Source organism: Sapajus apella, unplaced genomic scaffold (assembly GCF_009761245.1).
Source record: "Sapajus apella isolate SASKATOON/1434 unplaced genomic scaffold, GSC_monkey_1.0 scaffold108, whole genome shotgun sequence".
NCBI classification, from domain to species: Eukaryota; Metazoa; Chordata; class Mammalia; order Primates; family Cebidae; genus Sapajus; species Sapajus apella.
This window is the reverse complement of record NW_022437048.1, coordinates 2,389,782-2,461,870: the sequence shown is the minus strand read 5'-3', so window position 1 is coordinate 2,461,870 and position 72,089 is coordinate 2,389,782. Positions and strand designations below refer to the sequence as shown.

General features: G+C 35.1%; 1 long non-coding RNA gene across 2 annotated transcripts; it reads right to left on the bottom strand.

Moving 5' to 3' along the window:
- Positions 1 to 11,780: 11,780 nt before the first annotated feature.
- Positions 11,781 to 66,026, bottom strand: LOC116537235. Of its 2 annotated transcripts, none has more exons than XR_004263033.1 (3): positions 65,256 to 66,026; positions 31,133 to 31,274; positions 11,781 to 13,120 (listed from the first exon to the last, which is right to left on the bottom strand). It is a non-coding gene; the product is annotated as an uncharacterized LOC116537235 (long non-coding RNA). The 2 variants fall into 2 exon arrangements; XR_004263034.1 differs by lacking the exon at positions 65,256 to 66,026 and adding an exon at positions 33,247 to 36,412.
- Between the last annotated feature and the right edge of the window lie 6,063 nt (positions 66,027 to 72,089).

Here is a 72,089-nt window from a genome sequence, read left to right as displayed (position 1 = left end):
GAAATACAGAGAAAACCACTAAGATACTCTTTGAGAAGAGCAAACCCAAGACACATAATCATCAAATTCTCCAAAGTTGAAACAAAGGAAAAAATGTTAAGGGCAGCCAGAAAGAAAGGTCAGGTTACCTACAAAGGGAAGCCCATCAAATTAGCAGTGGATCTCTCTGCATAAACACTTCAAGCCAGAAGAGAGTGGGGGCCAATATTCAACATTCTTAAAGAAAATAGTTTTCAACCCAGAATTTCATATCCAGCCAAATTAAGATTCATAAACAAAGGAGAAATAAAATCCTTTACAGATAAGCACATGCTAAAGGATTTTGTCACCATCAGACCTGCCTTAAAGGAGCTCCTGAAGTCATTACTAAATATGGAAAGGAAAAACCTGTACTGAAAAAACATATCAAAATATAAAGACCAATGACACTATGAAGAAATGGCATCAACTAATGTGCAAAATAACCAGCTATCATCATGGCGATAGGATCAAATTCATATATAACAATATTAACCTTACATGTAAATGGGTTAAATCCTCAATTAAAAGATACAGACTGACAAATCCATCAGTGTGCTGTATTCAGGAGACCCATCTCATGTGCAAAGACACACAGAGGCTCAAAGTAAAAGGGTGGAGGAAATTTTACCAAGCAAATGGAAAGCAAAAAAAAAAAAAAAGAAAAGAAAAGAAAAGCAAGGATTACAATAGTAGTCTCTGATAAAACAGACTTTAAACCAACAAAGATCAAAAGAGACAAGGGCATTACATAATGGTAAAGGGATCAATGCAACAAGAAGAGCTAACTATCCTAAATATATATGCACCCAATACAGGTGGACCTAGATTCATAAAGTAAGCTCTTAGAGACCTCAATAGAGACCTGGACTCCCACACAATAATAGTGGGACACTTTAATATCTCACTGTCTATATTAGATCGACAAGACAGAAAATTAATAAGGATATCCAGGACTTGAACTCAAATCTTAACCAAGTGGACCTAATAGACATCTACAGAACTCTACACCCCAAATCCACAGAATATGCATTCTTCTCAGCACCATATAGCACTTATGCTAAAATTGACTACATAATTGAAAGCTGAACACGCCTCAGCAAATACAAAAGAATGGAAATCATTACAAACAGTCTCTCAAACCACAGTGCAATCAAATAAAAAATAAGGATTAAGAAACTCACTCAAAACCACACAACCACATGGAAACTGATTAACTTGCTCCTGAATGACTGCTGTGCCCAGTAGTAAATAACGAAATTAAGGCAGAAATAAATAAGTTCTTTGAAATCTCTCTCAATGTTGTGATGTTAAAAACAGATACTGTTAAGTGCGCACCTGATTTTTGTTCTTAAGAAGGTGCTTTTTTTGGTGTAGGTAATTGTTAAATTGGTGTCCTTGTGGTTGAGGGATGATCAATGGGGCTTTCTATTTAGCCATCCTGTTTTACTCCTCTCCTCTATATCATATTTTTGATTAAATGAAACACATTCAACACTGCATCATTATGAATGTAAAAATGTTGTCATACTGAGACAAGTACCAAAGTATCATTTTATAATTATGTTTTCTTTCCTTGTAACTTTTATTCTACTAGAATTTGAAAATTGCCTCTTTTGGTTTCTTTTATTCTCTATGTACCCAACACTGATCCTCCACAAACACTGATAAAACTGTAGAGTGCTTCTTATTTGCTTACTCACATTGCTACTAGCAATGAGCACATAGCACAATCAGATCTTGGTTTCAGAATACAATTTCCCAACAAAAGGGATCAATGATCCTTAGAGAAGTAAATGGCTCTAAAGCTGGGGCTGGAAAAATACTAGATCAGTCTGAAATATAATATCAGAAAATAATAAAGTTCTCTAAATGCAAAAAGTTATGGTCATGTCAGAGACATGGGAGCAAACCTGAAGAAACTCCCACTGGCCAAAAGTGGAACAATTGGAGCAACAAAACAAACATTGTAGTATCGGATTATAACACAAAGTGTAAAATAAATATTCATGAATCTAAATGTTGATATAAAGTAAAAATTAACTAAACAAGTAAATAAGGAAATGAGATAAATATTTACACAAAAATTCAAATAATATGTGTAGATACTTCCCTTTCTGGGAGCTACAGTTTAACCCCAGTCTAATCAATCTTATGAGAAAAACATCAGACAAACCCAGGTAGCTGTCTAGTACTCTTCAAAACTCTTACAAGAAAACAAGAAAAGACTGAGAAATTGTGAAAGAAGAGAGAGGACTGGGAAATCAGTACAACTAAATGTACTCTGGTAGCCTGAAATGGCTCCTGAAAGGAAAAGAGAATGTTAATGGAAAAACTGGTGAACCCAAATAAAGTTGGGAGATCAGCTAATAATAAAGTACAAATGTCAGTTTCTCCATTTTGGCCAGTGTGCATGTCAATTCAACATATTAAACATGGGGAAACCATGAGGGAGAGGTACATAGGAAATCTATGCACTATCTTTGCAAACCTTTTGTAAATTTAAAATTATTCCTAAAAAAAGTTCATAAAGGGAAAGGATGTTTCTCATTGAGGCCAATGATATTAGGTAATCTATCAGTAGCTATTTCCTTTTACTTGGAGACATTTGTTTTTTTCTGATACCCTTTATGCACCTGGTCCAGTGGACACTGCTTGTTCTCTCAGCCTGTTATAAGTTGTCATCACAGCATTTTCCACTTAGCATCATCGTGGTAATTCTTTTTACCTCTCCATTAAAATAAATCATTATTTCCTGTGCCTCATGTTGTCTTTATTATGACACCTTCTACCCTCATTTTCGGAGTAGTTTCCTTAGGTATAACAAAAGAGAAGTAATATTTTTTTGTGCAATTTGTCTGAAAATGTCTTTATGCTACTATTTGTTCAAATTTGGAAAAAAGTGTTAGGATGGAAAACTTTTGAGAATACTAATTTGATTCATTTATAATTGTTTGAAAACTTACCAACATCATCATCATCATCCCTGGAAGCTTTTAGGATAATATCTTTATCTCCTGGGCTCTGAGACTTCATGGAGATATGCCTTTGTAGGAATAATTTTTTATTGGCTACAGTGATAACTAATCTGGGAATATATGTCTTTCACTTTAGAGAAATTTCATTTTATTTTATTTAAATACATTTTTCCTCTACATTTTCTTTGTATCTTTTTCTGGAATATCATTGGTAGGGAGTTGAACTTTGTAAAATAACTGTCAATTGTTTGTAAGTTTTTTCATTCATACTACTTGTTTGAAAGATTTCCCTATTTTTCTGAAACATCAACAGAAGGTTTAACTATCATATTTCTATTCAAAAAGCATATTTCTCTTCTCCAATTGTGTTTTTTATGGTAACCTGTAATTTTTTCATGAGCAATGTCTTCCTTTATCTCTCTGAGAATATTAATTATGTAAACACATTTTGAAGCTGACTCCTATTTCCTGTGTTACATCTACTTCTTTGTGTTAATTACCTTTGTTTTTTCAAACATTTATGTTGAAGGCTTTCCTCAAATGTTTAGTGATTCTTGACTGTCTGTTCACATTTATTATTGGACTTATGATTAGATTGAAGCACTAAGAACTGGAACCCCTTGTGTTTCGGCAGAATTTGTTGACTGTTAGACTTGCCTACAGGATAATAAGCAGGGCTTAGCTGTTTTGTTGGGGATGTCCAAATGTTACTATCTGCATGTTTTTTGTTTTGAGCTGGACTGTTTCTCCAAGAAGCATTCTCCAGTGACAGGCCTAGGCAGTATAACCTGGATGAACTGTGCAGTAGAAATCATAAGTTCAAGTTTGTAAAAGTTCCTTCATTTTCACGATTAAACTGGTCCTATTTTCAGTTATTCTTGATGTCTATAACCTTGTGTTGAGTTTAAGTTGTTCAGTCCTTCCAAAAATATTATACCAGATTAAAAAAAAGAGGAATCCTGTGGATGGTTAGGGGTGGGAAGAAAATTGTGAGGTTTAATCTTTAAGGTAACATTCAAAATACTCCTATTTTTCAGTCTTACCATGATCCCCACATTCTGAACTATCTAGCCTTAAAAGACTATTCCTGAGTCTTTCTCTGATATAACTTCATCAATTAACTGCTTCTTGTTGACATGCTCACATGTGGAGGTTTCAGTTTTCTCATTTTGGGGTTTTAATTTCCTCCTGTTTTAATAATTAGGACCTTTTATCCAGCTGGTTTTCCTCTTCCAAAAACTTGTTGACATCTTTTGGCTATCGTATACCTGCTTCTGTTCCTTCATCCTCCTGTGTTGTTCTTTCCCTTTCTTTTATTTCTTTACTGTCATTTTAGTGGGCTTGTAGCACGTGGCAGAGAGTAATGCATACACTTAAAGTACAATATTTATCACAATTCTCCTTCAGTTATTATCTGGAAAACTTCATATGTTCAGTTCCAAGAGAATATGTACTAATGCCAAAGTTGACAAAAAAAATTAATTTGGGACTGGTTTTTAATTTTGGGGACTGGTTTTTACTTTTTGAGTCATGAAAAAAAATAGTATTAAGCTATTTTAATAATGTAAACAAATATTTTACTAAAATATGCCAAAGCTTAGTTTTTCTCAATTTGAAAGGTGTTTATACTAAATGATTTCATCTTTTGAGAAGGCTTGCCTGCTGAACATGAATTTGACTAGACAGGATGCAAGATTTGTACTGACATTTATGAGATGCTTAGATTCTTGAATATGAAATATAAAATGAGCCTCAGTAGGGGTGTGAGACAAACCAATTTGAGCCAACCCACTTGTTTGCAAAAAGTCTATGAATTAAAAATAATTTTGGATAGCTTAACGCCAGCTGAATTAAGTTGTCATTGTCTTATAACTTAACTACGAAACATCCTATGATAAGATATTCCAAATCAACACTCATGCTTCCCTAGGTCATCTTATTGAAAATGGAAATAAAAACAAAGTGTTTTTGGAGGCCTCTGTGGCACCAGATTACAGATAGTAAGAACTCAGTTAGAAATGACTGCTAGTATAGAGTACATGCTCAGTAAAAATGGTTAAAGTCCAGAGCAGATAATGACATTGGTAATTGTAGGCAGGCCCACCAAACTTGCTTCCATCTTTCAAAACACTGTACATAGATACCACTCGAACTCACAGTTGCAAAATAATTCAAAGTGTGGATGTGGAGGAATCACATCATCTTCCCCATATCTTTGAAGGGAGTTCTCTTCCCTTGATTTGTCTCTTCTCCATCTGTCAGGTGGGAATTGGCCACGCAGAGGAAGTGAAAAGGCTGTGCTATCTTGAGGTTCATTAAGGCTGTCTACACATAGGCTTTTTACTATGATTGCAGAGAACAATATAGAAGTGAGAAAAGAATAATTTATCAATTTGTAATTTTTTTTAAATGGTAAATTGCAGTTTCCCATCACCAAAGCGATGGTTGAGTTAATAATTTTCCTATGTAAATCAATTCCTTTACACATGTTGTAGGCCTATATTTTACACTACGCTGTAAATCTGGCCTACAATGGAGGCCATTGAAGATTTATAATAAAATTTTACAGAAGAATGTCAGTACAATATTATTTCATCTAAAGAATAGTCTTGTGGTCATAGATCCTAATTAGGGTATTTTAATGAGATTCCAACATATATCTTTTGGTGGAGTTAGAAGACTTTTCATGTCCAAGAAAGTATACATATATTATTTTATTTTCTTTGAAAGTAGATATCTGAAGTCTAGTGGGGAAATATAAAAAACAATAGAAAAATAGTCTATTTCCCCACTAGACTTCAGACAACACATATGTCCACAAGAATCCTCAGATGACAGTGTTTAAAACATGGAGAAGTTAAATAATTCCTCTGTTGCTAAATATAACTCGTATCATCATTTAATAGGTTTTACCTGCATCAAGGTTAATGTGCAGTTTAAAAAACCTTTTTAATATTATAGCTTAATCCTAATGAAAGTATTTTGTTTCATTTCATTTTAGGACTATGAAAAATATCATAGTTTGTCTATATCAGAACTAAAAATGGAAAATGATTTTAAGTAGAAATCATATTTAAAATATGCTAGTTGGATATACGCTTTAAATTTTTAAGCCTCAGTAAAAATTTCTCTAAAGATTGCCAACTTTATAGCTAAATACATGAAGGATATAGTTCAATCATTTTTGCTAATCTTATATTTATGCAGTTGATTCTGAATTCTGTGGTATTCTGAAATTGAATAAATCTGAATTCATGGTGATATTTCATCAGCACTTCATATTACAACCTGGACATCATGATGACCTCAGTGAGAGGATTAAATCAGCATATATCCATGGAAAGAATGGTCAAGAAAGTGCAGCCATTACCAACATCATTCAGCTTGGGGATGAATGTCATTTATATCATTCAAGGGAAGCTCAGGCCAAAGCCTTTTTGGAAAGTGCTATTGTTTATTTTTCTCTGGGGCACAAAATCAATGTTCTTTTCCTCCATTTCAGAACTGCTACATTAAAATGTCATGACATATGTGCTTAAAATGTAAAATCCATAAAAAAGAAAAAAATCCACTTAATGTTGATGGTATTTTACTTTTGCCCTTTCTTCATGTTACAAAAAAATTGTCCTTTTTCTTTTATTCATGACCAATTTTATATGTCATTTATTTACAAATACATGTGAAGCTTGCCCTGCTTTCCACTGAGTGGGGGTTGAGGTGGGCGATCCTTTAGCAGGCAGTCTTGTTTCCAGGTTCTGAAAGTTGATTTTTCTTTCTCTACCTCCTGTAAAATCTTGCTTGAATTTGTTCTTGATTATTTGCTTTTCAGCTGTCCAAATACTTGTGGCCATGTGTAAAAGTATATTAAAAGTCTGTGTACTATTGCTGTGTGTGTGTGTGTGTGTGTGTGTACGCACATATAATTTAGAATGGTGTGTGAAGGCATTTGAAAAAACAGATATTTTTATCCCAATTGTGATTAATTTGGAAGTATCTGAGGGAAGGGCCTAACTTCAATTTAATCTTTATAAGTTCCACAATGTCAAAAGTGTCATAATATTCTTTTATTGAAAAAAAAATTAAGAATAGTTGGGAAAAACCATCAGTTACTAACAATTTTCACCTGTTTTAAAAATGTTCAGATGTAGAGAAGCTGATATTAACTGAAAGAAAGACAGATACTAAATTGCCAGCTGATTCAAATAGATAGACGTTTTGTAAACAGCCACCCTGAAGCTAATATTTAGTTTCTTTTTCAAGTGGTGCCAGTCAAATGAAACGAGGTAACTTGAATAATATTTGCCATTGTTTCTATGTATGACAGCCAGTGATCCAGAACAATCTATAGCTAAAGTGTCTTTTATATAGTTTCTGTATTTCTTTTGGTTTAGGAGGGCAGGGCTGTTAGTTTAATTTCTGTGGGCTTAATTCTTTCATTTAAGAGAACACAATGCTTACTGGGAAGACATCATTAAATATCTGGCCTGGAACACGTCTAAGATATTCAGATAAATTTTGGTTAGCAAAACTCTCTAGGCTCCCAGGTCATTTTTAGATTTTCAAAACTAGTCAGATATTTGGTATATTTTTACCTGAAAATGTGTCTATAGGTTTAATTAAAAGCTTTTTACTTGAAACTTTGATTTTTAGGCTAAGCTCTTTTTATTACATCATCTTTTACGAGTCTACAGCTATATTTATACTACATACAATTTGAGAGTTCAGAGCCATACTTTATCAAGGTTACATTAACAAATTTACTAAGGGCTGTTGAATCCCAGGAGCAATTGGTTACAAAGTAGTTCCAAGTTAAGTGAACCTGGGGTTGGCCTTACCAACAGTGCCAACTGTCACAAGGTAGTCAATTAGATCAATCAGCTGACCAGCAATCATTATCTATGATGAGATTCTCTGGACTTTCTGTTTTCCTAGCTCAGGAAAGTCAGTCCTATCCCAATGACTCAGTAGGACTTAGTATGCAATGATACTGTATCATCACCCATTCACTTATTTGTTAGACAGTATAGAGTTGTGTGTAAAATTCCTGTTTTGTTTTTAGACCAATAGGTCCCTACTAATTGTTAAATACCTGTTCCATGTCCTTGAAGAAATGAGTAGTGACTAAACTTGAACACTTTTTAAATTAATGTATTCAGCAAAATAACCAGTTAAAATGAAGTCAGTGGCTGACTTGCTAGGGGCAGGTGGAAAGGGGAAGAAATGAGTTTTGAGATGAGCTCAGCATGGGAAGCTCAAAACGTCTATTCCAATACAGGTTAAAAATATAGAGAAGATTAAAAAATATCTGTGGTTGAGGGTGGGTCTCTGCAAGTGCTGAAATACGAAATAGAATTGTATAGGAAATGGAAAAGAGGGGAGATTGAAAGCAAGAGATATAAGTTAGCCATCAAGGAATGCAGGCACACAATAAGTGAGGTAAGAAAGCAAAATGAAATAATGTTGCTAAGGGACTCAAAGGAAATAAGAAAAGTTTCTATAAATATATCCAAGAGAAAGAACAAAACAGGGGGAAAAACACTGTAAAGTGAAAATGTTGAGCAGGCTGACTCAAGGAATGACCACAAGCCTATCACATCTTTTATTCTTCTCAGTTGTCAGTAAAATCTGGAAAAAGAACAAATAGACAAAGTAGAGTTCTTTTGTTGTTGTTGTTGAATGTGTATGGGAATGGAGGACTCTATTAATGACAATAATAGGCAAAGACATTATTGCAGGAAAATAGCAAATGTGAAATAATATTTTATGATGTACTCCTGCATGTTAAAAGTAAATGCTTCTGACAGTTTTGAAAGAATAGCATAGAGTGTTATAATTTCTAAAAGCTTCCAGTAGAAAAAAATAAGACTTAAGAAGAGAAAGGTAATGCAATTTCAGCTAATTCCCCTTTCTAGGAACAAGTAGAATGAAATCAGAGAATAGGTGCATGATTAATTACAATTTCCATCCCAGAATTTATGATACAGTTGGAACCATTAATGAAGAAGGTTTTGCATCACAATTATAATTTTATTTTATATTTTATCTCAAGACTTGTTAAGAATTTTGAGGTTTCAGGATTTTGGGGGATAGGGATGCTACAATTTATTTTTTAAACTTTGTTTTATTGAAGGAGGAGGTATTTTTTAGTTTAAATAGCGTTGATAAGAAATGTACAATTTGAGATATACTGCAATTTAAAATACAAAGGAAACATAATTCTGGGTATTATAATCCAGCATTAAATTTGAGCTTAACGGATGTCCTTTGTATCAAATTGGCACTGAATATGTTCAATTACTTTCATGGTTCACATGGAGAAGAGTGTCCAAGCATGTGGGGCCTCTACAATCACCTGAATATGTTTCAATCAATCCTTAAGTAAGTCCTTTTGCTTCACTAACCTTCCATCAGATCAACTCCAGCATTTCATCTTTCCCTTTAAGGCCAGCTTTCTCTTTCTGTGGTTGATATAGTTAAATCAGTAGAATGTAAGACAGGCATTTCTAAGGGCTTAAAATATCTCCTTGTCTGGTATATGCTGTCAGCTCTTGGCACTAGAGGAGCTAATTGGTAATGCTACATTAATAAACTGAATCTGCAGGTTTTTCTGTGTTCTGGAAATGCCTGTTCCATTACGAGAAACAGAAAAAGAGACAAGACCAACACGGATGGGGTTAATAATTATATCAGAAATAAACCTAACTGTAACACAGGTAGCTTCAAACCAGATAATTCAGAAATAGTTTAGATAATTGCTAATTAGGTCGACTGACAGTTGAATTTGAATTATTCATGAAACCTGAAAGCAGAGGATAATTCATTCCTGAATACCTCTAAAACTAATTGGAAAGTTGTTTATTATATTTTTCACTAGGTGATGTGATGATATTTATTTCATGCTTTGGTTTTGACAATTTTATTTTAGAAATATCTTCAAGTGACAAATAGAAATGATTAAGAATGATCTTCTTGCCTGAAAAATTAGCTCAAAGTTTAAGAAAAATGTACTTTTAGTTGGCTATTAAGAGCAAATCTATGACCCTTATGAGTAGCCTTTTCAAAATGTTAGGAAGATTCCTTTGGCAAGTATGTAACCAAAGTACACTTATTAGAGGAAATTTTCTTCTAATTCATTTTATAATATTGATTTTCGTTCAAAACATGCTATTTGTTTATTTGATATTTACTATCTATAGTGTTTATTCTCAGATTCATTTTTTGCAAATACAAGGTTATTCGGTATTAGCTTTCAGAATGATGCCTTATATCCATAAATTGTATGTTTTTATTTTACCATTAACCATAATTTGCTTGAGTAAAACTTTAAGAATAGAAAGAGGCAATTTTAGTGATTCTGAGTTTTCAGATGATAGAGCCATTCGAACATTTATTGATTTAATCATCCAAGCACTATTTTTTGATCAACTAACACATGGCATTGTCCCTTTGCCAGTCAGTGGAAATACATAGTATTTCCTCTTATAAAACTAAAAACCGGTTGGGAATGTGTGGCAGAGATGGTACCTATAAACTGTTCACCCAGAACTGATGTTCCCCCTGGCTTAGTGAGAATGAGTCACCAGGAGGTTGCTGCCCAGCTAGTACTATGTTTCCTGGCACCCTTTGTATCCAGTTATATCCATAGGATTAGATTCTTACCTATAGAATGTGAATAAAAGCAATGCTTATTAGTCCCCATTTGGTGTTTTTAAGTGGTAGGATGCCATTTCTTTCCATCTAACCTCCTTACAGCTAGAAGATAGTTGGGTCATACAAAGAAGGAGCTTACATCCCAACATCATCACAGTAAAGAAAACCATTCAATGACCAGGGAAACTGTTTTTGGACAGAGAAACTCCCTGCCATGGCAACTACAACTTAAGGACCATGATGACAGTTTAACCACAAAAAGCACCCCATGCACTTCCATTTGTTATAATAAATGGCCAGACACACTCTCACACACACACTCACACAACCACCTTCCTAAACATTGACGATCCTTTTTAAAAATGTCCACAAACTGTTCAATTGTGTCCTGCAACCATACAAGGGCCACCAGATGTATCTGGAAATCAGCAAGCCTCTTCTATTTCCAAAATACTTTAATAAAATACTTGCCAAACAGAAATTGTCCCAATTTTATATATGTTTAAATTATTTTCTCTGTTGTTCCTTCTTTATACATGTTTAAATTTACTTTCCTTTCTGACACCTTCGAACCCCAGCTGAAGAGAAAGTGATAGTAAATCGGCTCTCTTGCTCAAATTTATGAATAAACAGGCTTTGTTAGTTTTATCTAAGACTTAGTTTTTTCTTTGACAAGATTGTTATATGAGTGATAAATAATCCTTTTATTGTGTTAAAATACTGAAATTTGGGGCTGGTTTTTCTCTGCAGCTAGTATTACCTTACTGGTATAGGATGTCAGGCAAGTAAATCACAATTTTAAAGTAATATTAAATTGAATACAAATGGACCTATGACAAGTAGAGCAGGAAGCTATGAGAACACATTGGAGTGCCAGCAAACGCAAGTTTAGATGTGGAGGTTGGTGTAGCCATCGGAAGAGGAAACTTGAAGGAAGTGACATTTCAACCAGGATGTAAAAGATAAGTAAAATTAGGCAGGCCAACAGGAAAGGATAGGGGAAAGCATTCCAGAAGGTAGAAGGAACAGTGCGAAGGAACAGTGATGGGAACAAGCACTGGGCATTTGCCCAGCAGCAGTGTGGGGAGCTAAAGAAGATACCATCGTGGGCTTTTTATATTGTGCTGTCTTGACTTTCTAAATTGTCATTGTAATAACCAAAAGAGCAGATTAATTAGGGTTTCAGGCATTATGATAGGCAAGGAGACAAAGTAGAAGTCTGTGTCATGAATCTAGGAAAAAAAACATTAGAGCTCGAAGTAACACTAGTTCAGCAAAAATAAAGAAAAAGTGACTGCATGTGTGAGCTACTGAGGAGGCAGAATTGAAAACACATAATGCTTGAAGGTCAGGCAGGATTAAGGGAGTGGGTAGCTCGATGAATTAATAAATATAAATTAAAGGTTTAGGGAATACCCAGGAAACAAAGAGGAGAGCAAATGTGTTTCTTTAGTTTCATATGTTTCCATGGGGAGGCATCAGTAGCCCATCTAAGACATTCTTGTGGAATTAAAGAGAGAGTTCTGTGGTAGAGATGTAAAAAAACCCACATTTTAATAAATAAATAAAATTGTCATAGAATGTGTACATAATAACTGAAGCCATGGAAGCAAGTAAGACTGCAGGAAGGAGTTGGAGACAGTGACTAACAAAGAGCACCAAAGACCAAACCATTCCTTAGGGATGTTAAAAAAGAAACCTCCTTGCATTAGGATGGGAAGGATGAAACAAAAATAAAGGAAGAAAGGCATTAAAGAACAATCATCACTGAAATTATGAGAGAAGCATGTTTAAAAAGAAGCAGGTTATCAATTTGTAGCAAAGTAAGTCAAAATCGTAAAGTTTTGATTGGGTTTAGTAAAAATAATTCAACACATGTTTGTTTAGTGTCTGCTGATGTCTATACCTTGGGTGGAATAAAGAGAGGCGAAAGGCAAAGTCCTTGCTTTTGTGGGTGCATATTCTGGTGGGGAGCCAGACTTGAACAAATTACCAAGTCATACAAATTTAGGGAAGGATGGGTACTTTGAGGAAAAGTAGAGCAGGAAAAGTGAACATAGAGGGACATGGGGGAGGGCTCTGTGGAGAAGTCACATTCCAGCTGAGGTCTGAATGAGGTGAAGGAGGGATCACAGGTGATGCTGAGATCATTTGCCAAGAACAGTTTATGTGGAGGCTGGAAGCAAAGTCTGAGTACAGCAAATTCAGGATTAAATGGGAAGTGAGCACTACTTTTTAAAGCCACTTGCCTGAGGAGGAAAGGAGAGGAACTAGACAGCAGGCAGAAGCGGACTTTGAGAAGATTTAACTTTGTTTTTGATTTTATGAATAAAATTAGAGAGTTGAATACCTTAAAATGCTTGGGGGAAAAGTCTAGCAGAGAGGGAAGGATTCATGGCACATAGTTGATGGAAAATGCTGATAATTTTGTTGATGGTGAGTGGGAAGCTCAAACTTCAGCTTTATTTTTCTCCCTGAAGTTAAAAAGAAAATAAGGATAAAATGTCAGATGACTTGGGGAGTCACCTTAGGAAGCAAAAGAATGATTCGTATGCTTAGTAAGCTTAATATCAACATTTCTTCTTAATTGCATCGATTCCCTTAAGTCTTTCAGACCTTTGTACAATGTTTTTTTTCTAATCCTGCCTCAATAGTCAAAGGTTGCTTTTTAAAATTTCTATGATTATCATATTGGATCCACACAGAGCACCGTGTGCTACTGCAGCTTAAAACATTGTTAAAATTCACAGTTTTCAGAGAATAGTGTTTTAGTAAAATTTTTAAGATTAGTAAAATCAGAAACCATAAATAGTTTCTAACCTTAGTATGTAAGTATGTTTTAACTTTATAATAGAGTCTCATAAAATTAATCTTCTCAGACATTTGTAGACAACTTTTTGAAATTTTAGTTCCTTGATGCCCCTTCTTTTTCTTGTTCCTCCCTCTTGATTTTGGATGTCAAGATTCTTGTCACAATTAAGTTCTCACTCTATTCAAAATAGTCTTGTCTCTTTACACTTTCCACAATGACTATGCTCTTATTGTAATCTCTAATGAGAGTATTCTCTCCCCATTTTTATCCTTATTTCTGTTTAATCTTCAAAACCCATTTTAGGTTTTCTTACTCTACATGCTCTGCTAACATTTTGGGTAGACAATTTTTCTCTCCTTCTTAGGATTGTACAGCTCTTATTATGTGTAACAAACATTTTGGCATTTAATTACATTCTGTCTTATTTTATGTGTAAATTTGGACTTCCCTGTAAGACATTTGTTTAAATGAGTTTAAGTTGTGTTTTATCACCTGACCCTAAAACTGTTGTGTTTTATCACTTGAACCTAAAACAAATGAATAATAACAGACTTAAAAAAATCTTCGTGGTATGTATTATAATGGTACTCCTTTTTTTTTTTTATTAATTGTACCTAGCCAAAATCTAAGAATATTCATCAATTTCCATTTTCAGAATAGTACCCAATCAATAATCACTTGTTCATTCAAAAGATATTTACTGAATAACCACTAGGTGCCAGAATGAAGATAAAATTGGTACGAAGTTGACTATTTTTCCCCACAGAGCTATGACAGATATTAAACTAATGAGTAAACAAATTATATATATATATATATATATATGTACACACACACACCCATATGCATATAATTTCAAATTATGATATTGTCACGAATTGAGAGAACTGTCAAATTAAAGAATAGTATGACATAGGGTGTTCTGAGAGAGATTAACATAGGCTGTTTTTGTATAAAGAGCAGGTTTGAAGAATGCTTAAACCTGATCTAGTGGACTTGACAGATGATTTTCATGTGCAAATGACATGTGAACTCTGGGAGTGTTTCATGGGCAAGTGAGGATCTCTAAATTAGCATCAACAACAAAGTCAAATTAAGTCCCTATTGTTCTTTGGGATTTGGTTCTTAAAACCTAAAAATAATAAGACATCAACTCCTGTATGAAAGACAGATTTGTGGGTTTCATAAAATATGAGTCAAAGCAGTTATTTTGTGTTTTATGCTAAGCTTCTTTATCCCTTGGCTTACTTTCAGGACACTGTATTCACGTTTTTATCCCCGAAATAGACACACAAGTTGTAAAACAAGTTAACGAATAATCAAATATGATCAAAGCAAAAACACCTATAGACAGTATTTCCATGACTAAATAAACTTGAACCACTTAATAATTAAGATAGTGTGTTGGAACTAACACTTAGTTTAAGAAATTAGAAAACAGGATGCCAGTGTCCTCTCTGTCCATAACTCACTTCACTTATCTGGGCTTCACCATCTCATCTGTAAAGTTAACTGTTTTCTTTCTAGATTCTCTTACATGTTCTTCATAGCATTTAATTAACCACTCATGTTAAGAAAGAGATGTTCTCTTAATGTTGAGTGAGGATTTGGTCTTTTGACAAAGGACAATGGTAACTTTGCAGTGTAACTGGGTCAAAGTGATTTAATAGTAAACAAATGCTAGTAGTTCTGCAATACCAAGAAATTTCCATTCTAGGACCTTTAAAACAAAGAACTTTTCTCATCTAAAGTGCCTTGAACTTCACTGCACTCTAGTGTTTATAAGGTCACTTAATAACTCTGAAGCCAAATTAAAACTCTGAAATTCTCATAGGTATTCAGTTTCTGTCATTCAAATAGCACTTCCCTTGGGCTGTTTAGCATTATAGCTTTGGCTATTTATTTTACTTTTTTTGCTTAACAGTAAGTTCTGTTTGAATTGAAGAATATCTGCATTTATATATAATGCTTTCTAATTTGTAGGCTTTTGATAAATATTTGTTGAATATATGTGGACCTTAAAGTGATTTCCTTTTAAAGAAAATAAAGGGATAGAATTCAGAAGAGATGTTAATTTAAAAATAGTGAAAACACTCCAGATCTCAATATTACAGAATGGTGGTAGAACAAATTCCTTTAAAGCATCATTGCCATATTCCTTTCAACTGAATTCTTAAAAAATCCAAACCTCACTGAAAAATTACATTTCCAAAATACATAAATTATATTACTATGTCATATTTTTTTTTCCTACCCAAAGTGACAAAATAATAGCAGAGGCATAAAAATGATGACATAGAGGAGTGAGAAGTTAGGTGTCCTCTCTTAGGTATTTTTGTTATAAATATTTTAATAACATTTTCCAGTTGTAAAGAGAAAGTGATCCTCACCCCTGCCCTTCCCCTGACTCCTCCATGAAATTGATTGGAAGGCTTCTGGACTCTTTCTTGAGGAATGTGCATTAAAATGTTTAAAAATCTCATCAGTTCTTCTCATGGCAACCAGAAAAAAACATGTTGTATCTCTGTAATTGGTAGAGTGCAATGTTTATTGCTGGGGCACAATGAAAAGATTCTCTGGCCTCATTATGATAATTTATCTAGACAAAGCAAACATTACATTCCCTTGCAAAGTGCCTATAAAGTCCTGTGCATGTTTGGTAAGCATTATTGAGTACTCCCTTTGCTATTGTTTTGAATATGGATGCCTTTATTTCTCTTGCAAGGCAATAGTAGTACCTGCTCTCACATGCAAGGTCTGCCTCTTATTCCTCATCTATGGCATCAAGGAAAGTATTACAGGAAAGGGGTTCTAATCCAGACCCCAAGAGATGGTTCTTGGATCTCATGCAAGAAAGAACTCAGGGCAAGTCTGTGGTGCATAGCAAAAGCAAGTTTATTAAGAAAGTAAAGTGGTGAAAGAACAGCTACTCTGCAGACAGAGTGGGGTGTGCCCAAAAGTAAGAGGAGGAACACATTCATTCTGGGTAACAATGCTTATATATATGTAGGATAAAAAAAAGGTCATGGGTGACAGAGCAGGAGCATTGCCATCTGGGACAAGTGCTATTATTTTAAATTTCACCTTGATACAAAACTGCCTAAATCCAAAGGGCATAAGCCTAATGGACCATAAACCACAAATGATATCTCCTATCAGAAACATTCCAAACCCCTCCCCGACCAGAGACATGCCTGCCCTGAGATAAACTCTGCTCCATAAACTTTTCCTCCCCCACATAGAAACATTCCAAGCTCTCTCACCAATAAATACTCTTAGTCTGTAAGAGAGAGTGCTCCTGACTGAAATAGGCCAGAAGCCCCTCCCAGGTTTATTCTCCAGAATAAGCCTGTCTTTGACTGTTAGCTGCTCCTCGTGTTTCTTTCCTCTCTCTTTAACTCTTACAATGGAGAGACGGGCTCTGCTGCAAGGGTTTGCAATAAAGGATTAATTTTCTTAATTACTGTGTTTGTCAAGAATCAATATTATTATCTTTAAAGCAAAATTAGAAATGCCTTTTTTCTCAAGGTATCAGAATATCTGGACACTACCAAATCTAGGTCTGTTTAGTCAATATTATTCATCTTTTCCCTTAACTATAAACATTTAGAGGCTAGGTATACCTTTCTGGGAACGAAGTCCAGCAAGCCCCAGCCTCATTTTCCTAGGCCTCACTCAAGATGGAGTCATTCTAGTTTGAATGCTGCTCTAGTTTGAAGGCCTCTGACAAAGGGAGTGGTGAGGTGGGAGTGACAAGGTCATCACAGCTCACACATGCTATTCATTTAAACAGGGAGCTTGCCCAGACTTCTTGCCTTTGCAGTCTTGGGCTTATTTGCTGTATACCACAGAGTGCATGTTCTGTGGCCTCTCAGTTGTCACACACCTTTAGAGAAAGTTTTCCTGCTTATCCTCTCTGTGAATTTAAATGACTGAGCCAAACACTCTGTTGACAAATGTAAACCTCTTTTTTTTACATAAATATTTCCTTACAAATGCAGGGTTAGACATTGGTCAGATTGTGTAGTTTGCCTTTGGTGAGGTGAATGTTCATGCTGTGACTTTAACCTATTGTTTTCTTGTCAGTGGCCTAAATTTAGTGTTATCTCTGTGAGGTGCTAAAACATGTACTACTAAGATTCTCCCCAGGTTAAAAGGCATGACTTGCTGTCAAAAGTTGGCAGCAATGATGTAGGGGCCAAAAAATAGGCTTTTATGTCACAGACAAAGGGGCTGAATTTCATGCTGCCATTTGCTAATTGTGTCATTTGAAATAACTTGCGTAATTTCTCAGTGTCTTAGTTTCTTTATTTTTAAAGTAAGAATACATCCACAGAGGTGTCATGAGAGTTAAATGAGATAATCAGTATAAAATGCTTGACATAGTCCCTGCTATTCAGTGAGTATCTAATAAATAATAGTTATTATTATGTTGCTGTTTTTCTTGTCGGAGCTCAGAACACGTTACCCCAAAAGATGACTGTGGTGATTAAGTAAACAGCAGAAGCAAAAACACCCTCACCTTCTCCCACCTTTCTTCCCTGAAGCATGATCATTAAGAAATTCTGCAAGTAAGTCATAAGGTCCTCATTCTAGGGGAGTCCTACCTTATATCTGGAAGCCAAGAAGAATCTGAACAAGCAGGCCCTGCTAAGTTCCCCTTATTACCAATAGTTATTATCCTGTATTTTTTGTCCAATTATACTTATACATGACTGTTCATTCTTCATCAAATGTCTGCATAAAAATGCACAGTATATTCTGCATCTTTGGGTCATCATCTCTGAAGGATCGCATGTCATATAAAAATATGATTAAATATATTTGTTATAGCTTTTCTCTTATTAATTAAGGGATATCAGCTATGACCCTTTCAATGGGTAAGAAAAATCTATTACTTTTTCTCTTATATATGTTTATGTAGGCCATGTTTAGTGTCTAGTGGCAAAAATTATTCAGACTATAATATGACCCTTCTCATTTTTCTCTTTATAAGCTCCCAAAATATGTAACCAATATATTTAGAACTGGTCTCATTTACTTCCTGTATTTGAGAATCATCTATATGTATCTAGATTTCAGAATCTTTTTCCCATTTCTCTTTGGGGTGCTAGTTAAATAGGCACTATTAAAAAGTTTCCCAAAAGCATAGGTAAAAATAAAGAGGCTGAAATTATTTATTTTAGGTTCTTTAGTGTGAAAATTTAAATCTGAGCATTTACAGAAACAAAAACTTATAATCAATTAGTAGCATTTTGAATAATCTCTCTTCTTTTTACCCCTTTGCTTCCTTCTTCCCTGAACACATTTAATAGCAGATGGCTTTAGGATGTTTTTAGGCTATTGAACAGACTGGACTGCATTCTGTTCCTGGAGGGCTGTTACCCACATGTAGGTGGCTCATGAAACAGAAGGGTGGAGTAATACATTGTGGTAAAACAATTTTACATTCAAGGGAAAAAACATGTCTTAATATATTTGCATTCATTAAATTAACATTCTTCTAAGTAGACACATTTCAGTTGAAGGATTGGGCTATAGAGCTTGCAAATGCATTTCTTCCTATGCATGCCCAGGCTACTCTAGAAATGCTTCCATTTTAGTGAAATAAGAGAAGAAAGAATTAGCAGTACTTGCATTCCTCGCAAACATTTCATAGAGACTACGGCATACCCTTCTAGGCAGAAAGCTTAAACATATTATATACATCAAACTTACTGGTTTCACTAGGTTAAGGGGAAAAAGCAATTATTTAAAAGTCACAATTCTACATAAAATATTGCTTCAAGAAGTTCTTTGGCTTTGAGGTGGAGTCTAGACTTTTGCATCTTTATGAGGTCGTATTTTTTCAGACTGAATTTTAAAATATATTTAATATATGTATGTACACATGTCAAAGCAGAGGGATGTTTTGTATATGAATTTAATTAAGCAATAGGCCACTTTGGGACTTGTTTTATAGAGCCATTTGTTTCATGTGAGTTCAACTGCCCAAGCTACCGTGCAATAATAGTCTCATAAAAGTATTCTCTGGAGGGCCTTATTTCTACCATAATGTGCTTTTACTTAAAATTTAGTTTAATAGCAACATTTTTCCTTGTATATCAAGGAAACGCTATACAAGTAATAGCTATTGGAAAATATAGTGGTTAAAGAGCTCTTGGTTTTCTTTATTTACTATTGGGAATTGTTCATTCAAAGAAGAAAAATGAGAACGGAGGAGGAAAATATATATATTACACTGGCAATAATCTTTAAATTTGGTATTTGTTTCTACTTACCATTTGAGATACTTTCATTTAAACCCCTTTTATGTATTTTTGCCCTCAGCATGCTCATCTCCCACATGTAATTGATCCCAGTCTATTCTCCTTAGAAACAATGGATCAGCTACAGGAATATTCGCTAATATGTGCCAGAATATAGGCTCTTCACTGGGACCACAATAATTAATTGAGACCTAATTCCAATTTTTTTTTTTTAGTAAGTTCTAATTTGGAAAGAAAACAGACTGTCAGTGAAGGCTTGTAAAATATGTGTAATTTACTGTAGTGTTTAATGGATATATATTTTCAAACTATGAAATTCAATATTTTATCTTTTTTCAAGTTTCTATAATTAAACTTAGTTTCTATCGTAAGCAAGACTCCCTTGGATCCTGATAAGAGTGGCCCTTGGCACTTTAGAATAATTTGAATATAAGCCTTGTACTTTAGAAGACCTTGAATATCTTAGACACATGTATGCACCAGTTTTAAAGAACGCACATGGTTTTCTATAATATAGAATATAGCACTCAACACTTGCACTCCTGCAATCTTAAACATCTATTCTCCTGACTAATAATATACTCACCCAGGATAATATTTTTCTTCACCCCTTGCAAAAGGCAACTGTGTCCAAAGGCTGTAAAGGTTGTGGGCTATGCCACTGTGACATTGGAGATAAAAGCAGTGCATCAGAGTGAGAGGAGGATCACAGCACAGAAGGGGATTGGTAAGAGAAAAGACAGATGAATTGACCTGCCAAACGTCTCCTATCAAATGGCACAAATACAAAAGATTTCTGCAAAATATAGAACCATTACCTGTTAGTGTGGAGCATCTATTTTCTGTTACTTTTTATATTCCAATTTGCATTTCAAGGTACTCACAAATAACAGGTATTTTCAGTATGTAGTAGAGCTTGATCTGTTTTACAACATTAAATGGTTCATGTTTTTCTTAAATTTGTATTGACCTAGGTTTAGATGTATATTTTGTGAAGCAGGATATTGATGTTTTACTTTTGTAAATAGATATTAAGTGCAAAATTGAGATGAATTGTATTTTTATAAAAATGTTTTATAAGATTTAACATTTTTTTAAATTAAAAATTTTACAGTAAGTATTGTATCTACATGTAATATTTCTAATTGTTTTTAATAGCTAATTTTGAATATTTAAAAATAATTTTTTGGTAACAAAGATAAAATATATGTATTTTTTTAGACCTCAATATATTCTGAGTGAAAATACATTCAGATTTCATATACTTTGAATTCAATTGCAGTTTACTTTTTTTTTAATCATTTAAATCACTGAGAATGAGTACAAGTTGGGATTGTGATAGAAATAGAAAATATAAAAATAGAGTTCAAAAAAAATTTTTAAGCATAAAATAAAAAAGATATTTTAAAACACCCTGAAAGAGGCAGTTGGCTTAAAATTTTAAATTCAGCAGCAATAAAAGTAAGTAGGTGACCACCCATAATGATTCCTGTAAAATTCATTAGCAGGTCAAAAAGACTATGGGATGGGAACAAGTGATGCTAAGTGATGTTGAACAATTTACTTAAACTTGCTGTGACTTAGTTTTTCACGTCTAAAATGTAGATAATACAAATGCCTATCTCATAGGGTTGTTATAGGAATTAAGTGAGTTAAAATATGTAAAATAATGATATAGTGAATATTCTAAAAGTTTTAGCAAGTATTAATATTTTTGGAAAAGTGGATATACCATGTAGAATAAAGGTAACAGATGAGAAAAAAGCACACAGATATGTAGGAGACTTTCTATTTATCTTCTTTGTGTCTCTTATCTGACATATTTTGGCTACACTTATGGGAAGAAGCTAATGGAATGGGAAAGTTCACCAGTACAGAAAAAATTGAATAACGGTTGGAGCGAGAGCCTGGGGGAGGCAGGGAAGGAAGCATGTAAAGCATGTATGAAAGAAGGACCTTGCAAAGAGAAGCAGTCCCCCATTTTCTGACCTGGGGATCAAGGTGATGCAATGAAATCAGGCAGCAGATGCACTTAAAGATGAAGTACCTCATTCCCCTTTGTATTATGAGGCTGAAATTGAGTCAGGCACAGTCTAGCTTATTTCTTAATGAGAGGAGATAAGGAGAGAGGGAACTGGCCTGAGCTATCTAAAAGGATTGATGTGTGATGTCCAAGGCTTGCAGTACCATCAATCCATATAATTGTCATATTTTACTCAGCTGGGTCTTCAGAAGTCTGAGTGGAGAGGGAGAGAATTCAATGTTTGAATTTAATTCAAGTGATCATGTTTTGGGATTCTGAACTAGAAACGTAAAGGTAAAATAATTGAGGGTGCTGCAAGAGGGTCATTAAATAGATACAGATTTAGGATGGACAGGTAAAGAGATAAAGTTGGAAATAAGATGATTAATAAGGTGTTTTTTTTTTATTTATTTTTTTAAAGATGAAGTCTCTCTCTGTTGCCCAGACTGGAGTGCAGTGGCATGATCTCAGATCACTGCAACCTCCTCCTCCTGGTATCAAGCGATTTTCCTTGCCTCAGCCTCCTGAGTAGCTGGGATTACAGGTGCATTCTACCATGCTGGGCTAATTTTTGTATTTTTAGTAGAGATGGCCTTTCGCCATGTTGGCTAGGCTGGTCTCAAACTCCTGACCTGAAGTGATCTGCCTACCTCGGTCTCCCAGAAATGCTGGGATTACTGGTGAGAGCCACCATGCCTGGCCAATGAATTAGGTTTTCAAAAGGTCAGTAAACTCAAGATATTTTGATGTCAAGGAACATGTGCAGTAGGAGTGAGGACAAGAGACAACCAGCCATACTGGAAATGTTGAGTTGATGGTTTTAGAGATGGCAGCTACAGTCATGATACTGTGGCAATTTCTCCAGATATTCCTTTTCATATTTTAGATGAAATCTGTGCAAAGAAGTCAAAGATGTAGATTGGAACTTTGTCCTCCAAAGTGAAAAAAAGTAAAACCAGTAATTAGTTCTTTGTTTATCATACCTCATACAGATAAAAATGAGCTTTTATACCAGATTGTTGTATCTACCGTAGGTTTAAAGAAAACTGATATGGCAGGCACATTGCCAATGCTGCTTGTTTGTAGACTATGTCAGAGATACATAGAATAGAAGGCCCAAGTTGACTAACAAAAGGTATGTTCTGCACTTGGCTTGAATGACTCATCCAGAGGCCGGGTAAAATGTTTTCTACCTGACCACATATCAACTGTCATTTGCAAATAAGCATGTTTATAAAAGAGGAATAACTGAATTCTGGGTTTGACATCATAAACTCTTAAAACAGACTGCTTTGGTAACAGACTTTTCTGTGCCTCAGTTCGCAAAATAAACATAATCATAGTATTCGCCTCATAGTGTTGTAGTGAAGATTAAATGCATTAATATTTATAAAGTCCTCAGCAGAGTTTCAGTAACATTGTGAGACTCTCTATATAAAAATAGCAGGTAAAGAAGTTTAATAATAATAGTTAAAAAAAGGTACACCAGTAAATACCAGTAGCAGAAATATCAGAATAAAGGCCCTACCTATAGTTATCTACTCTCTCAAAGCCCATAATGACTCACATAAGACTTAATAAGCCCACGATGATTCACATACCCAAGAATATGACTCAAAGCTATATAAGGCTGTCAGAGAATCATTTTCTAAGCCCAGGAACCTGAAGCCCAAAACGCTGCCCTCTGCCTATGGATGTATCTTACTGCCCCATTCTGGCCACTGTGTGTTCAGCATTTGCTTGGTCAACACTGAAAGAATCTGTTCAGCTTGCTGGGCACCACTGGATATTCTCTACTGACCCTTTGGTATACTGGCTTAAAAATTACTTTCTTGACTCCACACCCCTCCAGCTACTGCTACATTTCTCTGCTCCCCTTCACATCCAATTTTTTTGGAAGGTATTTACTGCAGAAGATATCATCACTCCCTCATTGCCCAGTGATCCATTAGCCACTGTGATTTCATTTCCTCGCCCATCACACCATCATAGTTGTCAACATTGTCATGATGAATTTTTATCCTCTTCTTAGCCAACCTCTCCTCAGAATTGATGTCATACACTATTTCCTCTTTATTAAGAACACTAGCACCTCTTAATTTTCATCACACTCTTCTGGCTTATATTCTTTGTTTTCAATCTCTTTTTCATTCCCCCTCATTGGGTTCCTCCTCTACCCAAACCCTAACTCTCCATGAAGCTCAAGGTTGTCTTCTTTTGCCTTTTTGTTATATACATTCCTTTTAGATAACTTATATTTATTTCCATAGATTTAAGCATCTTATAAGTTTCAAATTTATTTCTCCAGCTCACACTACATTTTTTGAACCCTAGATGGTTTGCAGCTGACAGTTTGTGACTCTAGGATTAGACAGAAAATACTTGAGATCAAAACATAAATATAAAATATAAAACGTAAAGATGATCAAAATTAAAATCTATAAGACAGGAAAAGTTAAGTCAAGGAAAAGGTAGAGGAACAAATAGCCTTGGGGTATAAAAACAATTATTTATATTATTTAAGATAAGTAATAAAGTTATAAGTGGATTAGTTAGTTTATAAACTTAGAGAAATTAATAATATTAGCATTTTGGGAAAAGTGGAGGGTGAGAGGTAATAGACATTGTTGTAAAGTTACATCCTTGTATAGCTCAGTAGAAAGGTAATGAATAAGGTCTAAATTCATGAATCACAGGAAAAACTAAAACCAATGACAATAAAAACGTACATTCTTGGCAGCAAAGGTAAACAAAAGTAGGGAAGAGAAGGAAAGAACAATCATTTTAATCGTGGGTCTTTTTGTATGGTTTGACTTTTAGCAATGTGTATGCATTAATTTAATAAAAATATATTTTAATTTTAAAAATAAAACCAGGCTAGGCATGATGGTTCATGCCTATAATCCTGGCAATTTGTGGGGACAAGGTGAGCAGATCACTTGAGGCTAGGAGTTCGAGACCAGCCTGGGCAACATAGCTAATACGGTTTGGCTATGTTGTGGTTCCCATAATCCCTACACGTCATGGGAGGGACCAGGTAGAGATAATTGAATCACAGGAGTGGTTTCTCCCGTCCTGTATTTTTGATAGTGAGTTTTATAAGGGTCTTCCCCCTTCACTGGGCATTCATTTCTCTCTCCTGCCACCCTGTGGAGAGGTGCCTTCCTCCATGATTATGTTTCCTGAAGCCTTCCCAGCCATGCAGAATTATGAGTCAATTAAACTTTTCTTAGTAAGTTACCCAGTCTCAGGTATTTCTTCACAGCAGTGTGAGAACAGATTAATACAGTTAATTGATACTATGAGTGAGGCACTGCTGTAAAGATACCCAAAAATGTAGAAGCAACTTTGGAACTGGGTAATAGACAGAGGCTGGAACCCTTTGGAGGGCTCAGAAGAAGACAGAAAATGTGGAAAAGTTTGAAACTTCCTAGAGAGTTGTTGAATGGCTTTGACCAAAACGCTCATAGTGATATGGACAATGAAGTCCAGGCTGAGGTGGTCTCAGATGGAGATGAGGAACTTCTTGAGAACTGGAATAAAGGTAGCTTTTATTTTACCTTTATTTAACCATATTTTAACTCTATGCAAAGACTCTGGTGGCATTTTGTCCCAGTGCTAGAGATCTGTGGAAGTTTGAACTTGAGAGAAATGATTAAGGGGATCTGGTTGAAGAAATTTCTAAGGCACAAAGTGTTCAAGAGGAAGTGGAACATAAACCTTTGGAAAATTTGGAACCTGATTATGCAATAAAAAAGAAAACCCCATTTTCTTTTTTTTTAATTTTATTTTTTAATTGCATTTTAGGTTTTGGGGTACATGTGAGGAACATGCAAGATTGTTGCATAGGTACACACATGGTAGTGTGATGTCCTGCCTTCCTCCCCATCACCTATATCTGGCATTTCTCGCCATGCTATCTCTCCCCAGCTCCCCACCCCCCTGTTGTCCCTCCCCTATTTCCCCCGACAGACCCCAGTGTGTGATGCTCCCCTCCCTGTGTCCATGTGTTCTCATTGTTCAACACCCGCATCTGAGTGAGAACATGTGGTGTTTGATTTTCTGTTCTTGTGTTAGTTTGCTGAGAATGATGAAAACCCCACTTTCTAGAGAGAAATTCAAGTTGGCTGCAGAAATTTGCATAAGTAACGAGGAGCCTAATGTTAACCACCAAGACAATCGGTAAAATGTCTCCAGATATGTCAAAGATATTCACTGCAGCCCTTCCCATCACAGGCCCAGAGGCCTAGGAGGGAAAAGTGGTTTTTTGAGCCAGGCCCAGGGCCCCTCTGATCTATGCAGCCCTGGGACTGCTGTTCTGCATCCCAGCTGCTTCAGCTCCAGCTATGGCTAAAAGGGACCAGCATAGAGCTCAAGCCATTGCTTGAGAGGGTACAAGCTCCAAGCCTTGGTGGCTTACACATGTTATTGGGTCTGCAGGTACACAGAAGTCAAGAATTAAGCTTTCCACCTAGATTGCAGAGGATGTATGGAAATGCCTAGATGTAAAGGCATAAGTTTGTTTCAGGGGCAGAACCTTCATGAAGAACCTCTGCTAGGGAAGAGCAGAACAGAAATGTGGGGTCAGAGCCCCCACATAGAGTTTCTACTGGGACATTGCCTAGTGGAGCTGTGAGAAAAGGGCCACCGTCCTCCAGAATGGTAGATCCACCAACAGCTTGCACTATGCACCTGGAAAAGCCACAGACACTCTACAACAGCCCTGAAAGCAGCAGGGAGTGGGGCTGTACAATGCAAAGCCACTGGGGCACAGCTGCCCAATGCTGTGGGAGTCTACCTCTTACATCAGTGTGTCCTGGATGTGAGACATGGAGTCAAAGAGATCATTTTGGAACTTAAGATTTAATGATTGCCCTTTTAGATTCTGGACTTGCATGAAGCCTGTAGCCCCTTTGTTTGGCCTATTTCTCCCATTTGGAACAAGTATATTTACCCAATGACTATACCTCCTTGTATCTAGGAAATAACTAACTTGCTTTTGATTTTACAGACTCATAGCTGGAAGTGACTTGTCTTGTCTCAGATCAGACTTTGGACTTAGAATTTTGAGTTAAGATTTTGGGGGACTGTTGGAAGGGCATGATTGTGTTTTGAATTGTGAGGCAATGAGATTTGGGAGGTACCAGGAGTGGAATGATATGGTTTGGCTGTGTCCCCACGCAAACCTCAATTTCACTTGTAGTTCCCATCATCCCCATGTGTCATGGGAGGGACCAGGTGATGGTAATTCAATCACAGGTGTGGTTTCCCCCACCCTGTTCTCAATAAAGTGAGTTAGTTCTCAGAAGAGCTGATGGTTTCATAAGGGGCTTTCCTCTTCACTGGGCACTCAATTCTCTCTCCTCTTGATCTGTGAAGAGGTACCTCCTGCCATAATTGTAAATTTCCCGAGGCCTCTCCAGCCATGTAGAACTGTGGGTCAATTAAACCTCTTTTCTTTATAAATTTCCCATTCTAGGGTATTTCTTCATAGCAGTGTGAGAACAGACTGATACAATAGTGAAACCCCATCTCCAAAAAGTATATAAAAATTAGCTGGGTGGCATGTACCTATAGTCCCTGCTATCCAGGGACGAGGTAGAAGTATTTCTTGAGCCCAGAAGGTTGAGGCTGCTGTGAGCCATGATTGAGCCACTGTACTCCAGCGTGAGTGACAGAGTGAGACTCTGTCTCAAAACGTAAATAAATAATATAAACAAAACCCAAAGAAAACAGGTTTTGTGGGATTTTATTAAGGGGCTGCTTTTGATGTGAGTTGTCTTGGGTATCTCAATTTGCAATTCTGATGCAGAACTTGTATATTTGCATAACATGTACAAGCTATTTGATTTTTCTGGTTCTTACTTTCCATATATATATATGTAGTTTTTTTTCTCTGGAATATTGTTGTGAGGTTTTGATATGCTTGTGTGAATAGTATAAAAGATATGCAAATCAAATACCTTCCTATTCTTGTTCCTCATTCCTCTGAATTGTGAAGCTCATCATCTGTAGCTTCCTTTTATGTGCGTATGGATTTATTATTGAAAACACTAAAAGATTTCCTTTCACCAAGCATATAATGTACTCTTCCTAGGAAAAGTTAAACAAGTATAGTGGTGCAATATATGTTTAGACTTAGATTTAGACAACATATACCAGACTATTAGATTTTTATGAGTTATACAGAACTATTCTGTGTTCAGAATGGCTGATGTCTTAGAATACATTTGAAGGAATTAAAAAATTATTTCTTCAGCAAATGTGGCTTGCAACAGTGTCTATTAGGCTTGTCAGTTTTATTTTGGACAAGATGCCATTGTGGAAAAGAGAGGGATTCAGGGGAAAATAATGCTCATGGTACTTTTCTATGCTAACTCTTCCCTCAACCATTTTTCATGTTAATTTCAAGTTTGAGCAGTTTCACCTTGAGCCATGAGAGAGAAAAATTTCATTTTCCCCCCCATGCCTCTGGTGGGAGACTATGAATACTCTGCTGCTTTTGTACTTTGGAAGCCTGTCTGTCAGTGATTTTTGGAAACAAATTTGAAAGACTTTGTTTTCTGTACTTCTGGTACTATCTGAGCAGATATATCCTTAAAAATGTCATGAAAATACCTTTTTGCAGTATATAATTAAGATATAATTTGATTATCATTACCCTAAACAGGGAATGAGTTCTGTTTATATTTTATTAAACAGGTTACTTAGGTAGGCACTTCCCTGAATGAAGACAGAAATAGATATGTCTACTATTATTATAAGTCTGTTCCCAAAATAATTATTCCAAAATAGAGATGTGCAGAGCCTTAAAAACAGTACTCACAAGTGAATTCAAACAGTTATCTTCTGTGGTCAGTTATTTATTTGGCCTCTTGGCAATCCCTCTCAGGAATTTATCAGGAATCCTTTGCTTGAAGGATTTGAACACGTTAAGTATTTAATGTTTACTCTTTTAAAGCGTGTAAGTAGGGACCTAAGGCTGATGCCTCAAAGAGGTTTGTCAATTTTTTGCTTTAATCTTTGTGATCTCATGAATCTCTTCTGACCTCAGTTCCCTCATGTGCTCTAATTACATAGGGAGATTTCTAATAACTCCTACTTAACAAGGTTTGGGGTGGGATTTTCTTTTTGTCTTAGAAAAGCTGGATTGCTGTATAATAAAATGCCATAGTCTGGATAGCTTAAGAACAGATATTTATTTTTTACAGTCCTGGAGGCTGGGAAGTCCAAGATCAAGCTGCTGACAGATTCAGTTTCCGGTGAGGGTCTCTTTCCTAGCTTGCAGGCAACTACCTTATCATGCCCTCAAATAGCAGGAGGAAGGAGAGAGAGAGAGAGAAAGTTCAAGAAAGTCTTTTCCTCTCCTTATTAGGATACTAATCCAATTAGGGGTCCTTACCCCCATAACCTCATCTAAATCTAATCACCTCCCAAGGGCCCCACCTCAGATATCATCACATTGGAAGTTAGAGTTAAAACATATGAATTTTAGGAAAGGACAGAAACATTCTCTCCATAACATTCTGCCCCTGGACCCCCAAATTTCATGTCTTCTTGCATGTAAAATACATTAATCAAATCATCCCAACACCTCCACCATTCTTAACTCATTCCAGTATTAACTCTAAGTCTGACATCCAAAGCCTTATTTAAATATCATCTAAATTTAATATAAGTGAGACTTGAGATACAATTCACCCTGAGGCAAAATGTCTCTCCAGCTGTGAACCTGTGAAAATGGACAACTATGTGTTTCCAAAACACAATGGTGGGATAGGCACAGAACAGGTATTCCCATTCCAAAAGCAATAAATCAGAAGAAAGAGATGGGAGATCCCAAGCAAGTTCACAATCCAGTTAAATATTCTGTTTCATCTCTCATGGGTTCTACCTTCCACTGAGCTCTACCTTCCACAGAGTTCACTTTCCATTTTCCTGCAGTCTCCCATAACATGTTCCTCATTTCCATCTGAACCCTCACCAGAATTGCCCTTAATGCTCATATTTCTAATATACACCTGAAAACTCTTTTAGCCTCTATCCATTACCCAGTTCCATTACATTTTAAGGCTCAAGAATAATCTGCTTTATTTCCGTGCTCTGCCCTCCAGACTCACTGGGTTGGAAGTGTCGCCCCAGTGTCAGTAGGGCCTTTTAGATCAGTGGAATGCTACCTATTTGGCTCTCTGAGACGATCTCCCTCACCCTCAGGTGGCTGTGCTGTGCCGGGTGGCAGTTCCAACCTTTGAAACAACGTGAAAGCAGCTTTTCCCCTGAGCTTAAGCACTCTGGGCCTGTGGTAGGAATAGTAGTCCTGATTATCTCTAAATCACTTTTGGGCTCCTTCTTCCCTTTAACACATGTTCAACACCTGCCTTTATTCTTTCTTATTTTCTCTATTTTCTTTTATTATTTTTTATTGACACATAATAATTATACATATGCATGGGTACAGTGTGATATTTCCATACATGTATACAATGTATAATGATCAAATCAAGGTAATTGGCATTTTCATCACTTAAAACACTGATCAATTCTTTGTGTTGGGAATAATCAAAATCTGCCCTTCTAGTTATTTAAAAATATACAATAAATCATTGTTAATTATAGTCACTCCAGAGTGCTATAGAACATTAGAACTTGTTCTGTTTTTTTTTTTTTTTTTTTTTCTTTTCGATTCCAGCTGGCAGTGTTTCTGCTGGTATAATTACATGTCTATTTCTGGCTTCCGTTATTGAGATGGCTGATGGCGTCTGTGGTTCACACTCCTGCTAATCTTCCTATCAAATAGTTGGTCAGCCACACCCTTGTTATTCTCTTGCTAACCTGTTTTCTCAATTTTTGCAATAGGGACAGGCTGAGAATTTGTCAAATCTTTAAGCTCTGGTTCCTCTTTACTTAATCCCTTCTTTAATTAATTCTTCTTGTCTTGCATCTTACCAAAATTGATCAGGAAGAACAATGCCACTTTTTCAACCCATTGTTTAAAAATCTTCTCAGCTAAATATTCTGTTTCATCTCTCCTGAGTTTTATTTTCCACAGAACACTGGAATACAATTTGGCCGAGTATTTTGCCACTTTGTAACATGGATCTTCTTTCCTTCAGTCTTCAATAACATGTTCCTTATTTCCATCTGAACCCTCACCAGAACTGCCCTGAATGCTCATATTTCTAGCATGTACCTCAAAACCCTTTCAGTCTCTATTCATTACCCAGTTCCAAAGCCATTGTCACATGTTTTGGTATTTGTTACAACGGCATCTCACATCTCAGTACCAAAATTTGATTAGTTAGGGTTCTCCAGAAAAACACAAGCAAAAAAGTATTTGAGAGAGAAAAATGAGAGAAGAGAAGATTATAAGGAATTGACTCACATGATGATGAGGCTGAGAAGTCCCATGCTCTTCATTTGGCAAGTTGGAGACCCAGGAGAACTGGTGGTATATTTCCAATTCAAGTCTGAAGAACCCCAAACCATGAGAACTAGCAGTGTAGTTCCCAGTAGAGCCTAAAGTCCTAAGAACAAGGAGATCCAAGGGTGTACATCCCAGTCCAAGGGAAAAAGACCAATATCCCAGTTCAACAGTCAGGCAGAGAGAAAAAGGCAAATTCTCCCTTCAGCTATCTTTTTGTTTTACTCAGGCCCTCAAAAAATTAGATTATGCCCACTCACATTGAGGAGAGCAATCTGTTTTACTGAGTCTACTGATTAAAATGCTAATCTCATCTATAAAACACCCTCATAGAGACACCCAGAGCTAATATTTTGCCAAATATCTGGGCCTGTCATGGGTCAGTCAAGTTGATACATAAAATTAGTCTTTACACTCTTAAATTTTATTAGATCAATAATTCCCAGTGTACCATTGACAATGTGGTTCTGCTTTTTATTTAGCACCTAGAATTTCAGAACTATTTGCTACCAATTACTTTCCACCAGCTAGGTCTTAATTATAGGGAAGGAATATAAAGTCAACCATACAAGCTTCCACAGCAGCTCTGACTATAAGCCTTTGTGAAATATTATGCCTAGTTTGAAAAAATTGATTATATACCAATAGCTGTAGAAAACCATGAATGCTTTAAGGTCCTTGTAAATATATCGACATCATAATAACTATTAAGCTTTCCAGAGCTATTTTAGAATAGTTGTAACATTTATTATCCTTCCTTTGAAAACATCAAGCTCTAAAACAACAGCATAATGGTTTTGCAAAGATTTATTTCTAAGATTAAATAGTGAGGGCTCTTTTTCCCTTGAGCATGTTTGAAAATCATCCTCTGAGAGAATCTAAATATATGCCCATGTAAAAATATCACACAAATGAAAGAAAGCCTACTTCTTACTAAAGCAAGATTGGTAATTAAATCACTACCTTTACATGTACCATCAAATAGAAGGCAGTGCTGTTTGATTACACATTTGTATTTTGGGTGACTATTTTTCCCCAAATCATGACATATGTGATGAAAAAGTAAGGAAATAGCTAATGTAATTAATACGTTAATTTGGAAAAACAAAGTTAAAAATAGACCCCAAACAAACAAAAAACAAAAACCTTTTGTATGTTGTAGGTATACAAACATGGAAATGTTTTAGATTTCCCAGATAAATAAAAGACATTTAGGACAGATTACCATGCAAATGTTATACAATACGCAACATGATTATCTAAGTTGTATGATGCCACCTTTCTAATAAAAAGTAGGTTATTTTGTGTTCACTCCTTCCTCTTTGACCTTGGTGCTTTACCGTAAAGGAATTCAGCAACTGCTCCTATGTGACGGGAAAAATACCTGATTTGGCAAGCATGTACTTTATGAAATGTGATATGGCATCAATCATCATTAACCCAAATATCCCCATCACATGCAGGGCCTGACCCCATCACATCTGGTTTCCTGTTTGAAAATGCTTCATTTTGTGGAGGTTTTGCTGATAACAATGCTCAGCATGATCTCTAGGCAATGGAAACTGACAGGAGATGAATTATCTGTCACTCAGGAGGATGCCCTGACCATAGAAACAATCAAGTACAACTGTCTATTATTATTACTTTTTCCCCTTGGCTTTCTTTATTTCTTGGATTAGTTTCTAGCTCAGCATTTGCTTTAAAAGCCTATTAAAAATCTCAAGGGAAAATATGAAGTAAATAATTCCCAGTGAAATTATTCTTGGTTGATGGCAAATGCAATTATTTTTTTCTTTGTTGCCCAAATAATACTTTGAATCCTGATATCCTAATTTTTCCAAAGGAGCATTTAAAAATCACTCATATACCATGTGTGGGTGTGTTAAGCAAAAGATTTGTTATTAGCTATTAAATGTCTGAACAGATTATAATTTTGTGGTTGGGAATCACTAGTTTTATTCTCCTGAAAAATCTTGGGTAATTAGTCATGTGATATCAGTAATTGATGATGGCCACCTGTCAGATGCAACATATTTTATCATTCAAAATACACCAAAAACGTTACTTTCACTTACAAAGCACTGATTCTAGGCTGTTGCACAAAGAAGCTGTGATATTTGAATACTACTTCCTCTTCATCAAGAACAGACAAAGCAGCAACATAGAAAGCAGGAACAAAAAAAATCACTTCCCTTTTTGGCAATTAAAGATAATTCAGGTATATTTGAAAAGAAGGGGAACTTGGAGGGCAAGTAGTTTAGTGACAGGAAAGAATATCAAGTCGTAGGTGACTGCATAACTTTGTCACTGCTTGAGCAAGGAAGACCCTTTGAAAATTTAAATCACTGGCCAGGGAGTCAAATTGTTGTAGAAAGGCCAAGGGATGTTGAGGTATCAGGAGAATTGTAGGGGAAATGCTTCTTAAAGAAAAATGTACATTTAGATTGGGGTAAAACTTCATGGCTAATAGGGACTAGCAGGTCATATAAGTTAAGGAGGACATAGCAAGCTTTGTATCTTACAAATGCATCAATAAAATTGTAACTACATATGACAACATGAATTAATCTAATGAACAAGATGTTAAGCAAAAGGAGTCAGTAATACAAGAGTACATTCTGTGTGATTCCATTTTCATAAAGTTCAAACAGACAAAACAAATCTATGCTACACTAAATAGATTTTCAGCATTTAGGTGACTATACATATTAGCTTGCTATACAAGTGTATTCTTCTTGTGGGAACAGTGAATGGAAGGAGGCAAAAAAGCAGGCTTCTAGGGGCTGGTAATGTTTTGTTTCTTGACCTGGGTGCTGATTATACATAAATAGGTTTAATTTATGAATAGTCATTGAACTTATGATCTATGTCGTCTTCTGTATGTATGTCAGACTTCAGTAAAAAGATTAAGAAATGGGTCTCAACAGTCTTAAAATATAAAAAAATTTTTGTCACCCTTTTTGTTTTTTTTAGAAACTTGTAGCCTAAAGATTGAACTTTCTTATTCCAGCTTTAGATAGATACATGGGTACAGACAACAGTTTCTTTGCTATAAGAAAAATAATTGGGTATATATGATAATAAACAATGACTGGTATGAGTCATGGTATCAGAAAAATTATAACAGGTGAGGACTGTGAGAAATGAAGAGTTTGCAAATCTCTATTAAAAGAATTTGTTCTTATATTTCAGCAGCTTTGTTCATATGAGTACGTGTGCTGAAGGCTACCAGATTTTCTAATTGTTTAAAGTGAAGCCAGGAAAAAAAAAATTATTGGAAAACTCCAAATGTTCTATTTTAGGGTAATGCTTTTAAGCACTTTGAAATATAGGAAGCATATTTCCAGGTTAAATTTGGCCTCCAGTTTGATCCCTTTGGTATAGAAGTCTGGGTTGATTTCTAGGGATTTCTAGGTTATCTCTGGAAAGGTGTTAAAATAATTTAAGAAAGAAAAAAAAGCCATACAAGTAAAGAAAGAAAAGAATATACATATAGTTTTTGTTCATGCCTGCGTTAATGAATTTTTGTTCATTTTAACTCTGAGAGTTTAGAAAATAGGGTGTGGCTTATACGTTCTGGCATCTCAAACGTGAGAAATAGTAGAGTCTATGGCTCTCTACATTTTCCAAGTTACTTGGAACATGTTTCTTTGATTTTCCAAAACACATATTTCTTGGTTGCTTACAGAGTGCCAGACACTGTGCTAAGCATTCAGGATGCATATTTACTTAGTACTTAGAAACTTTGTAACAATTTGAGGTGAGGAAACTGAAGCATGCCTAATTTATAAAGTTAGTGATAATTAGATTTCAAATCAGGCATATTTAATTTCAGAGCTTACACTCTTAACCACTAATTAATCATTAAACTTATAATCATATGTAGAAATATGTAAATTAGGAATTTTAAATTCTATTTTGTAGATGAGGAAACTGAGGCACAGGGCTTTAGATAATCAGTCCCAACATTTTTGGCCCAGGGACCGGTTTCTTGGAAGACAGTTTTCCCGGGATGGCGGGTTGCAATGATTCGAATACATTACATTTATTGTGTACTTTATTATCATTATATTGTAATATGTAATGAAATAATTATGCAACTCAACATAATATAGAATCAGTCAGAGCCCTAAGCTTGATTTCCTGCAACTAGACAGTCCCATCTGGGGATGATGAGAGACAGTGACAGATCGTCAGGCATTAGATTCTCATAAGGAGCAGCAACCTGGATCACTCACATGTGCAGTTCACAATAGAGTTTGTGCGCCTATTGGAATCTGATTCCTCACCCCCTATTTTGACAGGAGGTGGAGATCAGCTGGTTAATGTGAGTGATGGGGAGTGCTTGTAAATAACAGATGAAGTGTCGCTTTCTTGCCCACAGCTCACCTTCTGCTGTGGGGCCCAGTTCCTAACAGTCCATGGATCAGTAGCAGTCCCTGGTCCAGGGTTTGAGGACCCCATTTTAAATTACTTGACAGAACTCACAATGCTATTTACTAAGAGAGGATTGATACTGGCCTCACGTTCTTGCTCCTTTCTTCTTTTCTCCTGTACCCTGAAGGTCATCCTGGGAGTTAATTTTATATTTGCAGAATTCCCTAACAGTGGATTATTTCCTGTCACATAGCAGTTTAATTATCCTTTATTTGGATATGATCTAAATAAAATCAACATAATCTTAGATGATAAGATAAATGTACCCCAAAGAAGTACACTGATATCTGATATGCATAATGAATTAACCTTCTTGATGCTCAGGATAACAACTAATGGTGCATCTCCTCTCAGTTAGTGAATTAGAAAGCCAGGCATTCATCCAAATATGCAGATGTTTAGTCTTGTGTAGTCAAAAACTCTGAATGACAGACACAATTTTCACTTCGAATTATATTCTTTTGGTGCCAGACAGTGGCAAAGTATCAGGCAAATAAATGCGTGACTTTAAAAAGAATTCTTTCAATCTTGACCAGTAGCAACCCCAGTTGAGTGGAGAAAATATGTGTTTTGTGGTTTTACTCATTTATCTTATATTGTACTTATGTAAATTTTAATTAGCCTTTTTGACTTTCCTAGTTTTCTTCTACCGAACAGTAATTAAAGTTCACAATTTTGTATACAGATGGAGTTTAAGTGATCTCAACAATCAAAACAAGCCTTTTTAGATTTGTCTGTTCTCTCTTTTCATATTCAGTCTGGTCAGAGATGATTCTACAATTATTTGATTTCAAATGTTATCTTAAAGATATGAAATATTTGATATACAATTATTTATTTCAAATGTTATATTAAATATATAAAAAATTATCCATTTAGGCCCAAGACTCCATCATGATCTCAGCTCTACGTGGCTGTGTGTTCCCTAATCTGAATCAGTCTTTCTTCTTTCCCCATTTGCCCACACCTTTCACTGTGCTCTTTACAAAATCTCCTGTAACTATTTCTCTTAATAGGTAATCACCTTTTGCTCTAAAATAAGCTCAGATATCCTTTTAGATATAGCTCTTTGAATTGTGACAGCTTTTTATTCCATATTTCATGTACCGTGGGTATCAGAGGTAGATTAGATGTCCTCCTGTTTTTCATTGTTTTTCCCAGACCACCATCTGTCCTGCTTTTTGTCAAAACCCTCAGATTATTTGAGGAACATGACAACAGCTCCATCTACACTTCTTGAACACTCATATTGCAAACAGCTTGTCTAAAATCCTGGACCCTCAGTTGCTTGACTGCTTTTAACCCCAATTATTATGCCCTCTACATATCTTCAACCATGCATCCCTATGGCATTCTCTGAACTTCATCATTACCAAGAATGGCAATTTCCACAAAACCTTGATTTCAGTAATTCCACTCTCTGACCATCAAATACTTCTGGCTTGCCTATTTTGTAATACCTTATACATTTTTTTTTTTTTTTACTCTGTGCTACCTTTTTAACTCTGCACTATAACCCTGGAAATCTTTTCTTCTTACCAGATTATATTGCCTTGTTTTGCCATGACCCTTGCCTCTCTCATTCTCCATATTGCCTGGTAACGTAAAATACCAACACTGGGTAAGCCCTTCTTTCAGCCATGCCTGCAACTTCACAGCAAAACACAGCCGGAGGGCTGCACACAAATGTACCGACTAGTTCATTTAAAAATCATAATCACAAACCTGTGTTTTCTCAGGACTGCCTGGCTATTCTACTCCATTTCCCTAATCAGTTCACCCTCTTAATCTTTTGAAACATTATTTCACATCTTCTTCTATTTCCTATTTTGACACCACGTTCACCTTTTTGCTATGCATTATGGCTATTTTCTTACAGCTTCGAGAACATAGAAGCAATCAGAAGACAAATACCTCATCATTTTACCATGAAATCTGCCAGTTCTATACATCCGTAGACATATTTGTTGCTTATCTACTTTATACCATGGGTAAACTCTATATTTATGCATTGATTTTCAATCCTTCTGATTTACTCAGTAAAATTATGCTGAATTTTTTTCCTTTCTTTCTTTAAGTACTATTGCTGCTTAACAAATCATCCAAAAACTTATATCTTAAAACAAGCATTCTCTTATCTAGTATAGGTCATGTGGATCAGGTATTCTCTGACCCAGGATCCCTCATCTGAAGTATTCAGACCATGGCTGGAGCTAGGAAGTCAGGAGCAGCTTGGGAATGACTAGTGTTTCTCTCACTTAACAAAATCTCAAAATTTCTCTCTGCAGTATCTCTGCCTGGGTTGCTTTGGGCTTCCTCATATCACAGTAGTTTCAGGGCAGTCAGAATGCTTACAAAGCAATTTAGGGGTTCAGTGGGAGGGTTCCAGTCATCCAGGAGTAAGTTTCATTTCCTTTTCTGTCCTAGCCACAGAACAGAAAGATGCTTCACAGAGCGTCCATTCTGCTGATTGTTTTGATTATATGCTAGTCAAAAACTGTGCAGATTTGAGGGGAAGGAACATCAACTACCCTTCTTGATGAGACAAGTGTCAAAGTCTCATTGTAGAAAAGCACATGGGATAGGAAATATTATTACAGTTTTTGGAAACTAAAATCTGCAGTATAGGTTAATGAATATTTTTCTTGCTTCTGAAGCATTTCTATTTACATCCAAATGTACTGCAAAAAAAAATCATTAAAATTAAAAAAAAAAAACACAAAACCTTCTTTGTGGCCCTATGCCCCTTGCCTGTATTATCTTTTTTTCTACTTTCTTTTATTGTGATTTTTTTTTCAAAACACTTTTCCATTCCTAATTTTCTCTTTGTCCCTTCATTTGAATCGGCTTTCACATCACCCTTCACTAAAATACCCTTGACAAGGTCATTTTTCTTTTAAGTCCAGTGATTGATTCTCATTTCTCATTTTATTTCATGAATTTCAAGTACTTAATACAGCTGACTACTCCATCCTGCTCTTGGAATACCTACCTTATATGATTTCTGGTGCCCCCACTTGTCTGGTAGTTCCTGCTCTCCTTTGCTCACTTGATCTATATACATGTTGGAGTGCCCAAGGTTCGTTCCTCAAGAAGTTCTCATCTCCACTCATCCCTGACATTATCTCTTCCAGTCCCATGGCTCTAAAGTTTTCTTTTGTGATGACCTTCCCAATTTTCAACTCCAGCCTCAAACTCTCCCTGCACTTTGGACATGTGTAACTGATTGTCTACTTGACATCTCTGCTTTGTTGTCTAACAGACATGTCAAATTTAATATGTCCAAAATAGAATTCCGTCTTTGAAAATGTGTCCAAAATAGAATTCTGTCTTCTCACTTTCCCCACCCTCCCCCGCCAAACATACTAATTTCTCAGATTTTCTCATTTCAGAAAATGGCACCACCAGTTACCTAAGTGCTATGCCAGATGTCTAGGAATATTCCTTGAGTTCTTTCTTTTCTTCACCCTCCATATCCTACTTATCCTAAATTCTTTTGGTTACACTTATAAAACATATCTAGACTGTCAAGTTCTCACTATCTTCATTGCTGCCACCTTAACAAATTAATGTTTAGCTGACTTTAATTTATTGGGTTGGATAATAAATTTTGTTCATCTTCTTTTCCCCCAATAATAAAAGTTTTTTAAACTTTATTAATATTAAAGCAGGTGTTTTGCTCATAATTCTTCATTGGATTCTCAATGCAATGAGAATAAAGTGTCCTTATTATAAACCTCTTTTGTTCCTACAGAGCTGATCCCTGCCCACCTTTCCCCCGGCGTTTTCTGTTTCTCTCACACTGGCTCACACCCTTCTAGCTCCAGTGGCCTTTTTGCTGTCCTTTGACCTAGGCAAACTAGAATCTTTCCTCTGGACTTTTAAACTTAATATTTTTTCCTCATTGAGCATCTCTATCCATTTCTGGCCTTCTGTAGTCAATCTGCAGGCTAGCATTTGGGAGCCACCAATAAGAGCGTAAAGTGTCCTCTTCTGATAGGGCCACATATCCCAGTTTTAATTTCTTCTCATCATTGTTATCCTTATACTTCCCATTCCAACAAATGTTTTCCTTGAAGATAAAAAGGTCAACAAAATAGGAGATGACACTAGTTTCCTTCCTGACATTTATTAACAGTATGCTATTCACCAACATCGACAGAAAACACCTTCTCTTTTGTAGTAGAGTATAAACTAAAAATTATTTGATTTGTCATAATATAAAAATATTGTTATGATATAACGATTTCAAAAGCCTCAACTTTTGTGAGTTTTGCCTTTCTTTGTGATGTAACATATCCTTTATATGCATGTATCTTACATATTTTATATATCACTCTCAAGAATCTAAGTTTGAATGTTTCTATATATTGCTACATCTGTTTCCTCAGATGTGTATTTTCTTTCTACCCCACTAGTATAATTTGGTTTTCATGGTTGCTTCTTTGTTCTTATATAGCCCCTAATTCTCTGTAACATTTTAGAATATCTGGCCAGGAAAACATACTTATTTCTTTGATTTTTAAAAAATCTGTTTTGTTCCAATTTAGGACAATGTTTTAAACTTTTTTTTTTTTTTTTTTGCATACAAGAACCCGTTTATAGGATCAACATACTTAAAATAACTTGTGTTGTAAATAGTTATATATTTACTATCTGCTGGTTCAGAATACTCAAATATGCCTGTGCCTTTATGGGTCCAATTGCTGCATGCCTATTATGGATCTGTTAGAAATTGGGGTGTGAGGAGAATTGCTGATATTATAAAGAGAACATATTAAAATTGTTGAAACTTGCCAGTTTTCCTTGCTGCTCACAGGATCCCTGAAAATCATACCAGTGAAAATGGAAATACTGTTTTCTTTATGAGTGATATGGTTAGTACCTCTTATCTCCAGTAAAAATGTTACTAAAGGTTGGAAGGACAAAGAGAATTATGTCTCAGTTTAAGTTGGTCTCTTAGGATTCCTCATCCTCTTTAATAGAATCTTAAAAATTGTTTTTCTTTGGCTATCTACATGTAAGAAACAAGGTAAAGATAGGCAAACTTGTATGGTTTGTCATGGGCAGGTCTTAAGCCAGCTTACTCACAGAACTACATCATATAAAGGAAATAGAGAAGAAAAGGGCATGGTTGAGCACAAATAGGGGAAACCAGTCCTGGACAAGTCTGCTTATTACATGGAAGTAAGAATCACTAATTTCAAGAGAAGAAGCTGATTATGGGTTTGTAACTTTTAAAGCGTGATACCACTGCCCACCAATATTTATAATCTATGAAATGTTCCAGGCAACAACTAAGCAACTTAACAAATGTAGCTGCCATGTTTTCCTGGCCAATACAATGCTCTTCTTTCTCGCTTCTTTCCACCCAGCTATGGTTTCAGGATGCTTTTTCTGTCCAGTGAATTTTTAATGCCTCTCATCTTGGTGGAAGTTCCCAAAATGCTTTTAAATTCTTGATAAAATATAATCCATTCATCTAGAATGCCCTTTTACTTCTGTACCTTTTACCTCTTTCTCCCTGAAATGTAGATAAGCATTCAAAGTTCAGCAATTATCATGCCAACAATAAGGTCCCAAACAAATAGGCTAAGGTTGGAAGAGTATAAAAAGAGAAAGATTTTGGTTTCTTGTTAATGTTAAAAAGAGGAACAAATACCAGTCACTATTAACCTTCAGACTTCTTGTAATATATGAATAATAATTCTCTGTTGACTTAAACTACTCTTACTTGGGTTTCTGTTCTTGGAGAATGTATATCTAATGGATGCAGTCCTCCTCCCCTGGAGTGACTAGGTTGGGAGCAAGATAAGAAGAGAAAAGGAAAAGAAGATACTGGTTAACAGTTACTCTGCCCCTGTAGGAACTCTGCCTTATAATATGGGAATCAAATTATAGCAGTCTTATTTTTCTAACTTAAATTTTTAAGACTGCAGATAATTACTGCATCCCATAATATATAGTATAATGTCCTGTAGTACTCTCTCTATCTTCTTTCTTCTTCCTTACCAGACCAGAAAAAAAACCTATTTATAATAGATTGTGTATGTCATGTGTTGTGATACATTATCAGGATGATAGGGGTAGCCCCTGCCTAAGAGAATTGCCAGCTTAGTAGAAGAGACAAAGCAAAAGAATGAGCATACGTATGACATGTGTTACTATATATGTATAAACAGGGAAATGTTGGAAAAGAGAGGAGCCCTATATAACAAAGCCTAGGAAAGACAAGAGGGTTATAATGATTTTCAGATTTTTTTGCAGAAAGTTGTAAGATTTAGAAAATTTCTTTAGGTCATATGTATATAAGGAGCGTAAACTATTTTTGGTTTGATGTGTCCTTATGAATCTATAAAAACTACCAAGGAGCTAAAGTTTAGAATCAAATTTATTTGACAGCATGAATGTTATACATAAACTTTGTTAATATATATTCTGAAGCATTCTAGTCCTTTTTCTATATGCATGTTTGAGTGCTAATAAATTCATATCATCCTGTATTATGCTGTGTGTATGTATTGTAACCTACTTTTTCACTAAACTCTCATTCATCACCATAATTTCACATCCAGAAATATGTATCTACATATTGTCATTCATAGTGACTGTAGAATATTCTATAATATGAATGTATGGACAACTTATTTGAAGAAGCTTTGTTTCTTACTTATTTGGGTTGTTTACAATTGCTTGAATAAAACATTCTTATACCTAAAACAATGCAATTGTACCCAATTATTTTGCAATAGTTTAGAAAGAAAAGGATTTGCAGTAGTCCTGTACCCTATTCTCTCTGTCTTAGGGGTGTCCAGGAACAAAGAATAACTGTATTAATTCTACTGTCAAACATGCAAATTACCTCTTGCTAAACATACGAATTACTGGTAAACCCAATAATGATATTTTATTAGTAGAAGGGAAATGGTAATTTTTTATCTATGAAGATTTTTCATGGGAAAAATATTCTGGTGAAGTAGCTTATGGTAAATGAACCTGATATTTATAGATTTATAGTGGCTAGCTAGCTGAGGAAGATTGTGGAACCTTACATGTTAAATCATGTAACGATGTAAGTAGCCTAAATGGCTTCTATGTGAGCAATATGTACACTGCTCCAGTGCTTCATCTATTAACCTGGAGCCAAATGATGTCTTATTGTGCTAGGAAAAAGTCCTTTATTATTGGAAGCTGCATCTTAGGGTTTCAGATCACATCAAGGAAAGAATTCTTCACCTGTGTTCTTTAAATCATTGGTGAAGTTTCATATTGGACAAAACATATGATTTGTATAGTCATATTTGGCAATATAATCCTTTGTGTCACCACAGATAAATTTCCAAAGTGAAAATTCTGTGTGAAGAGGAATGCACTATTTTAGGAACCATGTTACATATAACAGGCTTACTGAATAATCTGAACTTTGTGGGGTCAAACTATCTTTTTCTATGCTCTCTCAGATTTCCCTTTTCCATTCCTTAGGGACATCTTGACTAGTTCCTCAACTTTCTCATTATTTTCAGTTACTTTTTTTTAAAGTCCTGTTAATTCAAGTCCAGTTCTTAAAAGTGGAATCGCATATCCAATTTATTGCACATTTCCTCTTATCCTAGTACCAGATAGTTCTCCCTTAGGGAACTTGAAGTAGGGATAAAACAAAGTCTGCTCCTAACATATCTATTCCAAATTTATTTTCTCTCATGCATCTCTTCTTTTTTATCTTACAGCATATAAGACAGAACAGAGAGAGAAAAAGAGACAGAGAGAGAGAGAGAAAGAAAGGTGTTCTGGTTAGGTTATTGCTTGGCTAACATTGGCTAACATCTGCTAGCTATTGCTTCTCTTGTGTGGAAGGCTTCCTTATGTTGCCTCTCTCGGGGTGATCCCAATAGGAGATCTCCTTGGTGTTCAGTTCCTTGACATGAGAGATGATATGGTTTGGCTCTGTGTTCCCACCCAAATCTCATTGCAAACTGTAATACTCATAATCCCCTCGTGTGTAAGGAAGGAACTTGTGTGAGGTGATTGGATCATGGGGCTGGTGAGCCCTATGATGTTCTCATGAGAGTAAGTTCTCAAGAGATCTGATGGTTTTATAAGTGTCTGGCATTTCCTCTGCTTGCACTTCTCTCTCTCCTGCTGCTATGAAAAGCAAGTGCCTGTTTCCCCTTCCACCATGATCGTTAAGTTTCCTGGGGCCTCCTCAGCCATGTGAAACTGTGAGTCAATTAAACCTCTTTGCTTTATAAATTACCCAGTCTCAGGGAATTTCTTTATAGCAGTGTAAGAATGGACTCCTCACTTTACAGACCTCCTTCCTGCTAACTTTTTACAATACACCTCAGTTTCTCCTTCTAATTGTCAGTATAGCCTTTTGTTTTGGGATTTCATTTGTCTGGTAACCTGCTTTCATGATTTGGCACAAACCTAGTATTTCAGGCCTTGATACTTTCTATAATGTCTACTTTCTCCACAACAAATTTACAAACCCTCTGTCCCTTCTTCCATCCAACTTTCTCTCTTGACTTCTCATTTCCTTTCCTGCTTAAATACTTGGATGTGCAGATCATTCAGTTTGTTGTATAAGAAGACTCTCAACTAAGGATTAAGATGCCAATTTCTTCAATTGATTTTCTCGGACCTTTTTTACTTGGTTTTAGGGGAGACAGAAGACAGCTTCCTAATATCCAAGATACCATTTGTTTCCCTGGTCTGGTAATAAAGGACCTCACAAGAAAGTGGGGCTTGCATGCATATTTACTTGTATGAAGAGAATGCATTTTACTTTATAAAGTAATAGATCAAGTATCTCGTCCATCACCTATTTTGTCTTGAAACTTATTGCTCTCAATTTTTTGTATTTTTGTATTTGGATTTTTTCTTATATAAGTAGCATATTAATAGCCCATTTTTAATAGTTTATTTATGTGTTGATTATCAATTTGTAGATATTGTATTCATACTTAACATATTGATTTCATTGCCATATAGGGTGTGGGTTTTATTTCAGTTGAATATTTGCCTTTTCACTTGGTTTATGATTTCTTTTTTTCTTTTTTGTGAGAGGAAGTCTTGCTCTGTTGCCCAGACTAAAGTATAGTGGTGTGATCTCAGCTCACTGCAGCCTCCAGCTCCTAGATTCAAGCGATTCTTCTGGCTTAGCTTCCCAAGTATCTGGGAGTATAGGCATGCACCACCATGCTCACCTACATTTTGTAATTTTAGTAGAGATGGGGTTTCACCATGTTGGCCAGGCTGGTCTCAAGCTCTTGATCTCAAGTGATCTGCCTGCCTTGGCCTCCCAGAGCGCTGGGATTACAGGTGTGAGCCACCACACCTGGCCTGGTTTCTAATATTTTTTGCTTTACACATATTCTCAATTTTTATTTAGTCTAAAATATAAAACTTTCTGTGTTTTATACCTTGGAATAAGTATTTAAAAGTCATTTCTCATTCTGGTACATTTCTGACTCCTTATTTAAATATTTAATTCATTTTTAATTTATTTAGGAATAAAATGTGACATGAGAACCTACCATTCTATTTTCTATATTCTCAGTGTCTTTACTACTTAAACTCAGTTTCCTCACTAATATAATTTTATATATTTGCTTTATTTATTATTTAAATTTTAATATGTTGCATGATAAAGCTTCTTACATTATTTTTACTTAAAAATTTTATATTTATTTCCTGAGAATCTCTATTTTATGATGCATGTAATATCTTTTCCAATTTTTAAATTCCAAAGCCAATCTCTAATATCTTCATTCTCTACCTCTTTTTCTCTTTCTCTTACTAATGAACACCATCAGTCTGTTTTATTGATGTGTTCAAGGAATTAGCTCTTGGGACATGTTTCTTAATTTGTTGATTTTTGGTCTTTAATAGGTAATTTCTTTCTTTACTTTTCACATGATTATTTCATTTTTTTTTAAGCAGCTTTATTGAGGTATAATTGATATATCAAAAATGCATGTTTAATGTATACCATTAATAAGTTTGGACATGTGCATATACCCATGATACTATCACAATAATTAAGGTACTAAACTTGTCCATTGACCCCAAAAGTCCCATTGTGTGTGTGTGTGTGTGTGTGTGTGTGTGTGTGTGTCTATGTGTTTGTGGTAAGAACACTTAACATGAGATCTATCATCTTAACAAATTTTAAGCGCACTATAATTCCTGTTAACTTCGGGCACTATATTTTACAGAAGATCTCTAGAACTGATTCTACCCAGTTGAAAAAACTGGAATAATGCCCATGACCACATCACCAGGTACCATATTCTATCCCTATGGAGAGGAATAGAGTGGAGACAAGGAGCCAGGAGTGTCGAAATGTGACACTTTCCCTCAGTAAAACCAATAGGTGTCCTTTGAATTTCTCAAACTTCAACTCCATCTGCTTTGTTCTCTTTGAAGTCTACATAACCATTGAAGGTGTAAAAAATATAGTTATTATAACTCAATCACATATTAGTATAATTTAGTTTAGTAGTTTTTTTCCAATATGCCCCCTGAAGATGCCCAGCAAGCATGCTGTGGCCTCTGCAGCATGTGTACACCAGGAATCAGGTACCATTTCCAGCCTGGTTCTAAAACAATGCTCCTGCTCTAGCTCCTTGGACTTCCTTCTCTCCTACTGTTTTCAGGTCTCCTGACTCTTCTCTCAGGCTAGAACTCATGGGAAGGGAGTGACTCTCCCATGTCACCATCCAGTTGGTTTTGTAGAAAGAGAAGTTTTGGTAATCAGAAGGTGGTGAGAACATGAGGGCAATAGGGGTGGATAGAATTTCTGACATTAAAAAGGCTTTGACAGGAAAAAAAAGGGAAAAACCTGAAATATAAGATTCAGCTAAGAGTTCCTGCTTAATAATTCTGCCTTATTGCCAATTCTTATGATATTAAATTATTTTTATTTGAAATCCAACTATTTAGATGAGAACTCCATGGGAAAAAAAATAAGAAGTATGGGTGATATAGGCAATGTAAATATGCTTAACTCTAGATTTCGATTATTATAGATAATGACTAGTCAACAATTTTGAAATAATTGGATTAATGTAAAAATGTAAATGAAGCAGATATACGGATTTAAACAAAACATAGGCTAGAAAAAGTCATTAGCCTATTTATTTGACATTTTATCAGATAGAATTATGGAATAGGTTTTTCAATATATTTCCTTCTTCTTATGCTATAATGTATTTGGGTACTATGGTATTGCTGATAACTTGAGTGATAAAGTAAGGCATTTATAGAAATAAGTTTAATATAAGAGAAAGGGAGAAATTTAGATAGAGAACCTGCTTATTTTAATGACATTTGAGTTGAAAACGTTTCTTTTGTATGTTGCAGTTCTTTCCCTACCAAATACAAATGCAGACTGCCCTACATTTGAAGCTGTTTCTTCCCATTGAAGGGAAGCTGGTACTTTTGTGAAAGCAACCACTTCATTTTAGCTGGGCATTAGCTTGAGCCATCTGCTGTGTGAGTTTCTCAGTGGTCCACAGCTATGACAGAGTATTTGAAGTTTTGCTTCAGGGTATCTTTAAAAACATTTTATTTCTAATCTCCCCATTTTTAGGTACGGTACCCTACTTCACTCATCATCCATAAACTGTTTGAACATCCTGTGCACATCCATCCTCCCCACCGATCCAGCTCAGTAGATCAACACATTGCCCATAATTATTGAGCTCCAATTATGTGCAAGAGATAGAAAAGTGGCTGTTTTTTTTTTTTTTTTTTTTTTAAATCAAGTTTCAATGCAGGTTAGCTGGCTCTATTCCAGGCCCTCCTTGTTGGTAATTCTACCTTGCCATTTAATGATGAATAGAGCTTTTAGATGTTGCTAACGAACTGTTTAGACAGAATGGTTCATTTAGAAGAGGATGTATGAAAATTATAGAAAGGAAAAATTAATTGTGATGATTATTTTTAATGACAGAATTATCCAAACTATTATGGTAAAGAAGTCAACTACATTTTTCTTAAACAAAAACATCCAGGAAGGTTTTAAGGGTGAGTTCAGACCTTGGAAGTAGGTGACATAAGCGTGGTTTTGGGATTTTTGTATTGTGAAATATAAGTAAAATGCATTAATTATCTTGTATTTCAAATTTCCCCAAATTCTATAAAAACTAGAAAGTTATGATCAGAATCATGATTTAAATATGCAAAAAGCAAAAACACATTATGATTTGAGATATAAAGATAAATGATTAATGCATATATTATTTTAAGTAGTTTACTATAAATGTATGTTTTCTTAAAATTTCGTATGGGTTAATTTTCTGAAACATCACAGAATTACCAATACATCAAATTATTTTTGGTTTTATTTATTTATGTTTAAGAGACAGAGTCTTGATTTGTCACCCAGGTTGGAGTACAGTGGCATAGTCAGCTCTCTGCAGCCTCGAAATCCTGGGCTCAAGCAATCCCCACGTGTTAGACTTCTGAGTGTCTAGGACTACTTGTGTACCACCATGCCCAACTATTTTAATTTTTTTTTTTTTTTTTTTTATAGATAGGAACTTGCTATGATATACAGGCTGGACTCAAACTCCAGGCCTCAAGTGATATTCCTGCCTTGGTCTCCCAAAGTGCTGGGATTACAGGCCTGCTTAAAGATATTTTGATAGCAAATATTTTCAAGATAAAAACAGATTGAAACTTCATCTTTAAAATGGGGATATAATACCACTACCTCATTCAATTGCTTTGAAGATTATAATCAGATAATATAAGTGCTTAATATGACTCCTGGACATAAATGTCTAATATTGTCTTTATTGTTGTTATTTACCTCTTTTTGAAAATCACTGATGTGGTTTGGATTTGTCTCCTCACAAATTTCACATCAAATTGTAATCCTCAGTGTTGGAGAAGGGACCTGGTAGGCGATGGCTGAATCATGGGTTCAGACATCTTCCTTGCTGTTCTTATAATAGTGGCTGAGTTGTAACCAAATCTGGTTGTTTAAATATGTGTAGCACCTCCCACTTTCCTCTCTTTCTCTTTCTCTGACCATGTAAAACATGCCTGCTTCCCCTTCACCTTCCACCATGATTATAAGCTTCCTGAGGTCTCCCCAGCCATGCTTACCATACAGCCTGTGGAACTGTGAGCCACTTAAGCCTCTTTTCATTATAAATTACCCAGTTTCAGGTAGTTCTTTATGGCAATTTGAGAACGGACTAATACAATCACCATAAAACAACAAAAGATACATAAATATAATATGCTAAGTAGTCAAAGTGAACAAATGTTTTAAAAATAATAAACATTTCTCTGATGACCAGTGATGATAAGCATTTTTTCATATGTTTGTTGGCCTCATGTGTGTCTTTTTTTGTAAAGTGTCTGTTCATATCCTTTGCCCACCTTTGAATCTGCTTGTTAGTTTTTTTCTTGTAAATCTGTTTTAGTTCTTTGTAAATTCTGGATATCAGCCCTTTGTCAGATGGGTAAACTGCAAAAATTTTTTCCCATTCTGTTGGTTGCCGATTCACTCTAATGACTGTTTCTTTTGCTGTGCAGAAGCTGTGGAGTTTGATTAGGTCCCATATGTCTATTTTGGCTTTTGTTGTCAATGCTTTTGGTGTTTTGGTCATGCAGTCCTTGCCTACACCTATGTCCTGAATGGTTTTGCCTAGATTTTCTTCTAGGGTTTTTATGGTGTTAGGTCTTATGTTCTTCACATGTACCCCAAAACCTAAAATGCAATAAAATAAATAAATGGGGAAAAATAATAATAATAAAAAACAATATTTATTATGAAATGACTTGATAATTTTAAGATGAGCGTTAGATAATGTCTGATGTTATTAGTGAAAATAAAGACAACGGAGGGAGCAGACTGCTGTGTGACTTTGAAGGGATTATTAAACTTGGATTGTCTCAGTTTATTATCTGATATTATAACAATAGTTTCTGCCTCATAGATTTGTATGAGAGTTTAGTTATTATATGTAAATCAGCCATGGGTAACAGAGTGGGCACATGGCAAGGGTCAAACTGCATTAGTTATTATCATCATTGTCACTACTAGCATCATTTTCACTAGGTTAAGTATTGTGGACTGGGTATCGTTTTATGAATTGATGGAAACCAAATGATAGGACACTGTGATGGAGGTGTATAAAGTGTTACCCATAATTCTTAGTAAAGGACCTTAGTAAAGGACCAGAATAACAGTTTTATTAGTAATAAAGTTAGGTTAGGAGATTCTGCTTAAATCTGCAACCAAAATCAGAATTCCTATTCTTCCCCTAACTGAATCTATTTTTCCACCGTAAACTCCAGAGTTCTGTCTTTTCTAGGCAGAGCCTGTCCTGATGGAATTATAGCTTGGAACAGAGAAGAGTGTTTGTACTGAGAGGTAGGCTAAATGAGAGAGTGCACCCAGAGGTGTTGATCTACACCTGCTCAGGGACTTTCTTCTAAAATGACTCATTCCTCCTCTCTAGGGAAAAAGTGAATGAAAGAACGGGAGTGGAGAAAGTAGCTACATACATTTCCTCCAACACATTTCCTTCTGGGGAGGGCAGTATGAGTTCCCTCCATCCATCCATGCTTGGGAATGTGAAGAATTAGAGGATGAAGCCATATCTAACAATCTGAGCTCACACAGTTCAGATCTAACACACATTTTTTTTTAATAGATCAAGTAAGACTTATATTTCTTGCACTTGAGAATTTACTATCTAGAAAATGGGGATTTAATAGACAGCACTTCTCTTCTATATTGAAGCAGTAGTTTGCAGATTAAAGAGATGACTGCCTTGGAGATGCTCCCAGGACCCCACATAAAAGGGGCCATTATGTTCAAGCATCATGGGCTACATTATGGGCATTATAGAATGGCAACAATTTAAATAGCCAGTTTGGTTTTTTTTAGCAATGATTCCTTCTGATATTTTCCATTTTTAATCATGCAAAATTCACATTCAAATTCCCTTTGTTTTTTAAAACCTTGTTTTCTCAAAAAAGTTGATGCATCTTTCAAGATCAGAAAAATATAGTCTTTAAGACTTTCTTGACATTTATACCAAAATAGCAATGTAGTTGAAATCAAATGGGAACATTTAGAAAGCTAGAATGATAATTGCAAAAAAAGGGAGGGAGTGAAATGATTTTCACTGCTTTTGTTAAAAAGTTTGTACTTGTCATACTATGCCACATCTTATTTTTGAAATGCATCAAAAGTTGTAGCCAGTTTGATCTCTCAGATGGTGTGGCTGCCAATTCCTTCCCCACCACTCTGCCACTTGGCTTGTTTCCAATGATGCCATGTGTAGTTTTCCCTTTCCTCCTCCCTTCTAAATAGAGAGGAAAACACGTCCATTATGGCATTAGCTTGCAAGCTGTATAACTGGAATTAAAATTCAAGACATGAATGTCTTTAACTCAGAGGGCCAATTGCATTCACAATTCCTCAAGTTTCCATTTACAAGAATATAACTTTATCTTTAAACATGATAGTCTCAAAGCTTATAAAAGAATGTAGTCTGTGTTCAAGCTGAAATTGAAGTAATTTTTCTTTATCAATTTTTGGCTTATTATTTTATTTTCTAATAGATGTCTTAAAAGTGGAATGTAATTGTACTCTTCAGTGACTTCTAATTTGTCAAGATTTTTTCCTTTCAAAATATATTATCCACTTACCAGATGATTTTTATCTGGTAGATTTTATAACTGTTAAGTTTTCTCAGTATGTGAAATTTAGAGAAGGAATTCAAGCTTTCTGTACCTTGAGACATCCATCTCTTTCCTCTGATGAAATGAGCATCCATTACCTGCATTAGGAGACAATAGTGTTTGGTTTTTATTTCTAACCTTGTCATTTAATCTTCCATGTTAGTAGGCAATCCATCTACTCTATGTGTCAATAGGTATATTCACATAGCGTAGGTAGGAGGCAGCTACTTGCTAACAATTTGGGAAAATAAACGTACTCTTATTTCACAGGTCTTTCCTTCTAAGGAACTTGGATTGATCTATACATTGTCATTGTTCCTCATCAAACCGTGAGGAGAGAGTTGGCAAATGTCTTTATGTTACAGATGGTTCCTCATGTGACTGCATTCTCTGCTCACCACCTAGAAAGCTTGCAGTGGCCACAGAGGATCTGTCACAAAGACTATAAACCTGCTAGTGTCTATAAACCTTAGGGGGTGAGTGAGTGCTAAATGAACAGTGGGGACGCATTTCCCCTAGGTTTTAAAATTCCTTTGTGACATCTGCATTTATTTAACTATAGGCATTAATAAATTCACTATTGCTCTTCATAGAAATAATTTCTGTTTAATCAAGACCTTTAGATGGGTAGAAAAGAGGTAGAGGAAACAGCTTCTAACCTTTTCCTCTTTTTTTGTTTGCCTTCTCTAAGAAAGGCAAGGCGGGTGAGAAAAGTAAGTTGATACCCAGTTTTGTGCACTATAGAATGTAGAATGGGAACTAAAATGCTAAAAGTTTAGGTCTGAAGGTGTTGAATTCCTTTAATTTTCAATGTTTTCTATATATTAAGTCCAGTATAAATTTATAGATTATTTGCATTGGTCATAAGGCCAGTGAGTCGCATTACATAGTACATCTCCTTGGACATAAAGATGTCAGAAATTCATTCCACAGAAGCTAATCTAACAGGCTACTGTTATATGATCAACATGTAACGCAGTCAACAATCATATTAATCAAGGTAGTATGATCAACAATCATATTGCCTTAGCAGACATCCTAGACAGTTTATATCAGTGGCTAGATGCTCCTACTGCCACTTGCTGAATATGTTTATAGATGTCTTGGCTTCAAATTTTTGAAAATGAACCTCCATAGATGCCAAGCTAGCTAGTCTACCCCTGAATGTTACAGGTAGGAGACTAGCTGTCTGTAGGTGTAAGTGAATTTCAGAAGCAGCGAAGTGGAAGGGACTCAAGGATTATACCAGCTTGCTGCTTGGAAATCCTCCAACATAATGTCAAAACAGTAGGGACTCTCTGAGCACCTGCCTAAGCTGCACTTAAAATTAATGATTGTTTGTGAGAACAGACAAGGAGGAAAATCTACTTCGTTCACAAGTTAGTGGTGTGGATTAGCTTCATTGGTATCTAATGGCTGACTGCCACTGAACTGATTTTTGTGTGTGTGTGTACTTTCTGGCTCCTTCCTCAGGATACCAGAAGCTCTTTGTTTAGCTAGTGCTTTATCTAATTCTGGCACAATCAATTCCACCTCATTCTCTCTCAGCACAATTGGCAGGACTATATTGTTTATAGGGAAGGTATTTTCCCTCTAATTTAAAACCCGAAATCTTTTTATTTTCCTTCTATTTAAAAAGAATCTTCCTTTGTCCCTTTTGTTTTCTTCTCCTTTCTTTTTTTTTTCTTCTTCAAGCTATATATTGTTTTATTTTGGGGTCTATATTTTTACTTCTTTTTTAAAATAAAAAATTCCTATCTTAATATATTTCTCTTGCTTTAAAAATACACCAAAGGAGCACTGATTTATTTATAAGCAGATTTATGCATACAGTTTGTTCATTGTTCAGCAATGAATGTCCACATTATATAATGAGAGTGCTATATAGAATGTTTTATTGGTACAAATTAGAAACCCCAAAATAAGTAAAAAGTTATCTATTATAAGGTCCCATAAACCTGTTTTTATTATAAGTCCAATGGGAATCCTGCTCATCACTGTCATCCTCATCATCGTGTTTGTTTTTGTAAATACCTGCATGGTAGGGAAGCCAAGATAATTGTTTATCTCAGTAGTTTTCAGGACAGTGGTACCCAGAAGCCTAGGCTTGCAGTCTACTGGTAAAAGGTTTTTAATATATGCCTCCTAAATATACCTTAATTTATAAATTATATAACTTCATACATGTAATACGTGATTACTGTTTTAATATAGATTACCTTGTGAACAATACATATAAACAGGTATTTAAAAATCTACAGTGGAATGAATAGAAATAGAAATCCTGAAATTTTTTCTCCTACTCTGGTAGATTATATTTACATATTCAGAGGAGTATAATTTGGAAGCATGGGATTCCCATATCAAATTGACTATTAGAAGACCCTGGGGGAATTTTTTAAAAATGATTTTGCCAGTTTCCTTCCTCATATATAATCAATCAGATTCTCTAATTGAGTTTAGAAGATACTGGTATATGTATTTTGTACATACTTTCCAACAATTTTGATGATCTGCTATGTGTGAGAACCACTGTTCCAGGGCAAATGACTTTTAGAGTAGGCCACAGTTTGGAGAATTACCTTGAAACTCCAGCTCAAGGCAAAGAATAGGACTTCAGGATTCCCCAGAACCTTTTGATGTTAAGGAGGTATTATGGGTTGAATTGTGTTGCCCAAATAGATGGTGAAGTCCTAACCTTCAGTATCTGTAAATTTATCATCTCTTATTTATGGCAAGGTGATGGTTCTAATCAAGTAAAATCTTGACTTAACTAAAGTAATTCATAATCAGGGCTACTGGATATTTTAGCAAATGATTATTGTTGTTTCTGATACTAGTTCCTTCTGCTTTTTAAGTTCCTGTTTTTGTTCCTCCACTTGTAGAAATTATTACTATGTAAGCAATGATTGTATCATATATTTTTCATATAGACATTAAATTGAGAAATGTGGATTAAAACTTGATTTTACTATAACTTTACGTAATATAAAATATTGCAAAATATATTTTATTGGATAATGTATACTTTAAAACACTGAAATGTACTTGTGAGAATGATACATGCAATGTACAATGTGAATTTTTTATGTTAGTGAAAATTAATTTTCTTCTAAAAATAGTACCTCTCTACCTCTCCTATTACCTTTGTTAAAGTAATATGTTTAGGTAAATAATGAATCATTAAACAAAATATGCTAATAATTCAAATAAAATAATTCAAATAAAAATAATACTCAGATGGTTTTTGTCAGTCACAGTTCAACATAAAGATACTCCTTGGGGAGAGAAGCATGTTGGTCATTATAACTTCAGTTAGACATTAGAATCATTAATTCTAGATTTGGGGGTAAAATTTACTTGGGATGAAACTCATCTAGTTTACCTCACCTGATATTACAGAGATAAAGTTGCAATACTATCCATCAGATACAAGAATATAGCTAGTACTCTTATAATGGTTACTTTATAGTTAAGTAGTTTGGATTGATTTTTTAAAGGAATCTACATGATACAGCATATTCAAAGTTGAACTACTTTGTATTAAATGCCTTAGATAAAACCTGATATTTTCTAATTATCGATTATGTAATTTTTAAATCATCAAGTATGTTCAGCATTTTTCTAAGAGCTTTTGAGTGCCTAGAAATTCATACCATAACATATAACAACTATCAGTGAATTATGCTAATACTAGGAACCCTTCCAATTGTTTGCTGCTGATTTGAAGTTTACAGAATATTACTTTCAAATAATGCAATCCAAAATAAATGGGTAATCTTGGATTTTCCCTAGTAATCTTAATGGTCCTTTAGGTCAGGAGTATCTGAAGCTACTAAAATTTTTGGCAACATCATTTCACAGTACTGTACATATAGCCTATTCAACTTACGACCAAATAAAAAAAAAAAAAATTTTGGCTGTTGAGTATCTGAGTTACAGGTAGAAACTGAAATGGTAGAAGATGATGTGTAGTTGACTTTTATTGCAGGCTTTTGGGTTATGGTTTATTCAGGGGACTAACGCTGTTGGAGATCTTACAAATGACACTGGACTCTATCTAGAGGAAGTACCCATTACAAAAAATAAGAATCTATCATTGCATAGGAAATACTGATTTCCTTTTCCTTTATTTATTTTTTTGCCAAGAGTATCAAGTCTGTCTGTTTTGATTAATTCCGCATTGCTAAGTCTTCCTTTTTCACCGTTTATGCAGCATACAAGCTCTTTTAATAAGTAACTAATTCCTAACCAAAAAATTCAATAGTGGTTGGTATCATTTTAATTTAAGATCCTCTGGTGACCTATGATTTCCTCTTCTATCTTTTCTTGCTAATATCAGCTATCTTTAGATAAACTATATATTATTATGTTAGAATTCCATCAGGCCTGTAGCTTTTTAGTATAAACTCGTTGTAGACCCTCTATTACTTAAGGAAGTACATTAATTTTATTGTTATCTCTGTAATGAGAATGCACTAAAGTACATATTCTTCATCATTACAGGTTCCTAAAATATTTTAAGTGAGTTATTTAGAAAACATAGTGCAGTTGTTCCTTGCTACCTGTGGGGGATTGGTTCCAGGATCCTAGTGATTACCAAAATCAGTGACTTCCCAAGTGCCTTACATAAAATACTGTAGTATTTGCATATAACCTACACACATCCTCCTGTGTACTTTTAAATCATCTCTAGACTACTTATAATACCTAATATATGTAAATACTATGTAAATAGACATTATACTGTATTTTTTATTTTTATGATTTTTATTGTTATATTTTTTTTATATTTTTAAATGTTTTCAATCCATGGTTGGTTGAACCTGAGGATACAGAATGCTGCCTGTATAAGAAAAAAATGACTTATCAGATACAGATTAGAACATAACTTTGTATTTGTGTGTGAGTTGTGCATATTTTATAATTTCAATGGACTGCATTTACTGGAAGAAGAAACAATGGTCAAAGGAAGTAATTCAAATCTCAAAGCCAGTTGCCCTAAACTTTTTCACCAAATGTGCTACTGAGTGAGTAGAAGGGTAGGAAATGGTTATGTTGATGCTAGCAATTAGATTTTTCTAAGGGAGAAGATTTAAAACAATTATTTAACATGAAAAATACAAAGTAACAGATTAATATATACATTCAAACAACTGGAAAGTATAGATTTCTAAATATTGAAAATTCATTCTGAAATATTTAATTATGAGCTTCTAAGTTTAGTCATTCTATCATAGCTCAAAGACTGTACAAAATAGACATGCTCTCTTGTTCTTTTTGATCACATTCTAATGGAGGAAACACAATTAAAATATGGAAACCAAAACTTTCTTAATGAATTGTAAATTAAAATCAAAGGTCATCAAGAAAATAAACATGGCACTGTGATGGATGATAATGGAAAGAATGTTTTATTCTTTATTAGCAGGTGACGCTGAATTTAGACAAGAATAAGAAAGGCCTATCTTTGGCAGTGACATTTCAACAAAGATTGACTGATAAAATGGAACTGGTTATGCAAAGAGAAGGTGAAAGTGTTTCTGGCAGAAAAAGCATCATGTTCAAAGAATTTAAGCTTGGAAAAAGCTTGGAGTGTTTCAGCTACAGAGAGAAGCATGTAGCTAAAGTGGAAAAAACAAAGTGACATACTAGGGGGTTGAAGACTGAAGACAGAATAGTGACTAGAATAGATAGGTTTGTTCTGTAGACCATAGAGAAAACTTTGGGCTTTAGTACTAAATGCAATGCAAAGACATTAAAGAGAAGTAAAACTCCAGTTTGAGTTTTAAGAACATTCCTTCTGCTCTGTGGAAAATAAATTTGAGACTAATAAGAACAGAAGTATAGATTTTATTTAGAAGCATTTGCTGAAATTCAGGCCAGAGACATTGGTAATTTAGACTAGGGAGGTATACTGGAGATAAAGAGAAGAGCATGAAATTGAGATATGTTTTAGAATCAGAATCATAAATAGGAATTAATGTGCAGAGTGTGGCACAAAAACAATGAAACCTGAAAAGAGGAACCAAGGGTGATTTAAACATTAGGCTGTCAAATGAAATTACAAAATTGTGAGAATATTGAGGCATAGGTTTTAAGAAGGGAAGGACGAAAACTCTATTGGAGACCTGTTAGGTTTGAGATATAGAAGGTAAAGAAAGAGATTAAATCTAGAAATCTGAGCTCAGTGAATGAGTTCATTCAGAAATTGGAAATGAAGACATTCACCTAAGAAGGACTCTAACAGAAAAAGAGAAGAAAGTCCAGGATCAAGGGCTTCCCATCTTTAATGTTGCAAAGTGGAGCAGGAGCCAGCAAATGAGTCTGAATCACAAAAGGAAGTACAGGAAAAGAAATTGCTGTAGACAGTGGTGCCTCGAAAGCCAGGAGAAGAGATTATTTCGAGAAGGAAGTGGTGCTCATCTCTGATGAAGGCTGAAGACAAAGCAAGTGAGATGAAGAGAATTTGGCAATATGAAAGTGATTCTGACAAGAACTGTTTTCGTGCCATACATATATATAGTGATTCTCCTGCCTCAGCCTCTGGAGTAGCTGGTATTACAGGCACATGCCAGCATGCCAGCTAATTTTTGTAATTTTAGTAGAGATGGGGTTTCACCATGTTGGCCAGGCTGTTCTCAATCTCTTGACCTTCGGTGATCTGCCCATCTTGGCCTCCCAAAGTGCTGAGATTACAGCTGTGAGCCCACACCCAGCCTGTGCCATATATCTTTGTCATTCCACCAAGCCAGCTCCAGTCATCTCCTTATTAAAAATAAGACCAAATAGTAACCTCAGGATTGCATGTGGAATTGCCATGGAGAGCGACAGTTTTGCATGAAAGAAAAATAGACTTCCCTTTATTTGAACACAGCTCTAATCATAATTAACTCATCCTCTGTGTGTGAACAAAAGCCTTCACATTTGAGTTTCATTTCATAAATTTGAATAAAAACAACTTGTGATATTTTGACTAAATTTCTCTGAACTCATGAATGTTTTTCTAATTAGTTTACTAAAATATTTGAGATTATTAGTAATAGCATGCTGATACCTCTGATAGGTCTTAGGTGGGATGATGGCATAGAGTCAAGAAATAATCAACACTTGGTTGGGTTATTTTTTTGTGTCCTATTTCTATTTATGTAGTTGCAACTAGAAGCAGAATTCATCCCCAATGATTCAATTGAAGAGAGTTATAATGAGCAGATTACTTGAAGGCAACACACATTAATGGTGAGACACAAAGTGATCTGCAACAATAAGAAACTATTACTACCCCTGCAGTGGATAGGGGACAACAAAAAGAAAGAGTATTACTGGAGCCCAGAGGGCTGGTACTGTGGAGGACTACTCAGTAGAAACTATAGTCCGAGAACATTGAGTTCTTTCCAGAGGCATTGCAAAGAAGTGGAGGAAGAAGGAGCAAGGAAAGAAACAGCCCTTCCTGTCCCTTGTCTCCTCCTCTGATCTCCTACATGTACTGCTCATGACTAAATGAAAGCAGACACCAGTCAGCAAAGTACACTGCTGGTATGGACCGCAGAGATCAGCTACACAGGATTCAGAACAAGAGAGAGAAAGGTAGAAAAATGATTGGGAGAATTCCATTTTGTGGTCCAACATGTTAGAACCTTAGAAGTCATCACCCCATCCTAACCACAAATAAAACACTGAACAAACTGAAAATCAACAATTTCTCTTCTATCAGCCAGTGAATTGAGATCACAGGAATAACTGTTGCCTCAAACACTGGAGAAACAGACAGATGGATACAGAGAATCACAACTTACCAGAGCAGGAACCCATAAACAGAAACGGCTATGGGAAATACTGCTGGTATTTACTAAGAAAACCTAAACTGTAACTGACAAATTGTTGAAGGTTTAGTATAGGAAAATCTGAGAGAAACTGCAGAGGAGCCCACTATCAGGGAGGCATGCCTACATTTTTGTGAATTTTATTTTGCTTTACCAGGTTATCACAGTAAAGATCAGAGAAAAATCCTCTCAGGTTTCTAGGTGTAGGGATAGGGGGTGGTTGGGAATGGGAGAGGTAGTCATTTGAAATATGTTAGAACCTTCTGTTCTTAATAAGGCTTGCCCTCAAAAGAAACTATTTCACCAGAACCTGACTGACTTGAGAGAAGGAAAACACTTAACTCTCACCTTCTTTAGCTTTCCCCATAGGAGAGGAAAAATCCCCAACTCTCACCCCCTCTAGCCATCCTGTCCCAAGGAGAAAGGAGGGATGCTAAAACAAACACGTGAAGTGCACAATCCAGGGACACAGGCTCATTAAGACTGAGTCCTAGTCGTAATACTATGCAATACTTGCCCTCCCCCTGCATCTTACTGCTGCATTACTAAAAGCCTATTTGCTCCAATTCCTTCTACCCCATACATCAGTGGTCCCCAGTCCCTAGTCCACAGACCGCTACTTGTCCGTGGCCTGTTAGCAACCAGGGGGCACAACAGGAGTTGAGTGACAGGCAGACAAGCAGTACCACCTGAACTCCACCTCCTGTCAAGTCAGCCATGGCATTAGGGTCTCATAGGAGCGCAAACCCTATTGTGACAGTCACACATGAGGGATCTAGGTTGTGTGCTCCTTATGAGAATCTAATGCTGCCTGATTATCTAGTCCCTGGAAAAACTGTCTTTCGTGAAACCAGACCCTAGTGCCCAAAAGGTTGGCGATCGTTGCCATATATCATGTCTAGTTTACAATAATAAATTACAAGGGATACTCACATGAAAGATGTACATTGTGAAGGGACAGAGCAAGTCTCGGAACTACACTCAAATATGGAAGGAGTGTTAGAAATATCAGTTCAGGAATTTAAAACAAGTGTGACTGATATAAAAAGGATTCTAATGAAGAAAAGTAGACAATATGTGAGAACAGATGGATACTATAAGCAGAGGGATAGAAATTTTAAGAATGAATAAAAAGGAAATGCTAGAGATCAAAATACTAACAGAAATGGCTAATTTCTTAGACTGACTATGGCTGAGAAAAGAATCTCTGAACTTGAGGATATGTGAATAGAAACTTCCAAAACTGAAAAACACAGAGAAAAAGACTGATGAAAAGAAACAGAATATCTAAGACCTTTGGGACAACCGTGAAAGGTGTAGCATATGTGTAATGGGAATACCAGAATAAGACAGACAGAAATGAGCCAAAGAAATATTTGAAAAAAGATTTGGGATGAAGAGATGACAAATTGAGATTAACTATAAAATAGGATGATTTTACTCCTCATTCTTGGTACGAGAAAAATATCTACAAAAGTGTTCTGCCTTTTGGCTTCAGTAAAATTTACATATAAAACTGAGAACTTATTTGGTACAAACAATGATATCAGGGAAATAGAGTAAAAGATAAAGGGATATAGAATCAATGTAATAATGAAAAACTTTGCAATTGCTTATCTCATATCCTACCATATTTCCTCAAGTCATTAGTTAGATATGAAATTTCTGAAATTTTGCTGTTAGGGGATCACTTCTGTAAAGCAAATCAAGATTGAGCCGTGTAATTAAGTTATCACTAGGCAGCTACAGCTTATAGATGCAGAAGTTGAGAAAAATAAAACCATAAGAAATTTAAATGTAGGGAATGAACAAAATCATGATTTGGTTCTAGAATCTCACGGGTTTGCAAATTGCAGGTTACAATTGCATTTATCTAACGTAGTGCTGAATTACTTAAGTCTCACAACTTTTCCTAAATATCACAGTCCTGTGTAAATTAAATGACTGTTTACAAGCAATATTTGTTTATTCTTAAATAAGAGGATAAGAATTCTGTGAGAATTATGAACTCAAATAGGGTCCCCAGGCTATAGTCTCAATGGGCAACAATTTAATCCAAATTGAAAAAATCTATAGGCTTGTTGAAGCTGATTATTATCGATATCTTACATGTCTTTATTAATAGATTTTCACGCCATTAGTAAACTTTGACTAGAAAAACGTTGTTGTTTATTTTTTTTTTTTCTAGTTACTTTGTTCTTTGTCATTGGCTTGATGCATCAGGGTGAGGTCGAAAGAATGTTTTCCTCTTGAATTTTGTCAGTCCAGTATGACAAGTTTTGACTGTATGTTTCCCAGGAGTGTGTATTAATTAGATAGTTGGAAATAGAACATTTAATTTTTTATTTTTGGCAATGAGTTTAGATGATACATTTACAGGATCACCTGTCTGTATTTAATACACGATTGTATCATTGTATTAGCTTCTTATAAGCAGTGCTGGAACTCTAACCTCATTCACTTAAATATTCTTTCCAAAATACATAATGAGTACCTACTGTGTCTGAAGCACTATTCTATTCATGCCTATATGATGATATAGCATGAAGAATATTAAAGTGAGTACTGAAGATACAGCGGCAAATTAGAAAGATGCAAAGGAACAGATTAATGAATTTCCCTTTTTCTATGAAGTTCACTGCTAAAGATACTTTTCAAGATGTGTTTATGATTTTTAATTCATGTTTTAAATGTATAGTGAGTTTATTGATGACTTGCATGTATCTAACTAAATTACGGTTTGTAATATTAATGGCCACATTTATTATTTCTGATCTATATAAAATAACACTTTCACTATAAGAAGATACAAACATTAAGATGAAATATAAATCTAATGCAGTTCACGTATTCCCTTTTTGTAGATTTAATGTTTAGCTAAACAGAATGTTAATAATACAACAGTAACACACTGAATTTTTGAACTAAATTGTTGTGGGATAGTTTTAATATTGACATTTTTTTTCCTTTTGTTTCTATGATAGTAATGAAGATGCTGACTTGTAATTCTTTAAGCATATTTGTTTATGCAGTTAGATGCTCAATCTTCTGCTGGTAAAGAAGCTTTATTCTCTTCCTAGAAAATTATTTGTTGTTTGTGTTGAATTTTCAGTCCGTAGTTTGTGACTGGAAATGACCTATGTTCTTTACCTCCTTTAGGGCTTTTACTGTAAGGGTTTGGCATGATAATCCACCATAGTAATGTTCAATTCATGTCTAGCTGGCAAATTAATACATCAACTAATTACACCAGGGCTTTAAGCTCCAGTTCATGTTGGCAAATATATACAGATCTTCATTAGCTCAAATGGAAGACAGGGACAAAGACTATTGGGAGCACAAGGTCAGCTCCTATTTGATGCTTAGAAACATAAGAAATAGTAATTTCAGTTATGTCAATTGATTCCTCCATAGTACCACACACATATTTCATTTGCCAACCATTCCTTCTATAGTTTGGAGACATTGTGTTTTAATTTTTGACCTGCCTTAAATTTACTTAATATAGTGCCATTTTTAATGGTCTATTATTTTATTTTCTGTCTTTTAAAATGTCAATTAACCATGAACCAGAAATTGAATTCCTCACCTTTAAAGTAATTCAGAAATAAACATGGAATTCTTATCTGTATTCCTAGCACCCTTCAATAATCAATAATTTAGAACTTATACTATTATTTTTAGGTTTACGTATTTTTTTCAGAATTTTAATAATGCATCAGTAACACATTGAATGGGTTTTTTTCATGCTTTTGAGGAAGCTGAAAACAGAAACTTAATCAACTAATTAGTGGCTTATATTTTACATGAATAAACAACTAATTATAGGACATAAATGTTGAATTGTAGTTCCAAAACACTTTTTTTTCCAGTTTAAAATTACTGGATTTATGTTAGAAGAAATCATGACATTTTGTACTTTTCTGTCACTTTTTTCTTCTGCTCATTTCAAATAAATTTCTTAAATTTGTATGCCAGGCTATGCTAGACTGTAGGTTCCTTGGAAGCAGAAATGATACTTTAGTCTTCATATCTCCCCCAACATTCAGTTCAGTGTTTGGCACATGGTGCAAAATGGGAACAGATAAAAAGTACACAAAGACAGATTCAGGGGTTGAAGTAGATCACTGAAGTGGGTCAATGAAGATATGCTGGAGTAGGTTGCACTGGAATTGAATGTTAGTTCATTAGTTTGCCTAAAGAAAGAGGTTATGGGAGCATATTTAGGCACTAAAGACAAACTATTTGAGACTATGAAGGTAAAGGAGAGCATGGAGTGTTCTGTGAATTACAAAGCATTCAATATTATTGTGATGTCAAGTGGATGAGGCTTGAAACATTCGTTGAAGAAAGATTGCAGACATTTTTATGCCATGCTCATGGAATTTGGATATTATCCTAAAATCAATGTATAGTCCCTGATTTAATTTTAAGCAGATGGGTGACATAGAGTCTCTCTTTTTTCTTTTCTTCCTGTGGCCCTTTCTTCCTTTTTCTTTTTTCCTTTCTTCTTTCTTTTTTAATAACCAACATGATGCTAGACTATACACATAGAGGCTATTAGGTTTCTCCAGGGAAGCAGAATCAATAGGTAGTAGACAGATAAGTAGAAAAATATTTATTATTAAGAATTGGCTCATGTGGAATGGGCATGGTGGCTAAAGCCTGTAATCCCAGCACTCTGGAAGACTGAAGGGGGTGGATCACGAGGTCAGGAGTTCAAGACCAGGTTGGCCAATATGGTGAAACTCTGTCTCTATTAAAAATACAAAAATTAGCTGGGTGTGGTGGCGTGTGCCTGCAGTCTCAGTTACTCAGGAGGCCGAGGCAGAAGAATTGTTTGAACCCAGGAGGTGGAGATTGCAGTGAGCTGAGATTGAGCCACTGCACTCCAGCCTGGGCAATAGAGCAAGGGACTTCATCTCAAAAAAAAAAAAAAAAAAAAAAAAAAAAAATTGGCTCATGTGACTATGGAGGCTAAGAAGTCCCAAGATCTGCAGTCACCAGTACAATGACCCAATTAAAGGCAATAAGGCAGGTATTTCTTCTCACTTGTGAGAGAGTCAGCCTTTCTGCTTTATTCAGGCTCGTATTAGTCAGTCTTCATGTTCCTTTTAAAGACATACCTGATACTGGGTAATTTATGAAGAAAAAGTGGTTTAATGGATTCATAGTATTATAGGGCTAGGGAGGCCTTACAATCACGGCAGGAACCAAAAGACAATCAAAGGCATGTCTTCTGTGGCAGCAAGGAAGAGAACATGTGCAGGGGAACTCCCCTTTATAAAATCATCAGATCTTGTCAGACTTATTCACTATCATGAGAACAGCAAAGGAAAGATCTGCCCAATGATTCAGTTACCTCCCACCAGGCCCCTCCTATAACATGTGGAAATTATGGCAGCTACAGTTCAAGATTTGGGTGGGGACACAGCCAAACCATATCAAGGCTTTGCAACTGATTACGTGAGGGCCATCAACATTAAAGAGGGCAATTTGCTTTACTCAGCCTATCATTTCAAATCTTACTCATCTAAAGACACACTCACAGACATATCATGAATAATGTTTGACAAATATCTGGATACCTCATGGTCCAGTCAAGTTGACACATAAAATTAATTGTTGCTGGTTATATAAGGTTGAAGGAGATAAGACTTTAGTGAAGACCATTTGCTTCAATGCAGGTAATAAACAATTAGAACCTACATAAAAGTATAGATCATGATAATACAGAAAAGTGGCATATCTGGGAAGTGTTGTAAAGTTAGAATTGAGAGGTTTTGTGGCAGGTCATAGAGGATAAGGGAAATCATAAAATTTTAAATGTGCTTGAGCATTTGTTTACCAAGATGAATGGTGGCACTGTTTATTGATATCAGGAATATTAAAGCTATATACCTGAAAAAAGTGAGTTTGGTTTCATGCATTTTCGACTTCAGTTGTCCATGAAACTTACAGCTGTAGAGACCCAATAGATGGATGATTAAGTCAGTACTTGGATTTGAGTACAAATAATTTATTTGAAAGTTGATCTTAGAAAGCACTGGTAGGGAAGTAGAGAAGCGAGAAAAAAAAGGGAGAAGTAAGCCAACACAGGGAGTGCTACTCACAAGTTATCTTTGTGAGTAACTGGGTTGTTTTTCTTTTCTTCCGCTGGATCTATAAAAGACTCTGTAGAGCATGCTCCAGAGTGGATCCACCTGAAAAGTGAGGAGGCTAAAGTGATTATCCACCAACTCTGTTCTCTCACGGATTGAAGCTGCTTCCTGGTAACAAGATGAGCACACTTGTGGCCCAATTTACATGCAGATCCCTAGCATGCTTCTGCCATCAGAGAAGGTAATCAGAAAGTTGCAGGTACTGAGAGTAAGAAGCTGTGCCAAGGGCATATAGGTGTTGGAAAGACCCAACATACTTTCTTGATTGTAAGGTAGTTGTTGCCTGAAGAGATGTTTCTGAAAGCATCTGAAAGGTAGTTAAATTTAATGCAGTGTAATGAGATCATTCAGAGAAGGTTTAGAATGGAAACCTGTGGAACACTAAAATTTGAGGGGTAAAACAGTGAAAGAAATCTGTGAGAAAGAATGTCTACTGTCTTATGTAATTAATACATCTAAGGGACATGCCTTGAATATGCTTGAAACAAAACAAAATAAGCAAACTAAAAGCTGATGAAGCCACCATTTGACCACTGTGTTCTATTTGACATCTACAAATATATTAGCTTCATCATAGCTGTGGCAATGTCTAGGCTAATTCATCAATGCATCATTAGTGCCTTGGATGATACTTGACATAGGATATGTACCAAGCATTTTTAAACATGTTATTTAGGGATTACTGAATTTATATACACATATTTTTAAAGAGGCAAAAAGTATGTAAACTGTTGGTATTATCAAGAAATAATTATTTTACATAAAAATTCTTTACTCCATACTTTTGTTTTCAATTACTTTTCAAAAGACAGAAACTGAGTAACATTTATTTCATGGGCTTGAGGATTTATGTCAAGTTGAGATCACAAAACCAAGGCATAAGAGGAAAAACACATGTTTAGCCTTTAATGAAGTGCTGGTTTCCTCAGTGCATTTTTATGTATTTAATAATCTTTGATTTGTTTTATTTCTTCAAGCCAACATATGCAAGTCAAAAAACTGTGAACAATGTTTCCAAATATTTCTGGCACAATTAAATACAACTTTTTTGCCAAAATGTCTCTTTTCCTTAGATGTCAATCCTCTGCCATCAGTCCACATGATTTTTCATTTCTGCATTCTAGTTCAAGTCATGACCTGTATTTAGGTGGAGTGTTTTTCTGTACTTTTCTTAATAGCAATTGGTGAGCAGAGAAACCCCTAATGGTGATTTTTATCATTATTATTTTGGAAAATAAGTTACAAAATAAATATATTTATGACTCAAATCCTTGTCTCCAAAGAGCTGCCCTGTAGTTGCAGTTACATTAGCACATTTTAATATCTGCCCTTTCCAAGAATAAATTAGCTGTGGAATGCCAGGAAATATTTCATAGGCAGAAAATGTATAACAGTATTGCTTTTTGAAAGGGATTATGTGCTATAGGATCAAGTCAAAAACTGACATTAATAAATTGGAGCAAAAAAAATTTGGAAATGTTTGTGGCATTTTTAGATGCAATAGACATTCTATGTCTCCATTTTCTCTGGTTCTCTTCCAAGCGAGGGTTCTTCCATAAGTGAATAGTCTTACACTTTTTCTTTATGCACTGTTTCCAAGGGTAAGTTAATCTGCATCTACTATGCTTGTCTGAAAATAAAAAAATGCTTAAAAATCTCTATGATTTCTTTTTCTGTTCCTAATAGATTCTTAATGTATTTTCACTTCTTTTAGTTTTCTTTCCTTTAACTGAGAAATAAGATAATCATGTCAAGTAAATATTATTGCTATTAGCTTCTGATTTTTATGCATTACCTCAGTTTTACCCTTCATTTTAGTAGTGTCTTTTAGAACTACATATCATTGAATTAAGTTGACGCTTGATTACAAAAATTTAACAGCCCAGAACAATCCTTCTGAGAATGTATTAGCATCATCAAATACTACTAATTTTCTTTTCTTTTAGAGATTTGAAGCTCATTTATCATTTTCCTCTTGAAAGCTAAAACACTTTAGAATAAGAAAAACATCACTATTTTCAGAATAGTGAAACAATTAAAATTTTTTTTTATAAAAACAAATGTAATTTTATTATCTTCATACATATTTATTCAATGCCCACTATGTGCCAGGCACCATTATAAGTTCTGCAGACAGAGTAAGGAACAAAGCATACAGAATTCCCTACCCGCATTGTTTTAACCTCTGTGAGCCTTAATTTTCTAATTGTTAAAATGGGACAAAAATAGCTACCTTGAAAAGTTACAAAGTAAAAAATATGTGTGAGTACCTAATGGAGTTTCTAGTACACATAGGTCTTATTTAATACTAGATGATATTATCATTATTATTACATGCTTGATGTAGATCAGTGGTTTTCAAACTTTAATGTAAACCAGAATCATTTAAAGAACTTGCAGGCTAGGTGTGGTGGTTCACACCTATAATCCCAACACTTTGGGAGGCTGAGGCAGGCAGATCACAAGGTCAGGAGATTGAAACCAGCGTGTCTAACATGGTGAAACCCCATCTCTACTAAAAATACAAAAAATTAGCTTAGTGTAGTGGCACGCATCTATAGTCTCAGCTACTCATGAGGCTGAGGCAGGAGAATTGCTTGAGCCCAGGAGGCAGAGGTTGCAATGAGCTGAGATTGTGCCACCGCACTCCAGCCTGGGCGACAGAGCTAGATTCCATCTCAAAAAAAAAAAAAAAAAAAAGACTTGCCAAACACAAATTGCTGGGCCCCACCCTCAGAGTTAGTGATTCAGCAGGTCTTAAGTAAGGTTGAAAATGTCTATTTCTAAGAAGTTGCCAGGTCATATTAATATTGTGGTTCAGTGACAACACTTTCAAAGCCACTGACCTAGAAAGATAAGTCAAATGTAGTAAAGAAGAGCATTGTGGCTAATTCTTCTTAATCCTGTAGTCATCTCTTATTAGGACACATTGTTACTTTTCATTTTAAACATTAGTTTCCATGTACTTTCTTTAAAATATTTACCTACTTGTAAGTAATTCTCCCAGTGTCCCCATCTATTTAGACAATAATGTAAATATACTCCTCTGAAGTTGTGTGATAGTTTGGTGTGTATATACGGTTCAGGTCAAATGAATGGGGAAAAAAAAGAGGTCTCTGTTGTGCATATTTCAGAAAAACCAACAAAGTGATGGAGTTTGTTGGTCTGTTTCCTCTTCTAAAGTGATTGTGTAACTTGAAAACTGCTGGAAACTTTAAAAATCTGTTCTATTTCTACGTTCTTATTATGATATAAAGAGGCTTTCTCACTACAATAGGTGTTATTGTACGTGCATGCAATTTAGAAAATATTTATTAAAATTAAATGATTCTTCCATTTTCATTTATCTGCCAGAATTATTTATCTTGTTCAGCAACCTTTTTAGGTAATAAAAACCCAGATAACACGACTTCAGTCATGAAGAAAGGCACATTTAATCAGAAATATCATGATGAGTCACAACTTAACAAAAACTCTCACTCTTGATATTCAGCCAACAACACTGCCAGGTGTCCAAAATCTAAATGTAGTGCATGACACATACACAGTGCAGCTATGAACAAAAATAATTCCTGACGAAAGCATAGATATCTAAAATATCAACTTATTTCTTTGGTGCCTTCTGAATCAACTTTGATGTATTGTTAATACAATCTCAAGCTACATATTAAGATACCATTAATGGCCACAAAATAACATATGAAAAACTCTCACCATGTGTTTGGACTTTCTGCATATCAGAGACAGGTCTTCAGACCTCTTCTTTTCTTTATCTATATGCACTCCCTATGATCTTGTCCAGATGAGATATCATCAAGTTTCATTGTTTTAAAAACAGTCTACTGGCCACATCCATATATCTATCAATACTAGGAATTAAATATAAGTCCTACCTCTAGACTCTTATAACCAACTATGTGCCTGACATCTCAAATTAATACTGAATAGAAATCCCAGTCATAATGTCACAATCTACCCTTTTCGCACACTTTCTCACTTTGTGTTGGCTACTTTATTTAAACCACTCGTGCCGCAAAAAAATGACCCTATCTTTGACTTCTGTATTTTTCTTATACTCTACATCCATCCCACAAGCAAATATTGTTTTCTCTGCTTTAAACATGTAACAAGGATCTATGTCTCACCCGTTCATTGTTACCAACCTTGTCTAAGTCCTATCATCTCCCATCTGGATGGTTACAGTAACCTCCCTACTTATCTGTCTATAATCATCATTTTTACTTAATAGTCTATCCTTCCAAAAGCTGTGAAATGAATGTTTTAAAACATAAAGAAGATCATTTACTTTTCTAAAAAATTCTGCAGTAGATTCCCATTGTTCTCCAAGTAAAAGTTAGTATTTTTATAATGACCTACACATAATTTGGGCCACCACCAACTAAATCAGTTTATCTCCCACTGACTCAGTTACAGGCACTGTGGCATTCTTGAAATCCTTTAAAAATATTAATTGGCTTGCTCCTGTCTCAGTGCTTTTGTATTTTCTTCCATTTATCTGAAATAATTCTCCATGCTCCATTTATGGCTTGTTTCTTTAAGTGTCCATTCAAATGTCACATTATTAATACCTTAATTTTCCCCCATGGCAGTTATTGACACTTAACTCATTATTCACCCATTTTTTTGTAATCTGTCTCTCTCATATGTTGTGTAATCTTCATGAGGGCAGGGACTTCTGCTCTCTTGTTGACTGTTGTATTCCTAGTGATTCAGAGTTCCCACTTTGTAGCAATTATTCAAGAAATACTTGTTCAATAAATCGATGAGTAGTAGGTGCTTGTCATGTTTTATGAACAAAAAATATTTTGATAAAAACGTCCAGGACTAAAACACATGGGATCAATTTTTGAAGTTTGATGAAAACTATGGCCTATAGATCTTAGAAGTTTATTGAAGCCCACACACAAGAAATGTGAGAAAACCACATAAAACTATCATAATTAAATAGAAATCCCAGCTGTTATAATAGAATTGTAACTATTCAAATTATTATAATTAAATTATTCAAAACCAATAATAAAGAGAAAATTCTGAAAGCATGGAGGGAGGAGATTTGAGGGAAAACATAAATACAGAGGAACATGATAAGAATTACACCAGATTTCTCATTGGAAATAAGGCAAGAGATAGAACAAAGTATGGCAAGCATTTCTAAACTATTAAAGGAAACAAAGAGATGAAGAAAGGAGAGAGAAAGCATAAATATCAACCTAAAATTCTATACCCTCTGAACATATGTTTCAAAAAAAAGGAAAAATAGACTCTTGGAGATATAACAGTTGACAAAATTATCACTAACTGACATTAATTATAAGAAATATTGAAGGCAGTTTTTCAGGCACAGGGAATATGAAACCAAGAAAGAAGGGATTTGTAGCAGGTAAAGATGTAGATAAGTATGTAAAAGTTAAAAGTATTACTTCAATCTCCTTAAAATACTGTTTAAACAAAGATAACAATACAGTTATGCATATTGTTACCTTTGTACATAAGATAGTTATCCATATTATGTAAAAATAAATTATGCACAAATTAAATGTGTAAGAGTCACACAAAGACCAAGAGGGGAGAACTGGAAGTATACTATTATAAAGTTTTCACATATGTGAAATAGAAATGGAAAAAAGAATAGACAAAATCAAAGAAATCAAAAGTGATTCTTTGAAAACAATAATAAATTGATTAACCTTTGGCAAGACTGTCAGAAAAAAAGCGAATACAATTATAGAAACATATTACAATGTATTAGAGGTGATATAACTATTGATTGAACGGATATTAAGAGGATATTAAAATATATTAAGAAGAATGTTATGAATAATCATGTAATATGCATTTGACAACAAAGGTGAAGTAGACCATTTTATCTTGACAATGGAAAAACTAAAAAAGCCCACATAAGAAGAAATGTATAACCTGAATTGTCTTATATCTAGTAAATAAATTCTATTTGCATTTAAAATCTTCCCCCACAAGAAAACTCAAGGCCCAAATGGCTTTTTTTGTGTGACTTCTACAAAATATTTAAGGAAGTGGTAATACCAATACTACCTATATTCTCCCAGAAAATCAAAGAGGACAGAATACATCCCAACTCCTTCTGTAAGTTAACATTAACTTGATATGAAAACCAGATAAAGACATTATAAGAAAATATAACTATAGGCCAATATATTTTAGAACACAGATTCAATATCCTAAACCAATTTTAGGAAATTAAATCCAATGGTATATGAAAGAGTATTAACTAATGACCAAATGGAATTTATCCCTGAAAGGCAAAGTGGGATTAACATTAAAAAAAAATCAGTCAATATAATGAATCAGAATAATAAAATTAAAGAAAATGATCATATGATCATTTCAATAGATGCGGAAGAGTATTTGACAAAATATGTCTATTCCTGATTTTAAAAAAATACTCAAACTAGTAGCAGAAAGAAAGAGCTAATAAAAAAAAGTTGTCTTTCTACAGCTAATGAAAGATAGTAATGAAAAACCTATAACTAAATTACTCTTAATAGTAGAAGACTGAATGTTTTCCTTTTAAAACCAAGGAAGGTGGGGAATCCTAATCTCACCACTTCTATTTAACATTACACTAGAAGTCTAGGCTGTGCAATCATACAAGAAAAAGAATAAGAGGTATCCAGATTGGAGAGAAAGAAATTAAAACATGCTTTCATTTGCAGATCTCACACAAACACACACACACACACACACACACATATCCACACTACTGGGATCTACAAAGAAGCTATTAGA